This window comes from Hypomesus transpacificus, chromosome 14, assembly GCF_021917145.1.
Source record: "Hypomesus transpacificus isolate Combined female chromosome 14, fHypTra1, whole genome shotgun sequence".
Taxonomy (NCBI): domain Eukaryota; kingdom Metazoa; phylum Chordata; class Actinopteri; order Osmeriformes; family Osmeridae; genus Hypomesus; species Hypomesus transpacificus.
The window spans coordinates 3,225,580-3,286,527 of record NC_061073.1 but is presented as its reverse complement, the minus strand read 5'-3'; the positions used below and the strand labels follow the sequence as shown (position 1 = coordinate 3,286,527).

Below are 60,948 nucleotides of genomic sequence, written 5' to 3'. Positions count from 1 at the left end.
GTAGACTGGATGTGTAGACCGGATGTGTAGCCCGGATGTGTAGACCGGATGTGTAGACTGGATTGTGTAGCCTGTGTCAGTGTGACTGAGATTGACACTTCACAAGAGTTTGCTGACATGTAGATCATGTGGTACACAGCCATCTGTGTTAGTGATCATGTGCTGTGCTTGTCCTCCCATCCACTCTCATGTTCAGCAGACATATTTCAAGCCCTGTCTTTTCAAGTACACCCCATGTCACCGGTCAGAGATGAATCCTTAACAGATGCAGGGTGTTAAACGATAAGGTTTTATCCAACTAACCTTCAGTAAGAAACAGAAGTCTTGTTAATTGGTTGCAACCCGTGTGTGGCTTTAGCCAGGCTAAGTAAGACAGAACCACAGTCGGCACACAAACAAGCCAGACACAAAGTTGATCTTTCTTTGACGTGATCTGTTTATTTGAGTTTATAAAGTACTACAGAAGCATGGTTCCAAGTGATGGAAAAGAGTCAAGATGGATTCCCAGCTCAATCCCATCCCTACAAAATGACTCGAAACATTTCAGGATCTGTTAAAATGATATGGTTTGAATTTCCCCAAAAGACATACTTGACCTTGGCTTTCACAATGAGATGACAACCCCACACCACTGCATTCTGAACAGTGTCACAATCTCCAAGTGGGTCATCTGCATTGTCCCACATAGATTAAGCATGAGCAGAGTAGTTTTAACGTCAAATGAAATGGCTTGATCACCAATAAATACAAATATAAAAAACATTGATATGAATTATCCCACCCCCCAAAATAAAACATGATCATAATAGATAGCAAAGGCACTCCACTTAAACCAGCTTGGCAGTCCAGGTTCACCAACTGATACCAAAACAAACAACAACATGGCATTAGCGGTCAATAGTAAATGATGAGCCATAACCCAAATAATACTTAAATAACATATTAATACTATTTTTATTGTCAAAACAATATCCAGTCAAGTTTCCTATGATTAGACTTCCTACGAACTAAGCGGTACACACCACTTATTTCCAGTTTGGCAGATCAAGACTCCCATCAGATCACTCTTGATCTCATACCTTCCTTTTGGACCTCCCTGTTTAGGTAGAGGTGGCTGTATGCTACTTTGGGATCACACCAGGGGTTGTCAGTGTACTGGTATACAGTTTGACCAATTCTACCTGTGATGTCAAAAGGTGTTTTTGGAGAGGTCAATGTCATTAAAAGCCATGGACTCATACTCTTGATGTTGTAGTGTATCAAGGCCACTTCTCTGTCTTTGGACAGTTTGAATAGCATTCTGTGTTTTATTGGTTCCTCTCTCTATGAGATGTACAATCACAGGTTAACACTAGTAGGGCTGGTCTCAGATCAGCTACTCTGACCCCTTCTGGTTTACCAGAACACGACAACACTGAGACTTCACTGATCTCAGGTCAGATTCTCTGCTCTTGGCCAAACTGAAGGAAGAAATACTTTTCTTCCATAACATAAAGCAATATAAAGTTTCTATATTTTGGAGAATCAAAAACAGAAGCATAATAAAACAAAATACTAACATAGTATAATTTGATCACTGTAAATCCAGTTGACAATAAAATGCAATACAAAAGGCAATAAAATGAAATATAATACGTATCGGGGCTGTCTTTTGAATCCATACCCAGGACCTTTTTTATTTTGCAGCTGCGGACCTTTTAAAACATTCAACGCAAAGCCTTTTTAGCTGACAAATTGCATGCTTATCCATACGTTTCATCTGATATTATGGATGATATCACTCGCAAATCCCTCACTACACCTTGTTGTTGAAAAGGGCTACACACACAATTAATAGACCACACATTAAGGCTGTGACAAAAACTGTTTTGACAGAATCCAGCTTTCATGCTGAAAACGCACGCACATCCACACACGCACATCCACACAAACCCTACACACAGAAGAGGAAATTACACAAACATGTGTCAGACCCGCAGGTCTAGTCACTTAGAAATGACTCCATCTGCAAATTCCCTTCTCAGGGAAGATCAAAGCATATTTTCTGTCTCCTAAGCAATTTCAATCCTTGAATCAACTTTGAGTTGCTTCTCATCTTTGGCTTACGAACATAACTTATTTCCTACTTTTACTCGTCACTTTCTTCATGTTCCTTTCGCTATTCTACCTAACCAATTCCTTCCACTACAACCACTCAACTTCTCAAACCTTTCCTACATGGGAAAGCCGTCTGCAATCTTACCACCGTTCCAGACATCTCTCTTTCATTACTTCTCTGGGTTTCTTTCTCTCTCTCTCTGAAATAAATCACGACGCTCTACCTTTCTCTTACCATCTCATGAAAACAATGGCTGGCTAATTGTGCCTGTTCCACATAATGGAGTCGTGTGCACAGCTGGAGAACCACAGAAGCCACCTGGACTGGAGGCGATAACATCTCCAGCACTGACACGTCTCCACCCATTGTCTGTGGAATGCGCTGTGTCATCAGCCGCACTAAAAACAAATTAACTTACTGCTACGGCATTTTTCTCAACCGCGGGATGGGTTCCAAATGAACCCCGAGCTGTGGAAAACGACCTAGGGATGGCGTGCTAGGGGCGGACAGCTTTGCTCTGGAGGATCCGCAGCTATCGGCCAGGTTTCGGCTCAGGGAGAGGGGTTTGATCTCTGGGGGACTGTCGGCACGGATCAAACGGGAACATGGGTGTTTGTTTGGCAGCAACATTCCGCGTCTATGAGAAGCCGTCTGAGGCTGTCTCTAAGGTTCCTAAGGATGCTTTTTGTTCACTGTGCCTGTTTGCTGAGATATGGCCAGTACGCGCAGTCTCCTCTCACTAAGGTTCCGTGCGGGGAGCCTTTCCAGACCTCCCCAGGACGCCTGTCACTGCGACACATCAAGACACATCAAAACACATCAAACTATCTGTTTCAAAGCAGCCCCCACGAAACAAGCTTGGTCGAGACTCTGTGTCATCTCGCCGAGGTGGCAAATTGTTCCTGGCGGTTTGTTTCTGTGTTCAGCCTCGTTCTGGCGAGACAAAGCCTGTTCATCTCATCTGTTTGTTTTCGTCTTTTTTTTTTTTTTTAAGGCTGTTGTGAACTTTTAAAGGGTAAGGTCAGAGGTCGCGGTGCATTTGAAAGGTCCTGGGTCTCTCCACATTCACCCACAGAATGAAAAACAGCCCCACTGGTGACCTGGCGTGGCCTCTCGCTCCACTTTTAGGAAATGACATAGATAATTTGATATGGATCATAAAAAAGGCACTTCCTACATATCCCTAGTATCATATGGTCATATATAGGACATACACTTTTATAGTGATATACATGTCTGAGTGGCTTACATACTCAGACATACTTATATATCGAGTATATATGTTTCTCTTCATAGAGGAACATTATTATATATGTCAGTTCCACACAAAGGGTACGAGACAGTGAGCTTTTGACTCTTCCAGTACAGCCAGCACCCACCAGTTTTTGGTATGTAAAAACTAAAATCTACACAAAATATTAATAAATAATCAACATTGTCAGTTATTTTTGGAGCAAGACCCTGGTTTGTTTGTTTTTTTATCAGGAAGTAAAGATCACAAACGTTTGCTCTGTGTGAGTTTTAAGGTGCTTTTGTAAACTCAAACTCAAAAACTTGTCGTTTTACTACGAGAGACAACCAACTTCTGATTGCTGTGTTTGTGATTCTAACTTGCCTTTCGCTGAATATGTAAACATTTTGAACACAGCAAAGTCTATGGGTGGGTGAAGGAGGCGGCAAGGGCGTGTTCGTTTGTGCCAGCTACCGGTTTCTTCACACGTTCTTGGAACCCTTTTAACTCGATTTCTTCTTGTTTGAGAAAAGCACAGAAGTGTGAACGTATGTGTGTGTGTGTGTATGTGTGTGTGCACGTATAAAGTATCCACCAGGAATTGAACCCCCATCGGGAAACTACAACCTCCGAAAAGGTGTATCCCAGCAACACACTGGTCGTCAATGCCACACACACACAGACGCACACGCACACACAAACACGATCACACATGCACACACACACACACACTCACACACCTGTCTACACACACACACACACACACATGTACACTCCTACACACCCACGCATCTGATTTCTAGCCTGGCCGTCTGCCTCTTCGTTCCTCTCTTCTACTCCCCCCTAGGTGAGGTTGCTGCTGATGTCCAGGGCTTGCTGGTACACCTGAGTCATGTCCTCCAGGTCCCCCAGCAAGGAGAAGCTGCCGTTGTCCCCCGGAGAGCCCCTGGCTCTGGGCCCTCGGCCAAACCTCGCTCCCTGGAGAGGAGGAGCAGCCTGGAAGCCCTGGAAGCTGGCCAGCTGCAGCAGGTTTTCGGCCGATACGCAGGCCCTGATGTTGGGGCGGCGGTGCGGGGCGGAGGGGGGCCAGTCAGGGGAGCTGGGGGAGGACAGGACGCTGATGTCCTCTCCCACCATGCTGGAGGGCCTGCTCTGGCTGCGAGACAGCCCCAAGTCCCCTGAGGAGGAGAGGGCCGATGGGGCCTCCCCGCCCAGCTTGCCACCCGCCACCACCAGGCCCGCCGGAGGCCCGCTGTAGGTGGAGAACTTCCCGTTGCGCTTCAAGATGCCTTTCCTCCCCACGGCTCTCCTAGGTGGGGAGCTGGCCACCAGGGACATGGCAGCACCCCCTAGCAGCTCGGATGACTCGCTGCGCTCCGGAGAGGAGTAGTACCCTGATTCCCTCTGATGGTTGTTCTTCAGGATGCCCTTCTTAGGGAGGATGGGCACCATCTTGGCCGGGGAGCCCCCCACCAGGGCTGGCTCCTCTTCTTCCGGGTCCGGGCTGGACTCGGCTGGTTCTCCACCTGCAGGGAGGGCTCTGAGCATGGCAGTGCCCAGCTCCCCCTCCTCCAGGCCGGGGGAGCGCTGCTCCTCCATCACCCTAGTCTTCAGGATGCCCTTGGGCCTCTTCAGACCCGGCTTGTTCTCCTCCCCGCCACTGTGTGGCGCTCCGCCCTCGTTCTCCTTCTTGGACTTCTTGGGCCTCTGGCGGAGCAGCAAGGCGGACGACGAGGGCTTGTTCCCTCCCGCGGGTCTGGGCTCCGAGCTGCGGTTCTGCCAGTCGATGAAACGGGCCAGCATGGGTGAACCTCCGTGGTCTCGCGGGGTGTCGCAGTCGCACACGCTGCTCTTCCAACCCCAGTTCACCCACCAGTGGTTGGCGATGTCCTCCACCGTGGCGCGGCGCTCCGGGTTCACCATCAGCATCCAGCGGATCAGGCCGCGGGCATCTGGGGCACGGGCGCAGTAGACGGTCAGCACAGATACGCTCACTAACAGCAGCTGTGCATACAAGTGTCAACAAATACTGATGCAATTGGATTTGTATATTGAGGAGGTCTGTCCTTAACCACTGATCAGTTGACAATAATGAAAGATTACAACTAATGATGACTTTATTACTTTTATCATGTTTGGAACATAACCCGTGGTCATATCTAGGAAAGAAATATGCCGATCTATGAATTAAGTTGCTTGTATCATTGATAAACTGTCACTATGCTGTTTGTTTATGCCCGCATAGCCATAATTTAGTTATTTGTAAGGTGTGACTAGGAAATGCCTGTGACACTAGTATAGGTCAGAGGTCGCAATATTACCAAAGTGTATAATACCATGCAACTTTGATAGGAGGAGCGTCAAAGCCATTTCTAGGAGCCCTGTATCTAAAGACCTAAACAAAAGCTGTCTAGCATGCAGTGTGCTTTTTCTATGCTTGCGAAGGCTATGCTAATCGTCACATACCCTCCTATATTGTGATACTATTCAACTTCCTTGATTTCCTGTACTCACTGTCCAGTCTTCTGAGATGCTCAACTTGAGTGTATCAGACACCTGCACCTTACGTATATGTAATAAACATGTTGGTTTTGTCTTCAACTTGTACTTAGTGATTCGCTTCTTTGACTTGGTACCTTCACAACAATTGGGATTGAGCAATTGAGCAATTCTATTTAAATAAGTCTTCAATATCCCATCTATTTATCAATAGTATTTGTATAGCCCTACATTGTAAGGAGACAGATTGTATTTGTGTAGACCGACATGGTATAGAAAACACATCAAAAACATGAACTCGTGGAGAAGGTATTGGTTCTACAAAGCCAGTGAGTGTGGAGACGAGAGAGGGGTGGGGTCTCTACCTGAGGACTGGGTGGGCTCCCTGTATTCTCCATTACTGATCTGGCGGATCAGGTTCTTGTGGTCGCCTCCGTCGAACGGCATGGTTCCATAGACTAGGGTGTACAGCAGCACCCCCAAAGCCCAGCTATCCACCTGCAACACACACACACACACACGGTCAATATGCAGATCTCAGGATAGCACACACACGGCCCAAATGAATACATCAACGATGATTATTTGAGAGACTCGGGATCAAGGAATGATGAAAACTCAGCATCAAAAGATGAATGATGAACTTAAGTATGTTTTAGGGCCAGCTGGGCATTTATAATTATGGCAAAACATACTTTGAACTTTTAAGAGTATCATAACTCTAATGCCTTTGTTCATGCTATTCATCCCTAACCCTTTCCCCCCAGGCTAAAGAAACTCCAGGGATCTGGAAAGGCTGTTAGTTTCCATGCAGAAAAAACCTCTTCCTCTCTTTCTCTCTTTCTTTCTCCATATCTCACTCTATCTCTTCTATTCTGCTCTCACACACTCTCTCACCCCTTCTTTCTGTCCCCCCCCCTCTCTCCCCTCTGTCAGCCAGAACCTACTACTTTGTGACCACTGGCTTAATGCAATGTGGCTTTCAGAGTAAGCAGCAGTTGCATAAGACCTGGGCCTGGGACAGGGGGAGAGGGGTAGGAGGTGGGGTAGGGGGACAGGGTATGATGTGCAGAGTAGGGGTAGGGGGTGGGGTGGGGTAGGGCATGGGGTAGGGAGGCAGCGGGGCAGGGGTAGGGGTGCAGGGTGTGTGAGATAGGGTAATGAGTCCAACAGAGTTGGCAGAGCTGTGATATCCTGGACAATAAGAGATCTCTGGAGACGTGCTGCCACTCACTGATTGGCAGATATCTACGTGTGTGTGTGTGTGTGTAGACCTTGAGTATTGGATGGATTTAAGTGTGGTTCCACAGTGAAGACCTTGAGGCGGGTGTGGGAGACTGTGTGTCCGTGTCGGGTCAAGTGTGCAAGTGTGCATATGTGTGCGCATGTTTTTTTAGGGAGGACGAGACTCCTGAAGGAATGTGTCTGCTGACGGCTACACCCGGGGGTATCTGGGGTCAGGGAACAGGAAATCAGATAGGGCAGAGTGACTCCACTTCCTGTGGCACCGTCACTAGGCCACGTCCAGGAATGTCCCGCTCCAGGCCTCGTTCCCATTGGTCAACCTACTAAGCAAGCTCAGTGGGCGAGACAGGGCACGCACCATTGTTGACTCCTGTTTTTGTTCCTAGTGTTGGCTGTAATTTGTGGTTTGTCCCTAACCGGGTTGTACCATTTTGATTACAATCTCCCCATTGTTTTTCTTAGCACTCAGAAGTAAATTACAGTGAATTATCCCAAATTGAATGGTTGAGACTTGAGTCTAAAAATACTAGATTTTCCCCCCAAATAGTTTTATGATATACAAACGGTTGCAAATGTAAAATAAAATGAATTAGCAAATACATGGCTTTTGGGGCATTTTTCACTCCCTACCTCAACCAGACTAGTTAGTCACAGACTTAGTCACAGTCTACCCTTGGCAGTGAGGTCTCCCAGACTGAGTAACTCCTGTTAGAAGGAGAGAGAGGCAGGACAGCAACAGTCCCACAGTGGCTTCAAAGGGACTGGAGAGAGCATTTGTACCCCCAACCCTCTACACAGACACACACACACTCACCACACACACACACTGAGGAAGTAAAAGAGACCTCCCCAGGACTGGGGTTAATCCCATCAAACATTCAGACACGGAGTCTCCGGAATTCTCTGTGACAACTATGTGACGATGATGATGATTTTCGTGGGTGGGTGTGTGTGGGAGAGAAAAAAAGAGACAGAGAGAGGGAGAGAGAGGGTGGAGAGAGGAAGGGAGAGAGAGGATAGGGATTGAGAGAGAAAGAGAAGTAGAGAGAGAGAGAGAGAGAGAGAGAGAGAAGGGGGGGGGAGATAAAGAGAGAGAAAAAAGAGAGAAAGAGATAGAGTATCCGCTCATGGTGTTGACAGCGGGGGTGAGTCCTGGGAGATTAGCGACACCCCCTCGCCAAAAACAAACAACCGGCCCTGATTGGCGGAGTGTGTGTTTGACCTTTGACCCTGGTTCCTACCTCTGGGCCGTGGTAGGGTCTCCCGTTAACAATCTCAGGTGATGCATAGAGTGGGCTGCCACAGAAGGTCTGGAGGAGTCTGTCTTTGTGGTAAAGATTGGACAGCCCAAAATCAGCTATCTGTGAGGATGGGAGAAGAACATAAAGGACATGATTGATTGATTGATTGATTGAGTTAGAAAACGTACAGAGGGGGGGGGATGTAAACCTGGAGCCTCTTGACCCTGCAGTTAGATACTCTAACCACTGAGCTATACCGAGCATGATTCAACATGCCTTCTCATTTATTAACTTTAATCGGGAAATTCATTTATTAACTTTAATCGTTCCATTGGGAAAAGTGTTGCCCTTAAAACGCTTCAAAATGTGATGCAAAGTGTTGCCAAATAGTACAACAATGGGTCCAACAATATCTTTACCTTGATGTTACAGTTTTCATCCAGTAGAACATTTTCCAGTTTCAAATCCCTGTGAACCACTCCATTCTGCAACAGACAAAAACGTTGTTTTAAAATTGCGGACAACAGTCTTGACAGATTAATAAGCAGCACACCACACAGCAGATGATTCATGGAGACGTAACTAATCCTATCCAGCACAGACTATCTCTCAGGGGAAATCAAGGCAGCGAGTGTAGTGGTGTTTAATTGCTGTGTCGCCCTGGGTCGTCGTGTTGACATCTGCTGTGTTTCTTTTCGTACCATTCTAGCTGGCATGTGTCATATAAAAACAGGACTGTGTAATTAGCGAGTGGGATAAATGATGTTCTCAAAACATCTCGGGATTAAAAAACAACTCTGTAGTTAGTTTCTGTTTTAACGGCCCGCACTTTGACATGTGGTCTACACACACACAAACACCCAGTCGTACTCAGATGTGGAAGGCAGGAGAGAGTGACTTCACAGCAGCTGTGGGAGGGTGGTGGTGGGGGAGGGGCGTCTCCAATTGGTTGGCGATGACAAGGAACACATGTTTGCATGGCTTTCATTGGTGGAGAGGAGGTGGGAATGAGAACTCTCGCGAATACCTCCTTTCTGTCTCAGCCAACCGCACTACCCATTCCCGCCCCCTGGGTGGTTGCCCCTGGTGACTCATCTCCCCTATGGGATGGATGTCTGGGGCTCTCCTATGTCAGGGCAATGACATCATGCTACATCCAGCTGTATGACTGATGACTGGCAAGCGACAACCAATCCCTCACTGGAGAGTCAGGGGTTAAAAAGGAGGGGTGGAGGCGGGGTACAGGGGTAATATATGGACGTGTGTAATATGACAACAAGTGTCCACAGAGAGCTGGTGCTGGACCTGCTTAGTGCACAAGTGTGGTGCTGTAGCACAGGATCTGTATTTCATCTAGACTCAGTTACAGATTACGGCCTGCGGCCACTGGCCAAGAAAAGCATGCCTCATCCACCATAGCAGACAAGCAGACTGCTTGGCTAGGTGGGGAATAGGCTATATAAGGTTAATGTTACATTATGGCCTGTACATGATTAGCAGAGCAGTGTGTGTGTGTGTGTGTGTGTGTGTGTGTGTGTGTGTGTGTGTGTGTGTGTGTGTGTGTGTGTGAGTGTGTGTGTGTGTGTGACTGAGTGTCTTTGTGTAAAAGAAAGTAAGAAAGAAAATGTGGACTTGGGAGTTTTTTGTACTAAATGAGTGTGTTAGTATTGCACGGTGTGTGTGTGTGAGAGTTTAAAAGTGTGTGTGCCCCCTCACCTTGTGACAGTGGTGCACGGCAGACACTATCTGTCTGAAGAAGTGTCGTGTCTCTCTCTCGCTCAGTCGCCGGCGTTCACTGATGTAATCGTACAGCTCGCCTTTGCTGGCGTACTCCATCACGATCACAATCTTATCCTTGTTCTCAAACACTGCAGAGGGAAGACACCCAGCCAGTTAGTCGTAATCCGTTTACGTCACTGCGTTTTTGTTGCTCAGTGTAGAAAACAGGGGGAATTTACAAATTCCAACTTAAATGACTCATCTTGGTATTGGAGTGGACACTTGTGTAAAGTGTTTAGAAAAGGAGAGTCCCTCTGGGATTAGGCGCGGGTGAAAGTGCCAGAGCATAGAACTCCAGGGCACATTCTGGGTCTGTGCTGCACACACATGATTACATCACTTTCCCCACCTCAGCAGTTGGGCTGCACACTCATTAACATGGCTAGGAGGGGCTGTTATTGCAATCAAACCAACCCCTAAAGGAGCAAAGATTGGGGGAAGAGGAGGGTAGAAGAGAGGAGAGTAGGGAGGAGGATAGGTAAGGAGAGGACAGGAGAGAAGAAAAGAAGAAGAATCCCCAGTGTCAAGCTCCCAGCAGTATCTCAGAGAATTCTCATCGTGTCACTACATTTGAGCAGAATTCCCCACATTCCCAACCACCACACGGAGCCCTCATCAACACAGGAGCGCTTCTCACTCTGCACAATAATGACAGAACAACCTGTCCTCTTCCTACACCATCTATCCATGAGAGAGAGAGAGAGAAGGATAACAAAACAACCATGGTCTTCTTATTGTGCCGTTATTTTCCCACACAGCAGGTCACCAGGGGCGAAGACCGGCCTCTTCTTTCTGCACCCATGAGTGAGCACCTCCACCCGTGCCTCCCTCACCCCACCTCACCCCCCCACCTCCTCCCACTGTTTTTCAAGAGGATTATTCCGTGTTGTTGCTGACCGACCCTCTCCTTCAAGGACTCTGAAACTCCGTGGGCCAGACGGGCACCATGCCAACCCCTCCCTGGGAGGTGAAGTCCGATTGGCTGGCTGAGCTTGTGGCACGACACGACCCCAGGCAGCGATCCGAAGAGCGTTTGAGCCTCCCAGCGAGGGTCCTTGCCACCTTTGAGCCTCCCTTGCCCACCCCATCCATGGGAGGGGTAATTACCTAGCTTATATAACATATGTTAGCTAGGGGCCGCTAGGCCAGACTGTGCTGTTTCTGGCTCACCCTGTCAGACGCTGTCACTTTCTGGCTTTGTTCAGCGCTCAGGACGCACATCTGACTAATTAGCACCTTGTCCCTCTGACCTGTGCCAAGCTAGCTGGGCTTGGCCCGTGTGGTGGACCCAAGACATAAATAAACCAGCCCAGGGCTGGCCGAGAAAAGGATGGATATGCAGTACAACCGACGACAAAAGAGATCAATTTACAATTGATCTTGAGAGCCAACTGAAACCAAGGGAGAGGATACAGCTAAGTATAAATAAGATGTTCCCGTTCTCAGTTCAAGCCAGAGAATGGAGTCTCTGTCTCTGAGAATGGAGTCGTCGTCCGTCCCCCCCTTCTCAAACCAAATCCAATTCTATTTGCGTAGCCATATTTACAAGCAATGCCATAAAGGGCTTCACAGATGCCCATAGAATGCTTCACAATCTCCCACTCCTCTTCTGAAGCCTCCTCTTAAGCAGAGGGAGGGCCTAGTTCTAGTCACGGCAGGCTTGTTTTTACAGGCATCCAGTCTGCTCCCACACAATGGCCCTACAGCCAGACACACGCTTCAGTCTATACCAGTGGAGCTCAATAGACTACATTAGGAAGCCCGTAGTCAAAAGGCCTTTTTTTCAAAATAAAGGTCATGAGGTTATAAATCATATCGGGGGGAGTGACTAGCGAAATGGGCCTTTAGCTGCCTGGCGAGCATGCTGACGGATGCAGAACGTGGAGGGGGGAAATCAATCCGGGACGCCACATCTGGTAAAGCTTTGCTTCACACAAGCAGTTAGCTGTTGACACGGGTGTTGCCGGATACACATATCTGTGTCTATACATTTTTCAAGGCTATACTGGGCGGGGGCCAGGCCACAACAGTAAACACTGGGTTTTAAAGAGAGACACCAGAAACCCTGGGCGAGGGCTGGAAGTCATATGGAGACTGGATGGCAAAGGCTTGGTGGTAGACACAGGGACTGCACGCATCACAACACACCACGGGGACTCAGAAGGATTATACCGAGGGGCGTTCTTTTCATCCTTCTCTCTCACACACACCCCAAACACACACACACAAAAGCACACACGCAAGCACATCGACAAAGTGTGTGCGAACCACAAAACTCAAACTGACTCCTGGCACGTACTGTAACCATGACAAATGTGGTTGTTTGTAACATACACACAAGTCGATAAAGATCTGGAGACTTTGTACCCAAACAAATCCCTGTCAGCCAGTCTGGCCAGAGTCACAGTACAGTCATGTGCCAAAAATCTCTGACGTGGCATGAAACTGTCTATTTGTTGACATAGTATAAAAATAGGTTGACACGCCAACGCGCTTTATGCATTTGGACCAAGCCTACTGTTGACTTGGTCTTTGACTACCTTCTTTGGATCTTAAATCTTCTTTCAAGTATTTCCTGAACCTAAGAATAGTTCCAATAACACAACTTATTTTGGGTTTGCTTTTCTGTCCTAAATTTTCTATTATTTTTTCATATATTGGACATGAATACATAACCCAATGCTACACACATAAGAAAGAGACTGACTATTGGAGTATGTATTCATGTGTTTCTGTATGTAAAAACATATAGAAAGAGCTTCTGTCTGTCTGTCTGTGTGTGTGTGTGTGTGTGTGTGTGTGTGTGTGTGTGTGTGTGTGTGTGTGTGTGTGTGTGTGTGTGTGTGTGTGTGTGTGTGTGTGTGTGTGTGGGTAGCATTGGAGTCAGATAGGGTGCAGACACACACACAGCCAGCCTGGATCCCAGCTGTAGCTCTCTAAGTATCTGCAGATGTCTGGCCCCGAGATCAAGACCAGGGAAGACTTGAGGATGAGGCCTCTCAGATGTTGGAGTGGTGAACCCCACAGACGACCCCCTACACACACACACCAGTGTTTCCCACAGATTAGAAATCTAGTTGTGGCGGGGAGGGGGGGGGGGGGGGGGCGGTGGGGGGGGGGGGGGTTGTCCGACCGGAGGGGGGGGGGGGGTCGTAATAATTCCTTCGTTAATAATTCGCTACACAGTTAATTTGTTAATAATTTGATACATTAAATATTAATCCAAAAAGATTCACACCTTCACAAAATTAACAACAACTAACATATCATTTCTGCATTATGCATGTATAGCAACGCTAGTGCTAAACAGCTATTAAACTGGTCGGCTCCATGACGCCGGGTAAGTAGCTAGCTCCTGAGACTTCTCACCAAAAGAACGAAGAGGAACCTTCGAGGTACCTAGCAAAAAGTAGCCTCAACTTTCCTCGACTTTTAGCTACGGCACTAATGCTGAAAGCTCGCTGATATAGCTGTCGGTCTTACTAGAACGGCGTATGTATGCATTGTTGCTAACGTGTTGTGACTGTGTGCATATGTGAGAAAGACGCATGAGTGACAGAGAGACGGAGGGAGAGCAGGGAAAAGGAAATGCAGCTGAACGAATACGCTGCGCGTTTTAACCTAAATGGCGTTAAAAAAAAAAAGTTTTACGAAGCGCAATATGTGGCGGCCGGTGTTGATTCTGTGGCGCACCGCCACAAATTAGTCTATGTGTGGGAAACACTGCACACACACACAGACACAGAGCGAAAAGACACACACGGCACAAAGACACATGAGCGCAGTACAAAGCACTCAAACACACGGCACAGAGACATCCAAACACACACACACACACAAAGACATCCACACACGGCACAGTCAAATCCATCCAGACACATGAGAAGCCAGACAGAGAAAGAAAAATATGAATAATATCCCAAAGGTGTGTTCCAGACCTCAAATCCCAGCACCACAGCTCTGTGTGTGTGTGTTTGTGTGTGTGTGTGTGGTGGGCAAGTGTGTGCGCACGTATGTGAGTATATTTGTGCTGTGCGTTTTTGTGTGTGTCCACATGTGTACAGACAGAGGCTCACCTTCATATATAGAGATGATATGGGGGTGGCGGAGGGTGGACATGATCTCAATCTCCCTGCGGATGTGAACCATGTCCTGTTCGTCCTTGATCTTATCCTTCCTAATGGACTTGATGGCCACCTGGAGACAAAGGGGACAGGTGTGGTCAGTTCTGTTGGCTTCTGTGACTGGGATAAAGACACACCCCCGCGAGCCGAAAAGGAACAATAATGGATTCACAACCAGCTATAGTCTCAACAAACAAACATGAAAACTGAACTCATCTAAGCTTCATGAAATAATGCTCTCTCTTTATGATTTTCAAACTACTTTTCAAATCACCCGGGTGCTACAAGGCGACCTTTGAACTTTGGATGAATCAGTCCAACACAGACAGTCACGAGGTAGGCCGACACTCAGGCACACTGAAAGACACTTGTCTTCTGCTCTCTCCTGCTGTATAATTCATGAGTCTACAGTTCTGGAAATAATTGAGAGACCACTGCACCTTTTTCTCAAATGAAAAAAAAGAGCTGAGAAAGACTATTCTGAGGGAGGAACAGCAGGGTAAAATTGAAAAGGCCACGGCCGCACAAAAATGTCCATCTCAACTTTTTTTTTTTTTAAGAAAAAGGTCAAGTGGTCTCTTAATTTGTATCCAGAGCTGTAGGAGGGGGGGGGGGGAGGGGGATGCAGTTACTCCACTGGAAAAAACACTGTACCACGTGGTGCCGTAATGGAAGCCTCCTTTGTACTTTACGTTCGGTTTGGAAATTACAGTGCTGGGGCTAGGCCTACCGTCTGGGTGGAGTGACACCCCCCTTGACCCGGGTCTAATGGACAGATCAGGTAGCAGATCTGGATCCCGAGGTTTTGGAGGGGGGATGGGGACGGGAGGGTGGCTGCCATGGCAACTGTGTGTTGCTCGGGGAGCAAGTGAGGGAGAAACAATGGGGGAGGTGAAGATTACATTTTTTATTTGACAGAAACGCAAGGATACTGTGGACAGCTGTTTCAAATGCCAGGCTCACATGGGTTAATAATTGCAGGGACTTGTAAAGCATGTAAACACATTCCCACCCACATCCAGTCAAAATCTCTATTTAGCTAACATGACCAGGGCTACATGAGAAATCTAAATTTATCATCTGTGACACAAGGAGTAGCCCAGCTGAACCATAACAAGACGACAATTTAAGAAAGACTCTTGATTACTGCACTCTTCCTAATAAGCCAGTGGAGCCTCCTGTTACACTCCACACAAATCTGTTTCTGTGAGGAAATTTCAGTCCTACCGACATTAAAGAACGAGAGGTCCACCTTAGAACAGAGCCCAGTTTTATTCCAGGCAGCAGAAACCACACAAAGTCCTGATGCCAAGCTAATTACCGAGAACATCCATAAAAAGAACCCCAGAACACACTAACCTCCATCCACAGGACTTGATTACATAGAATAAAAAAAGAACACAAACATAAAATGTTAAGGGGGAGTGTTCACTAGCTAAGTAGCAGGCATAGCTACGCTAGCTTGTCCCTGTTCTTCACTGCTAAGTTCTCACCATTTTCCATTACCTCATTAGGTTATCTAATTGCACAGCAGCAGTATGAGTACATATGGTGAGTTTAAGGTCTTTTTGTTGTGGGTCTGTTTGGTTTTTGGAGTTATGGGGCACCAGTTTCTACAGTATTGTGTTGCCAGTGTTGCCTAGCCCCTTGTGTGGGGCAACACCAGCACACTCCACTCACATCAGCTTGTCTCTGACCCGCCTGACCATGAGCTCATCTCACCCACACACTCGTTAGAGGAAACCATCCCACAATGCACAGCAGCACGAGTCATGGCTCATCTCTGGCCTCCTAACCATGTTGTGGATCATTAAACATGGCTGTGTATCATCCACTGGCCAGCTGGTTTTACTGGGTCAATCTAGCCCTACATAACGGCTGCCCTTAAGTGGAGGCCTATTACTGTCAGTCAAAGCAAGCAGCCCAGTCTCCGGCTGGCCGGTCCACTGCCAGGGCCAGGTTAGCTACCACCCCACCCTCCCCTGCCCCCACACGAAGAGTGTTTGAAGTGAAAGTTGAAGGCCTCGCTCCACTGGAGCTCGAAAACGGGCAGCGTTTTCTCAGACCATTAAAATAGATGAGGTATCCATCACTAGATGCCCTGTCTCTGTCCGGATCGAGTTACTGTGTGGTGATGGGAGTGTGTCAGGGGTGGACGGTGTTAGGGAGAACCCAAGAACTATCGCAGAGAGCAGCTTCACACAGCCCTGGAGGGAAGAAATTGTAGCGATGACTCCTCAGTCATAACAGGCAGATTTTTCCTTTCTCTACTCACTCACTCCCCAGTGAATCCATTGCTGTGGTGTGAGGTAATCTAGGGCTTTAAGCTCATATTAATGTGACTTTTTAACCTCTTAACTCAAGCCCACCCGTTATGGCTGTGGGTTTCCTCTCAGCAGCCCCCCCTCACAAACACACCTTCTCTGAGATCCTCACAGGATATTAACTTTCCCCTGCGATCTAATTTCCTGTCAGGGATGGCCTTTTCATGTGTCACTGACCACTCTGGGTTATGCTGTCACCACAACCTTTTCTTGAGAGGTATCTTTACCCGCACACATTCACACAACTTATGTACACGGAAGGACATGCACACACTTACACACGCACATATACACAGTCTATTCTCACCCTTGGCCTTGGTGAGTCCGCCAGACACGTAAACAGTTCAAACACACAGTGACCGTCAACTGAAGCGACCAATCTGTGGACCCGCTCAAGATTTACACCCCACTCCACTCTAAATGAAGTTGGCAACAAACACAACGTGGTTAAGCAGATTAGAAAGGCTCACACATTCATTGACACACTTTGTTTTTTACACACACTAAATCTTCCTCATCAATCTCTCCCATCATCTCCAAACGCACGCACACATACACTCATCCATCTCTTTCTTCAATCCCCTTTCCCTCAGTCTGCTCTGCTCATCTCAGTTGGTAAAGAAACCAGACTGCCTCGGACAGTAACGGGGACAGTGGAGGTTGAATTACCTTCTCAACCGGCTGCTATCGCAGAGATATAAACACCAGGAAGTCTTCAGGGTCAGAGGTCACGTAAACCCCAGCAACACCATTCCAGATGCACGTGAGTCTAACCGTCCCCCCTCTTCCTCCCTCCGGTGGCTCCAGGACTGCTGACTGAAGGCCTTCTGACTGCCTCTGACTACTAGGGCTACATCTCTAAAACACACTCTGTTCCTCGAACTTGCTTTCCTGGCCTCCCTGCTTCATCTTTAACCATTAGCGGTTTAGGGCTAAGGCCTTCCCCAGTGCCCAAGATAGAGGAGGAATGCAGAGGGATTAGGCCTTCCCAGTGCTACACATTTCACTGTCTAGTGGACGGTCTCAACCAACCAGGCAGCAGTTTGTGCTTACTGATGTGGGCTCACGGCAGACTGGTATTCACCGTCCGACCCAGCCTTCATCATAACAGCTCTGAGTCACACTTATTGGGATTAGGCGCCATATCTTATGCCATTTGTTTTCTAAAGGGGCCTTTTTTTCGGTTTACCTTGGCAGGCTATGTGTTCATTAACGAGCAGGGAAACTGGTAATAGAGCAGTGGAACTGGGTGAGGAGGCCATAGGAGAAATGTTTACAGTGCCCCCGCCAAGCTGGCTCTAGGTAGGAGCCATGGAACCAAGAGGGACACGTTGACCCCTACTAGGTTTCTCCCCACTGGCATTCAGAACACATGGAAAGTTCCTTTCCTTCTGCCAGAAGGGGAGCAGGGGTCAAATTCTGCAGCACGTGGACATATTTGAAGAGGTACGCAGGTCTACAAGGACAACTGCTAGGTGCATTAGAGCAGATGGTGGGCATCTAATGACAGTCACAAGATGGTGCTGATGTGTGTGTTGTGTGACAAACGTCACACAACAAAAGCATGAAAACTAGATGCAACAGAATTATGCAGAAATATTTACATTTAGTCATTTAGCAAACGCTCTTATCCAGAGCAACTTACAGTAAGTACAGCGACATTCCCCCCGAGGCAAGCAGGGTGAAGTGCCTTGCCAAAGGACACAACATCATGTGGCACGGCGGGGAAACGATCCGGCAACCTTCTGATCACTAGCCCGACTCCCTCACCGCTCAGCTATCCCAGACTCCCAAATATAAATGTATATGTTTCAAAAACACTTATGCAGCCTGCAAATGTCTAGCTTTATGAGTTTACCAAATTCCTTAGACGGACCGCTTAACCTAACAGCAGTAAACTGCATGTTCTGGCCCCATTCGATCTGAGTAGGCGGAAGTATGTTTGAAAACGGCTGGCCGGCTTCAATGATGCGTATCATTGGGGTCATTTAGGCCGCATCAATCAATCAGTAGCCGGATTTAAACATCTGCTCTCGAGCATCCGGTTGCGAAGCACCACTGGGAACAGAGCGCGTGCTGTCGAGGTTCCCATGTCCTCCGGGGCCCGGTTGTGCACGGGGGAATTCCCAGAGGGTATGAGAAGCACACGCCTAAAGCAACAAACTAGCTATTTGGGCGTCTGTTGCATGTTTTGTTGAGTCAGTAAAGGGCGTTTAAAAACAGACCTAAATTATAGCCGTTTGATAGTCGCAGTGGCAGAGGACACTGACAGATGTTATGAATAGGCTACACAAGAGTTTGTAAGATGTCTCACCTCTCTCCCAGAATGACGCTCGATTGCCTTCTTGACTTTGCCATAGGTTCCTCTCCCGAGTGTCTCCAGCAATTCGTAGCGGTGTTTCAGGTTATGCTTGTGGTGGTGTTTCTTCACGCCCGAGTTTCGCCTTCCATCAATAACTGCCGGGGTCTCTGCCATTAAATTGCTGGCAGGCAGGGGTGAAGAAGAGGGACCACCGTCTATCGGTGTTCCCGCTGTGGTTTGGGCTTGTTTGGCCTCGGGACGAGATAGACCCCGGTGTGCTGATAGAAAAGCGGTTTCCATCTCTAGGGAAGTATTTTATCTAACTTCCCACAGTTAAATATTTCACACTAACTAACTGTAACAAATATTGAAAATATAATACTTATAGGCCTAATAATAGTCTTAATAAATAAATAAATTACAAGCTATAATGCGTAATTATTATAATATTACATGGAAACTAATATTCCGATTGTCTAATCACTCATATATGTTCATCTTTTTGTGAACAGAGAGAATACTTCCCTTAACTGGGCTTATTCATCCGTTTATCACTTCATAAGAATCATAATTATCCGATTAAATAAAAAAGCGTAAGCCTAGGGGACATAATCTTATCTTAAAAAGCCTGATACATATTGCATTGGATATCATAGTATACATTCTAGGGCTACAGTAGGCTTTATAAATACGTCAGATTTTGACAGGAGACGGCATGTCGGAAGCAGGATACACTTTCGATATTACATTTTCTCCTTGGTTATGGACAATCGTGAGCTAAATTGATCTGTCACAAAAAACTATCAGCTATCAAAATATCATAGGGCTATTCTACTATCACGTTATTACACTGTCATGATCTCGTCGTCTGTCCTTTATTCTGGGTCGTTCACATTATCTACCGTAAAAATTCTGCCAACATCATTAACTCACAACTAAAAGGCGAAACCTTCAGCGTCATTGCCTCCCGAGAAAGCAGCGACAAAACCGGCGTTCTGGATGAAGATCACCCTCATTTTGTCCTCAACCCAGGTGTAGCGTCATTCAACAGAACTCTGTCTATCGCGGGAGTGCCCCATGCCCAAATCGAAGTTAGAGATGTGCTCTGATCGGATATCTCAAGCTGAGACGATTTGAATATTGCCATGGTCGTTTTGCTCTCCTTGTTCTTGTGCCCTCTTCTCCCTTTCGCTCTATTCTCCAACGTGAGGGGCAGCGAATAAGGAATGTGAGATGATCGAGACTGGAGGCGGAGTTACAGTCCTCCTCTCCTTCTCTTTGTGCTCCCCTTTCCTCCTCTCTCTTTCTGGGATTATGGACTGCTGACTCTCTTCTCTTCATACAGAGTGACCCATCTACAAGCAGACGATCTTGATGGACAATCTTCTTGAATATATATGTGTGTGTATTATTATGAATTGCATTAAATACATAAAGCCAATGGTTTTTTCAAAAAAAGAGATGCCATTCTTTGAGATTTTCCACTTGGGTTTTGCCTAGTCATTTGGAACATATCAAGGCCAAGGTTAATGCAGTCAACAATAATTTGGATGTCATTAATATCTCTGCAAAAATATATTCTTTGCAATGTCGTTGGAGTTCCCTAATCCAATGTCTGCGTTACATGTTCACATTCAACATGCAACATTGATCCCTTTTTGCATCTGCCTCTCATAACAAAGTGGAATGAACAGGAATTGTGTGATCATCCAATTCATTCCATGTTGCTGTAGGGTACACTGTACATTATGGGTCACCCTTGCATGCAAGAATCTCACGTTATTTACCTATGTCTTTCCCTGAGATTGATGGAATATACTGTTATTCGAGTGTAAAAACATTACAACTGAATATATGTTTAAATGTTATTAAGGTTATGCATTCCTGTCGGTGCATCAGTGGGTACAGAGCTCTCCGGAACGTCTCACCTCTGATCCCAAACTGTTCCCAGACTCTCACAGGAGATGACCTAGAATATGCCGCCCCACAATCAGATGGAGTGAACTGCACTCTAATGGCTCTGGTTATTCTTGTGTATGCACAATCACAAGCACTTTATCTACTAATTAGAGAGAGGAAGTTTACGTCAAACAGAATCTGAACGGGGGAACCATTTTCTCTATCATCTAGATTCTAGATGATAGCAGCACAAATTTAGAGCATCAACAATCTGTGTTTTTGCTTTCATTAAAACTGAAAACAGGTTCAGTGGATCTTCCAGTTTTATCAACATAAATGCCAAGATGTGTATCTAATCTGATGCTGACTTGGCCTTATTTGCACTCCCTGGCAAATGTTTAATTTTGTGGAAAAACAATATTGAAAATGTTGCCACCTAGTGGAGACAAAGAGGGGTGGGATTTTTCAAACTGGACCATGACAAAAGTCCATCAGGATAAAGTATTTTTTGTTACGCAATTAAAGACTCATATCTTTTGCCTGATGCAACATATTTCCAAACATGATCAGTCTTTCCAAATAAAAATATATCTCTCTTAACTAGAAATCTGATTTACAATACACATAGTCAAAGGTTCCCAGTCAGAGAGCAATGAGTTAACCAAAGACAGACGACCATGACTGCCAATGGCCATGAAAGTAAAACTTCATTCTGGGCAGCACCTGTGGAAACAAAGTCAATGGCTCAAACATGAAAAACATGGATGTTAATCTCCTTATGTTTGTCACAGTCTCCTCGAGGAATGTATTCTTAGGTAGCAACTGAATGACAAGTGCATTTTAGGAATACAAATTGAAGAAACTCAGATGAGCATGTGTGTTTAGAGATGCCATGGGTCATTTTCATAGTTTTGAAACCAGATAGAGAAAAATAAGTGTCAAAAAATACTCTCAGGAGTACTCATATAAAAATAAGATGACATGAAACTTAACACAGGGGCACACTGTCAAGTTTCCTGTTTCTACTTGACCAACAAGTTCTAAAATACATAAATGATCAAGTATCTGATACAACCCAATAAAAAAAATACAAGAAAAGAATATGAACTCTCCACTATCTGCGATAATATGTTGATTTCTTTTTTGTAAAGGCGTGATCTTTTTTAGGAATCTTTCAGTCAGGTTTTCCGAGCCCCCAGGACACTGGCAGAGGTCACTCGCAATAACAACTTCAAGATCAACAGCACAGTTTGGGCACGTGTCGAGGGCATATAAATAGAATATTTACTATGTGACACGAAAGACACATCACAGAGAGGGGACACAACCTGGGAACACCAGAGCCTGGTTTGAAATGTCCAAAATAAATTCTGACTCTAAAGCAAACTTGAGATTGCATCTGAATGCAGTTGGAACCGTCCAAAAGGATTGCACAGAGTAAAAATAGCCTAATTGATGAATTATGGGTTGTTGACTAAAAAGAGGAGTTTGTGGTGATAAAAAAGAGGGAACATTTCATACCTATGTCAACAGGTCACTTCATCAGGACTGCATGATTGATGACACACCGCCTCCCCCGCAGAACACGTCATCGTAACCGTCAGATTGTGAGGTTCCCACCTGTCCCTGACATGGAAAGTTGCGTATCATGCCAAAGTCAGGACCAGGAATAGCCTGTAAAAAGAGGAGGGAGGAGCAAATGGGCGAAGCAGATGTTTTTACCCATTTGTTATTCTTCGCCAACAACTTGGACTTGTTTTTTTTTTTTACATATAGGTTGCTGTATACAATACAGTTTGAAAAATAGTTACCATAGACTTTGTACAGGAGTACGGTCTGTCAGTCTTTATTTTGTTATAGCCTTAATATTTTTACATTTTCATCTTATTATATAATATAATATTTACATTTTGTATTTATTCAGTGCACTTGAGGAAGATTGCCTCCAATTTCGTTGTAGCCTACAGTGTACAATGACAACAAATATATTCTATTCTATTCTACGTTTGTTACCTGTACTGGGGCCAATGACAGCTTCAGAGATGGTCACCTCTGCATTTACAAATACATTTAAATGTAATATCTGACTGTTTTTCTTTAGATCAATGTTAATGTATTAAACAATATTATGAATCAGAAGTATTTGCTGAAGAAAAAATAAATAAACGCGAGAATTGATTGAAAATGGACTGCGCGCGTTCTCCAGCTTGCTTTTTGATTTGTCTCGTGCATTTCCAATTCAGACGAGCACACGTGAACATACATGTTCAACAGGTTAACAACGTGAAGGTAAAAATTGGTGCGGACATGTTCTACTAAAATCTAAAGACTACGATAAAGGTGTCTTTCGTTTAAGTTTTGCTAGACATTATGTGACTTTAAGTGCACACACAGTCACATTGTTGTGGCGTAAATTCCAAGACCTGTCAATCTGAATTTTCACTTCAACCCAATTTGAGTTAGCTAAGCTAACGCTAAATTAGTAGGCAAAGTGTCTCGGAAACTGTTAGCTACGCAGTATATTTCTAATTTACTGGTTTTAGTGTTTCTAATTTTATACATTATAATAATGAATATACGTGTCATATTTCTTTATTGTTTGCAAGATATAGAATGTCGACTTTGAGTTTCTATTGACATGGCTGGCTAGCTAGCTAGCGAGATACAACCAATGGCAGAAACTGACATGCACTATTAAACTCAACTAACGCTAGGTAGCAAGAATATACATTTTCTTCTCTCTCACCTTTGAATTGCAGACACCGACTAAGATTTAGCAGAAATGGTAACTGCAGTGCAAAGCTTGATATCCAGGCTGTTTACACCTTTATGGAGGAGAGTGGAGCAAGATGAAGATGTTTTAGGTGCAGGTATGACACCAGAGGCCTACTTGTGGGATCGTACTCGTGGGATTAACCCACATTGTTCGAGCATTTTCAGGCCTTCTGACAAACCGTAACCAAATACTACTCTGTGTAACCTGTCCACATAAATATTGTTGGCCTATGATTGACACACACACAAAACAACATGCTCGCTCACTTAATAATTGTGCCTTTGCCAGCTATGGAGGAGATCCGGCACCTGCGAGGCAGTGTGGTGTCCCAGCTGTGCCTAGACTATGGCATGATAGACGACGCCGTGTACTTCACCTCCAAAGAGGTCCTGGGCGGGGTGCCACTGCGGGTTGGGGACAGGGTCAACGGCATAGCGGTACGGGACGGGTCCCACGGAGGATGGCGGGCACTACGGGTGAGAGCTTCTGAAGCACTGCCCGGTGCCTTTGTCCCGACATCCTGTTTCCAGTCTGGAGAGGTTATTAAGAAATGTGGCTGATGAGACTGTTCCTTGATTGACCATTGAAATCCTGTTTGAACTTTGCACTTCAGATCCTTGATCTTCTGCTGTATTTTCAATATGCACCATTTGTACGTGGCTTTAGATGAAAGCATTTGCCAAATGAATAAAGGGTTTCAAATGTATGAATCACGGAGAGGAAAGGTATGATAAAGTCACACTCGGGAGTGTCGTAGTTGACTGGCGACCGTCCCATCGTGCAGGTGGAGAAGAGCGCAGACGCCTGGGAGGATGGGGGCGGAGCCTCCCTGGAGAAGGACTGCAGCAAGCTCCACCCCCTGATTGGCACGGTAACGTCATTGAACCGCGACGGAGGCTTCATCAACCAGACCACCTTCTTTCCTCGCCACGCTCTCTGTGAAGGTGACGCCAACCCGTGGTAGAATTGTGTTCATGCTTATGGATCCATAAGTATGGGAGTTTCCACATGGGTACACTTTTAGATAGAGATGCACGCATTTCTGTAAGTATTGATTGGCTGCCATGTGGGACCTTTACCCTATGCTCTCTGTGTTGAGGTTAGGTTTTGAGCCAATGAAAGGAGACTGGGTCCAGGCCCAGTACTTCATCAGTCCCACACAGTGGAGCACACAGGCCTCCGTGGTGTCCCCTTTGCGCTACCGTCGCCTTGACCAGGTCAGCCCCTCTACGAGAGCCTGGAGAACGTACCCGCGTCTGTGCACAGCGGTCACCAGACGTTCTTGAAACGTGCAGGAGATGCTAGAGAGCCAGGAAACGAGTTGTCACTGGAACATCAAAAGGTCTCGTCTGCAGAGAAATCAGTGGTGTCCTTTCCCCTCCAGGTGCGCGTGTCCAGTGTGTTTGGCCGCAGCGGGGTGGTGGAGGACAGCGTGTTCTTCAGCCTGGACTCGGTCATGCTCCCGGCCAACTACCGTCCCTCGCCTGGGGACCTGGTGAGCCTGGTGGTGGTGGAGAGCAGCCAGTCCTTCTACTGCTGGAGGGCTCTCTGCATGGCCCCCAGCGAGCACGGGTAAGCAGCCTCCTGGAGGGTACGCCTACGCACACACACACACACACACACACACCAGGGCTCCATACAGTACTAACTCTACACACTGAACACCACAGAACGTGATCTTGGCCTTGTCCGGATCCCAAAAGACGCACTGAATCTGTCTTATCCGTTATTGGTGAGATGAGATTGGTGAATTGGAAGCGTTTTGTCAGATCATTTGTGGCTACCAAATACAGACTGTCCATTGACCCTGACCGTGAAATACTGCTGTACTTTCTGTATGCTATGTTCTAACTATTTGTTCCGTACCTCTGTTTGGATAAAAACATCTGCTAAATCAATTAAATATAATGTGGTGATGGGTCATTCTTTTGCCCGATAGTGTCAACGCTTTAAGCTCGGAGCCCGAGGCAGAGATCAAGAACCTGCTAGAAGATAAGGGGGGCCTGGAGGTCACCAAGAACACCCACTTTGGGGCTCTGATGCTGGGAGAGACCAGAGAGCTGGTGTTCTGGATACAGTGAGTTAGCCTTGGCTTCTCTGTATTTCATATATATATATATACATACATACATACATACATACATACATACATACATACATACATACATACATACACACACACACACACACACACACACACACACACACACACACACACACACACAGTACCAGTCGAAATATGTCCAAACTTTTGACTGGTACTGTATATTCAAGAATGGGGAAGTAAGCATTCTCCTTTTACCCTGATTTCTCAAATCTTTCTTGACAGGAACAAAGGGTCAACAGCCCACCTTCTAAAGTGTTGTGAGTTAGGAGGTTGGGACTCTGAGGAACAGTTCACCTTGAGCCCTGTGAAAAAGCCAAACTCTCTGGAGCTGAAGAAATGTGTTCAACCGAAGCCTGCTATCACACCGAGCCTCTATGGGAGCTTCCAGGGCTCTCCACACACTTACCTGCCCAGTATACTCAAGCCCTTGCTGGGGCCTGCCCTCTACCCGTTGGCCAGGCTTCCGGGGCCTACTGAGCTAGCCACTGGGGATGGGAGGCAGGAAGACGAGATTGATGGAGATATCACGGAAGAGAGAGTTCATGAGCCTGCTGTAAGGACTGAGGAGAGAGAGGTGGAGATTGCACCAGGGGAGAGGCAGCCTGTCAAAGTGGGCTGCAGAGCCAAGTAGGTCCCATTCAACGCCCACTATTAATCTTACGTAGATAGTGCCTGTTTAGATCTCTGGCGGATTATAATGACGGCAGAAGTCACCCATAACCTTTCCTATATCTCTTATGATGTTCTCCGACAACCATTTGAACGCCAGCGGTCGGGAGCATTTGATTGTAAATCAAGAGTTCACATTTCCTCCCCCTCTGGTACGTTGCTTTGGATTGAACTGTCTGCTAAATGCATTCACGTCGTCATGATTCCCGTGCAGGAACCTGGGCAGCTGCGCCGAGCTGCTGCTGCTGCACTTCTCCTCCTTCACCATCGGGCGGCGCCTGGAGGTCACGGTGGGGAGCGTGGAGGAGAGCCTGATTCAGCCCAGCGCCCCCTACAGCTCTGCCTTCGCCAGCCCTCCGCAGCCCACGCCGCCCGCACAGGCCGCCCATGTGGTCACTGTTACGGCCGGACCTGGTCCCACTCTAAGGTGACCTACAGCAACTTGACTGGGGACACGCAATGCTAGTTTTACTACTTAACTACTTTTTATTAGAAATGGCGACACCGCTTCAGTTCATTCTCTCAAGCGATTATTCAATCCTATTTTGTCACAAGATCAGGTCGTTCGTGTCGAGACGAATCCGTCTCCAGCCTTTTCCAAATCTGCGATTGTGTGCTTTGACAGGCCTTTGAAGCGCCACCTGCCTAACTTCCTGGGTTCCTACCCTGTGCCCCAGAGTCTGAGAGACTGTGTGGAGGCCCAGCGGGATGTGCTGGTGGCTCAGCCCTGTCTGGGAGCGGTAAGACACGTGCACTACTCACTCTGCCTTGCGCACCGATTGGATCAAAAGTGTTTGCTAATTGAACAAAGTGTCATGTAACCCAACCACGCAGAAACAACAGATCTTCAACGTTCAGTGATATGAACGAGCTGTCGGTTTATCCCAACAGTTCCTGTGACATCCCGGCACCCACTTCCACATTCCCCCTCCCAGTCTCTTTTCCTCGTTTCCCCCCCCTCCTCCTTCTCTTCTCCAACCCCTCCTGCCGCTATCCTCCTTTCCCTACCCTGCCCTGGCCCTGGCCTGACGTGTTTTCTTCCGCCTCACCACCACCACCAGCTCCTCCCATGGTTCTCCCCTTCTCCCTCCCAGACCCTGTCCCAGGCCAACGCGCGCGAGCGCTTCTCCACCCTGCTGTGGCTGGAGGAGCTGCAGGCCGAGCACGAGCTCCGAGATTTCCACCTCACCGGCGCCCTCCTGAGGAGAGGCGCGGTCTACCTGCACCTGGAGGTGCTGGGGCTGGCGGAAGGCAGGCCCAGTCTCTTCATAGGTCTGGGGCCCGCGCTGCAGTTTCCATTTTGACTGTGTTCATAGTCTGTGTTTTGTAGTCGTTTGTTTTCAACATGGGAACCTACTTCCTGAGCAGATGGTACACACGCTTTCACATTTCAATTTTTTTGTCATTTAGCAGAGGCTACATTTCATCCAAAGCGACAAACAAATAGTGCATATATAAAGTATTGCGGCAGATTCAATATCAGAAGTGCATAGTTCTAACGGTATTCATGTGGTCGGAGACAATGAACGGTCTGTGTTTACTAGCCGTGGTGTATCTTAGTTACCAGGCACGGTGAACCATGATAATATCTTGTGTACTGTGCAGCAATGTCTCATCATAAGTGCCACACGATCTCATTTCATGGGTGCAGTCTCTTGCCAGATCCAGGATCTCCAGCTCACGTTAGCGCCACTGATAAGCGCATGCGAATCGTTTAGCATTTACCTTGAGTGGCTACGTTAATGTTAATGAGTGTCTCTTAAAGATAAGCTCATGCTAATGGTTAGCTTTGACTTCAATAGCTAGACTAATGTTAATAGGTGCCTTCAGATGCTAAGCAAGTGGTTACCTTTGAGCTAATGCTAATGGATACATACTTGTAAGCCTGTTTAGTAATGGAGACTAATTGTTGAATCCATTTGGGTGTGGGTGTGTGTGTTGTGTGTCCTCTCCAGGTGACAGAGTGTCATTGAAAAAGTGGCTTCCCGGAGGCGTGGTTATGGATTACATTAGTTATGTGACAGAGGTACTGGAAAATATATTGATCTTTTTTTACCCTGGCTCGTCGCTGCTTTGTCCCTATTGTACAACCTTTTTTTCCAAACCCATCTGTTGTCGAGTGCAGATCCACGATGAGGATGTGAGCCTGCGAGTGGATAAGGAGTTCCACCGCACTTACCTAGGAGAGCCTTTAGACGTGGAGTTCACCTTTAACAGGTACATGTGTGTCGGGGAGCGTCTGGCATCGTTGCAGGTTATGTTTTTGTCACGTGGTCTGCATGTGTTGTGGTCCTTCAGCTACTGTTTCCTGTGCAGGTTGACCATGAGGAGATGTCACCTTGCAGTCAACCAGACCAAGAACTTTGGAGAGAATGGTGTGCCAGGGTTACACTGGGTTTAAATAAGATTCTCACTCCTGTAAAAAAATAAACGAAAACGAATCACATTACAGGGTGATTTGAACCTGCGACCTCTTGATCAGTCAGTCAAGTGCTCTAACCACTGAGCTCTGTCCTCCTTGATCACTTCTAGTTCTCTTTAGCTGCCTGGTCTCTCCAGAGCCAGAGTGACGATGCTCTCTCCCCTCCCTGTGTCCAGTGTTCTTCCCCAGGTCAGTCATGGTTCAGGCCCCTCAGTGGAGAGGAGAGTGGGGGCCGGAGGAGACCAACGCAGAGGACCAGATTCTCACCAACCCCGAGGTGAGTGAGTACCCGGAACAGACACACCCAGGCAGAGGAGCAGGGAAAGGGCTTGGCGTGGAGGCCTCTGACGGCTGCTCTGGAGAGGAGGGAGCTGACCAGCACGGGCGAGACCGCCGACGGCCAAACCTTTGCCCGACTGTCCTACATTCCATCTCTCCCATGCAGGGAACGCCCGGCCAAAACGCAAAGGAGATCCCTGTCGACGTGACGTCCAAGGCCACTCAGACCAAACCAGGTGACCAGTCTGTCCTCACAACTCCAGCCCCACAGGTGTACTCCCCAGTGCCCGTCACTGACCCTCCCACAGCATGCGGTACCCTGACCAGACCCGTGTGTTCTCCTAGACTCGGGCCAGAAGGCCGTGACCATCCCCAAGCCAGGCCAGTTCTTCAACCGCCACCTCAACCCCTCTCAGAAGGAAGCGGTGGAGAGGATCCTGTCTGGGGAATGTCGGCCCACGCCCTACATCCTGTTTGGACCTCCTGGCACAGGGAAAACGATCACACTCGTAGAGGCTATCCTGCAGGTAGGGACGCTCCCTGTCATGCGGCCACCATGGGAATTCTGGTCCGAGTTGTAATTCTGCCGTTGGTTTTTTATTTATTTGTGAAATATAATTTGTGGTGTTTAATCTGGAGCTCTTTCAAAGTACAAAACGCTGCTGCTAGTCTGTCCCCTGCGTACGCACTGTGGTAAAGTGATTGAGCTGTTATTGTTGCACTGTTGCATTGCTTTAGTTCACCCTGTCTGGTAGCTGACATGTGGTTACTCTGCCATGTGGCTGGCAAATTACAGACTACCGTCAAAGTACTGTCAAACACTCGTAATAGTAAACGATGCCCTTCTGATCCTTGATCTCCTTCAGTACTTTCTGGACGCACCCCTTGTTTGTCTCTTTGGATCAAAGTGCTGTGATTATGGTGTCAGTTGTACGTGATCGTCCTGGGTGTGTCTGGTCCCAGGTGTACCACCGTCTGCCCTCGAGCCGGGTCCTGGTGTGCACGCCCTCCAACAGCGCGGCCGACCTCATCTGCCTCCGTCTCCATGACAGCGGCTTCCTGCACGCCGCCAGCCTGGCTCGCGTCAACGCCTCCTGCAGGCAGGAAGAGGTAGTTGCAAAGCCAGCGTGAAATGCATCATGGGGTTTGTAGTCTCAGCCCTGGCATGACTGATGTTTTCAGTCCCCACGCGAGATGTTGGTGTTGTCGCACTGTGCCGGTTAAATACAGACCGTTCCTTGACTGACCAGCAAAATACCGTTAGAACTTTGCACTTCTGATCCATGATCTTCTGCATGTTGCTTTGGATAAAGGTGCCTGCAAATAAATCAAATGTAAAGTGAATATTTGTCCCAGTCCATGTCAGATGTGCTGAAGCAGTACTCGAGGGCAGGGGAAGACATCCGTCACGCCTCCTTCCACAGGATCGTGGTCAGCACCTGCTCCAGCGCCGGAATGTTCTACCAAATAGGACTCCAGTAAGGACAGTTTAGATGGAGACCTACCTCAGATTACTGCCACTATTATTGTCAATATTCCTCTGTAAAGCATGTTTGGGTTTGAAAAAAGGAGCTATATAAATGTTGTTGTTTGTTATTAATTTTATTATAATTAGTAGTATTAGTATTGGGCAGTGAAGCTGCCAGCTGTTGTAAATCTGCGGTCCTGTGTTTCCCCAGGGTGGGTCACTTCACCCATGTGTTTCTGGACGAGTCAGGTCAGGCCACAGAGCCCGAAGCCCTCATCCCCATGGGTCTGGTGTCAGAGAGAGACGGGCAGGTCTGGAACACACACAGCTTCAGCACCTCTGGACACCACTGTGTTTGATGTTGTACTCATCAGGAACACTTCTGGTCCTTGATCTTCTGCTGTACTTTGTAGATGTGCTTATTTGTATGACGCCTTAGATAGAAGCGTCTATGAAATGAATGAAAATGTACTTAGAAAACCTCGTGCAACATTACCGTGACTGTAAAGACCGGCCCTAGCCCTGTTCCATGCTCTTCTAGCGATGTGAAGTTACGGCTGCTCCACCTTCTAGATCATTCTGGCTGGGGACCCTTGCCAGCTGGGCCCAGTGGTGAAGTCCAAACTGGCGTCAGCGTTCGGCCTGGGGGTGTCTCTGCTGGAGAGACTGATGGCCAACCCACTGTACTCCCGAAAGGAGTGTGGATACAACCCAATGCTGGTGAAGACACACTGTTGCATCCATTTACCATATACCTAGAAATACACATACCAGATATACAGATGTATACCATATGCCAAATATCCACATATTAAATTCTTCATGAAATAAACTATTCTATGGATGACTACATTTAAGTGAATTATAGTTAAAATGGCCCTCAAATGAAATTAGGGGATCTGTTATGTTTGAGTCATGCACTAACTGCCTGTTGGTACTGCCTTCATCTCCCAGGTCACCAAGCTGGTGTACAACTACCGTTCCCATGAGGCCTTGCTGGCGTTGCCCTCTAGAATGTTCTACGATGGCGAGCTGTGTGTGCGGTCCCAGAGGGCTGTGGTGGACTCCCTCTGCCACTGGACTCACCTTCCCACCAAAGGCTTCCCCCTTCTCTTTCACGGGGTCAGGGTAGGTAGCTGGCAGGTGGACTCCCCCCGCCCCTCCCCCCCCCTCTGTCCTCTCGCTTCGTCTTTGTTTTCAGACTCTCGGGCCTAGCCACAGGCCAAACGTACACCAGCAACATCACATCCTGAATCACATACGCCCTCCTTCTCATCTCGCTTTTCTCCTCGTCCTCTGTTTCTCTGTCCTTCTCGGTCTTTCCTTCTCTCTCTCTCACGGTGTCTCAGGGCATGGAGATGAGAGAGGGCAGGAACCCGTCGTGGTTCAACCCAGGGGAGGCCGTGCAGGTGATGCTGTACTGCTGCCAGCTGGCCAAGAAGCTCTACAACCCCGTGAACGCCTCGGACATTGGCATCATCGCCCCCTACAAGAAGCAGGCAAGAACACCTCCCCGACTTTCCCGGACGCGCCAACGTGGCGTTGACACGCGCGCCGCCGGGCGAGCGCATTCCTCCCTCTTCAGTGCTGCGCTGGCGCCAGGGTGTATACTAGTGTAGTACACGGGTAGCTTGTGTCCTAGCCTAGTGTGTTCTCTCCCCCCACATCTCCAGGTGGAGAAGATCCGAGTGTTGCTGCACGGGGTGGGTCTGTCTGACATCAAGGTGGGCTCGGTGGAGGAGTTCCAGGGACAGGAGTTCCTGGTCATCATCCTCTCCACGGTACACACACACACACACACACATGGCCTCTCACATACACACCCCTCTCCCACACACACGCACGTATAAGTGTTGCTGCCGTCCACATTTTGGAGGCGGTGTCTCGTCACGAGTGTGGCCGTGGCTCGAGTACCGTATGTGACGGCACGTGACGCGTGCTCAACAGCAGGATATGTCATTCCCCTCCCAAATGTCCCCCCCCCCTCCTGGGGATGAATAACGTGCCGTCTGACGGGAGCGCGTGACGTCTCCCCGCGCAGGTGAGGTCTAGCGAGGCCAAGGAGGACGACATCCAGAGTGTGCTCGGTTTCCTGACCAACCCCAAGCGCTTCAATGTGGCCATCACCCGGCCCAAAGCCCTGCTCATCGTAGTGGGGAACCCACACGTCCTCATCAAGGTGAGACATGTACACACACACACGCCGTCTCTCTCACACACACGCGCACCGCCTGAGACGAGAATCTTTCTCCGGTCTTTGCCTATACTGAACGTTATAGTGTGGGCTAAATGATAATTGTGTGTGTTTGTGTAGGATGCATGCTTCAGTGCTCTCCTACAGTACTCCTTTGACAATGGGGCTTTAGTGGGCTGCGACCCCCCTCCCTCTCTGAGGACTTCACACAGGTATGCCAGATGGTCTGGGTGCTCCCCAGAGCAGCCCAGACAAACGCACACACACACACACACACACACAGCTCCAGTATACAGCAGTGTCTGTAGCTACAGTATGAAGCACGACATCAGGGTTCACGCTGGCTCCTTTCTTTCCTCTCCTGTCCAGAGCTTCAAATAAGAAGTCCTAAGAGAGAGAGAGACCCTCACCAAGCCAACCAACATTCCTTATCGTTCTTCCATCTTTCCTTTACCGTGACTTGGCTTTTTCCACATTGGTCCTGCACAGAAAACGACATCGCGCGACTACGTTTCTTCGAACTGTGTGGGAATGCTTCGATTGTAGATATCATGTTGTCCACTGGGTGGCGGAAATAAAGATGACTAGACATCCTCTGTGCAAGAGTGTGGTTTCAATGGCTAATGGGTGCATAGTGTGTACAAAGAACCCAGGATTAGTCCAGAAGAAAGAATGCGTCTGAACTACTGAGCTATATTATGAGTATGAGAGTCATTCAAACAAGTGGTGTTCCATTTGGAAACGGCACACTCGCATCTGTTGTTCATGTCGCGTGTCCCTCCCCAGAGCCATGTGGATCTCCAGGGCCAGGCAGGGAGGGAGGGGACGGGGGAGGGATGTCTGAAACACCTTGGTGGGGTACGCTGCGTCTGGGCGCAGGCCCCCAGACTGGATGTGACGACCGAGTGCTAGTGACAGTCTGAGCAGCTGTCAGGACTGCTGGAGCCCAAGAGAGAGGAGGGAAAAGGGGGGTGGGGGTATTGTATCATTCAGTCAATAGTGGGCTAATGAGAAGGGAGGAGACTGCTTTTATCTGCATGTACCATGCCCCCCCCCCCCCCCCACACACACACACACACACACCTATGTCTTTGATGTAGGCCTCAGGTGACATATGGCTGTGATTCATAGCTGGTTGTTGTGGCTCATATGTTAGCATCCATGTGGCTTTAACGTTCACATCCGGGTTGTCTTTTCAGTACAACTGCGTGAATCCAGGACTTCAAAGTTTGATTGACCTAATGATAATGTCGATTGAATTCGCAGACACTTTCTACGGGGTGGTAGAGACACCAGAGAGCCACAACCCTCATTGTAGCTTTCTCCCACAGTTGGTGGTGTTGTGTGAATACATCTGAATGTTTGTGGTTCAGTATCTTGGATACTGAATAGATTCCTGGATTTGACTGGATCTTTGGCGAGAGCAGACAGTCCTGGACACACAGGTGCCCGGCCACAGTAGTCTGTAATGGAGGCTAGGGCAGGCCACACATTACCAACACAAACCCAGCGTCTACAGCAGGGCAGGGGGGCCATTAGGCAGAGAAAACAACTCCCTCTGAGGTGATGGTAGGGGGGAGCTAGTTAAACGTGTGGCCCCATTGTTCTCCCAAATTGGTCTGCGGCTCTAATTGCCCAGTTAGGCCCCTCTCCGTAGCTCCCACTGGCTCTCCCCGTCTCCCCCAGACCCGGGCTGTAAAGGCAGGCAGTGAGGCTGGGGCCGCTGGAGAGCTGGCAGCAGACAGGACTGTAGGAGAAGGGCCAGCCAGACGGGAGGGGGGTTCTCAGGGCTGGCACGGCGCGTCTGCAGCCCCCTCGGCCTTCTGTGGGAGTCCAGGCTCTCACGCACTCTCCAGATCCCCCTCAGGCACTTGACGAGATAGACATCTAAACACGGAGACAGACGGAATCCGCGGAGCGCCGTCGAGGTACCGTAGTGTCCCGCCGCTGAGTCGCCTTGAGATGATGGGACTGGCAAGAGACGGAAGGGGGGAAAGCCAGAGCCAGACATGTCATTGGTAGCTGTGCCTGGATCAAGAGTGTGACAGAGCTCAGATGGTGGGACAATCGGGCTGCAAGTGTTTGTTGAAAACATGCTTGTTAAAAATGAAAAGAAAAAGGCGTCAAATGACGTTTGCTGTGTTTTATGTTGTTGTTTCCAATATTTTTTTTTCTTTTCTTACATTTTATGAATTAAAAGGCCTCAATTGTCTTTTCCTTTACATTAGCGATGTGGTGTTGAAAGACTGTGAAACAGACACAAACACATTTATCGTGAATTACTTTTTGATTGCTGTACATCAAGTGAACTCGATCCTCAGACACTGGCAAAGCATTCCCTAATGAGCAGGCTTGAAATTAAAATATCTTAAAAGCTCATCTAACAAATGAAGTCAAGCACAAATCACTCCCAGACACAAGACCCTCAACATCATACTTTATAGCCAATTGTGTCTGTCTGTAGGCTGTTAAGACTACCAGATGGTCTTGTATACTGGTCAATAGCATTTAGCATTTGAATATGGCAGAGCTTGTGTCACATCAAAGCCAGGTGAGGTTGAGACACTGCTCTGCTAATGAGAGCTAGACTCGGATTTCTTCTGAGGAAACCTGCAAATGAGCAGCCAGTTGGACATGAAAGAGACTAAAGTTGGAGCAGACTGCTTGTCTGTCTGCACACAACCCCTAAAAGTGCACCTTCCCACAAAGCACATCTTTATCACAGTCACGCTACTGTTGGGAGGCAACCTACCGAGAAATCCTGAATCAATTCAATCACGTTTTTTCCTTTTGAGGAATTGTTTAGTAGAGTATATACTCGTACATACAAGGTTAAAGCACCAAGAAATGTGTATGATGTTGTAGTAGTACTGTGTAGATTTCTGTGAAAACTGTTGGAAAGCAAACATTTACTTAGTTCAACATGTTCTACAGATGGGTGTCTATTAATGAAGCCAGCCTGTGATTCCCTGTGGAGCACCCCCCCACCCCCCCATCTCAACACCCCTCTTTCAACCCCCCCGCCCCCCACATCTACCTATAACGCCCCTGTCTGTCTGCAGTCATCACAAAACAAGCCGTTGTCTCCTCACACATCGTCTCGGCCTCTTTGATAGGTAGTTGATAACAGACTAATGGGGCTGGGCTCCATCTATATAAAGGAGAGACCAGCCACCAGAGAGGCACTGACAGCAGCAAGCCTCCACAAACAGAACCCATCTATCCCTGGATTTCGTCTTATCCGTTTCCTTCCAAAAATGGATCTTTCCATCACCCTGACTCTCCTGGTGCTCCTATCCTCAGCCGGGGCCTTTGACCTGGGCCAGTCGACCCGCTGCGTGCCCATTCCCAAGCAGATGAGCGTGTGCCAGGATGTGGGTTACTCTGAGATGCGTCTGCCCAACTTCCTGGGCCACAGCAGCCTGGAGGCTGAGGTGGTGCCGCGGTCGGAGGACTGGAAGCCCCTGCTCCAGACGGGGTGCCACCCCCAGGCCCAGGCCTTCCTCTGCTCCCTCATTGCCCCCGTCTGCCTTGACACGTAAGGAGCTTCAACAATATTTAAATAATATGCGTCTGCTTATGTCTTATTTTACCCTCTCTCTCCTCTCTCTTTGTTTACAGTATTTTTTTAATTTAAATGTTCTCAATTTTCAAGCTGTTTATTTTTGCCGGAAATCCTGTAATTGTGTAGGTTTTCTCATGTCCAGAGTGGTGTAACTGGTGTGTACCTGGCAATAATAAGTCCCGTCTCCTCATCCTTAGGTTCATCCAGCCCTGTAGGAGTCTGTGTGTGTCTGTGAGGGACAGCTGTGCTCCGGTGTTGGCCTGTCAGGGTCAGACCTGGCCAGAGGCCCTGGACTGTGACCGCTTCCCCACGCAGGAGGACATGTGTCTGTCACCGCACCCCAAACAGAACAGCCACCTGGCTAAAGGTCAGTTACCCACAACTCTCCTCTGTGGTGTGAACGAAGTGTCGCGAGTTGAATGAACTCAAGTTGAATTTCAATAACTGTGCACCCTGTTCCCATTTGAATCAATAGATACGTGGCTATTAGCTCCCAGGTCTTCTGACGGTGCTGTTGTTGCTCAGCATAGTGATGTTTACCCTTTGTTTTCTCTCTTGTAGTACTTCCCAAGCCTGCATGCCAGTCCTGCCCTTCTGTAGAGGAGAGCCCCTTGCTGAGAACTGTGCTGGATGCACTGTGCCGGGATGAATTTGGTAAGACTCACGGTTAAATAATAAGTCTGTGTGTGTGCATCATTAGAGACAGTGTAATGTATTTTTTCCCCAAACGTATACTTACACTCTGTCTCTCTCTCTCTCCTCCACAGCTGTAACAGCAAAACTGTCCCGCCGACGCCATCACACGGGGAAGCCTGAGTTTGAGGTGGAGGGCAGGGTGGAGTTCATTCGCCAGGGCCCTCTCCTTCCTTATGACACCCAGCACCTCCTACAGCAGTGGCTCCTCATCAACCTACGCTGCTCCCACACTCTGGTGCGGCCCGGGCGCTCCCAGCTCTACCTGTTGACTGGCAGCGTGCTGCTCGACCGCACCCTGGCCCTCAACCACCTGTTCCCCTGGCACAAAAAGGACGCTAACCTGGCTGTAGGAACACGCAAGTGGAAGCACCATAGGTGCTGAGTGAATGGAAGAACCAGGCCTGGAAACAGCATCAAAGGATAAACCCTGAGTCTGTGCGACTTCGGCAGTCTCATTTGCCTGGGGCATGACCTTAGTTCTGAAAGTGCTACTGAGGGCAACATGCATATCACCTGGCTTGTGCATCGAGCATGTCTATTTGTATGTGTTTCTAACCTGCTGAAGACAAATGTTGGAGCTGGACTCTTAACTACCCTTTGCTGTCATCTGCTGTTCACTGGCAGTATAGCAGTCCCTCAGCTTTCACTAATAGCACACAGTAATGGAATGCACTGAAATTTGTAAATAGAAATGATAAATGTTAATGATTTCTAAAGATATTTTATGAAGAGATTGCTGTATTTATGTTTTGGTTGTTTTGGATACATGTCGAGTAGAAAACCATACCCATGTTCATGACAATAAATGTCAATATACCCGAAGTTGCTTCATCAAATTATTGAAAAACTGCTGACCTTTTTACGACATCAAGTCCTTGTTATTGTGAGGATGAGGAAACTTCAAATTGGGAAAATTGGTTTTGAAAGGGTAATGTTGAAAAACGAGTTTGATGTTAACTTGCAGTAGTAGTAGGCTACAAGGAAAACCATAGTCATTTGGATTCCAAAATCTAAAATGTGTTTATGTGGACGACAACGACACCGCACGATAACCTACATCATCCACATCATCCATCTTTACGATGAAGTGATGTCCGCTCATTCGAATTCAGATAGGCCCGTTGACGTTAGAATGGGAAGAAACTATAGAAATAGAATCAACATTCGAATAAGGGGAGTTGTTAGGCACGACGTGAAGCGGAGTGCCGAAAACCCCCTTACCTGTTCTAAAATCAGCGTAAACCACGGACTCGCGGGGCTTATTGCTTTTCTAAAACTGTTACTACAAATATTTGATATAGTTTCATCAATAAAAACAATTAAAACAAAATAGTTTAATAATAAACCGTCATTCTTCCGCTACTACAAAGTAATAGTTCCTACATAAATCGTTGCCACGCAACAGCCAGATGGACACCTTTGCCGTCTTTTTCAATTTGAAATATTCGATGCGCAGTAATATGGAATGTTAAAGAATGTTATGAGGACAACCTGTGAGGTTATGCTGGATTTTACAACGGCATGGAATGCGATATAGCCAATCACAATCAAGGATGGGAACAACCAGTTTTAGAAGCTTAAATAAGACTTTTCAGACTGAAAATGATCATTCGTGACATTGACTGCAAAGACATCTCCTATACTACAAGCGTTACTTGCATTGACCACTTACCAACCTGCATTAGCGGACACTTAGAACCCGTGTTTCTTCATGGGTCTATTTCTACAGGTATAAGCTTTACCTTTACATAGGCCTAATATGATTTGAGCACATTTCAGTCTGTTGTAAATATAAAATCGAAGTTTATTTTCACTGTAGTCTTCCAATATCTTATGAATGAATTGCTTGGATTAGGCGTTCTTTGTTAAGTGATTCACGTCCTACTTAGTAGTTCATGCGAATAAATAAAGATTTCACGTCATATTTGCTTAATGGGGCGACAACCAGGGCTTGACATTAGCACTCTTACTTGCCACTTTGGCGGGTGGAATTCTATAAAGCCTATCTCTCTATATATTGTTTTTATTGTAGTCTTCTCAAAACACATCTAAAACAGGGTTCTCTAGCCTCACGCATTGCCCGTGAGACACACGCATTTCAACCAGTTCACTGACTCACAAGCCACACCTTGTATTTCTCACGCTGTGAAGGCAACGACAACCAGTTGTCCTGCTAACGTTGTATAGCATATTATACATTAGGCGCAGGCACACGGAGTGAAGTTTCCTGCCGCCAGCACGTATCTTTTTCCCCTGTGTTAAACAGCCTCGGCAACAGTGCGTTTGTTACTAGGCAACATAGATGCGCAAACACATGGAACAGTCTCGGCCACCGTACGTTCGTTACCAGGCAACATAGACGCGCGAACACACATGACGCATGTGATCTCACTCCAAGCTTTTGATCAAACTTGAGGACCCTGTCTAAAATAATAAACTCATTTCATGGCAAGGATATGGCGGCACATAACAGGTGTAGGAAAACCCGGAGGCCAGACACCAACACAAAAGAGAAAAACTGGTAATGAATGGCCAGTAACTTTGGAAAACCACTAGCCACAGTGGCTGGTGAGCAAAACTGTTAATGTCAAGCGCTGACAACCTAATGTTTTGGTTTTTGTGTTCCCTATGGTGAAGATGGATCCTGAACAACTCTCAGTGCTCTCGAGGGAGCTCAGGCGACAGGAGAAGATCCTGGCCGCCAAGCAGTACACCTTGCACTGAAGGTTGAATTGTTGATGGAGCAGCAGTAGGAGCTGGGGAGCAAGATGGAGGAGGTGGACAGGTGGGAAGAAGTGGTCACTAAGAGAGTGGAGGAAGTGACCAGGTGGGAGGAGGTGGTCACTAAGAAGGAGGAGGAAGTGACCAGGAAGGAGGAAGTGTTCAGTAAGAGGGAGGAGGAAGTGACCAAGAAGGAGGAAGTGGTCACTAACAGAGAGGAGGCTGTTGACCGGAAGGAGAAAGTGGTCTCTAAGAGGGAGGAGAAAGTGACCAGGAAGGAGGAAGTGGTCACTAAGAGAGAGGAGGCTGTAGCCCGGAAGGAGGACGTGGTCTCTAAGAGGGAGGAGGAAGTGACCAGGAAGGAAGAAGTGGTCGCTATCAGAGAGGAAGCTGTTGCCCGGAAGTAGGAAGTGACCACTAAGAGGGAAGAGGAAGTGACCAGGAAGGAGGTAGTGGTCACTAAGAGGGAGGAGGCTGTTGCCCGGAAGGAGGAAGTGGTCACTAGGGCCCTGTCCCAATACTACTACTTCACCCTAGCACTTCACCCTAGCACTTCAATTCTGGAGAGTGCCCCTTCACAACGAAGTGTGAAGTGTTAAGGGATTGAAATCTTTAACTGCGAAATGGGACACCACTCGATGCGTCATTGCGTCATTAGTAGCCAACAAGTTCACCTACGTCACACGCATCAACGAAAGTAGTAGTAGTAATTCCATTCATGAAAATGCCGGCTCCAGCTGTTCTGTTAGCTTTTATCATCCTTCTCCGTTTAAACAACCAACGGAGAAAAAATGAGACAAACAGAAGACGGCTTCGACACCAACTAGCGATGGTGGATGTCTTTCAGGTATGTACATTTGTTTTAGAAATTTAACGTTGTACTGAACTTAGCTGGTATGATTGCGATGTGTTAACGTTAGTCTAACCTGCTCGAGGTGCGTTCACATCATAACGTTACAGTGTATGGAACAAATTTTGCGAACGTTTCTGTTGAAACAGTTATTTACAGTTAAAATTTGAATGACTTTTGTGTTAACAGTTAGCCTAGTTATCGTAACGTTAGCTATTATCGCCTTCTCACAAAGAGAGATACCTGTTGTTATTGTTTAGTAGTCCCTTACAAAAAAGACGTATACTTCAAGTTTATTTTGTAAGTATACTTAATATAAAAAGTATACTATTATCATGTTACTTAAAGTATACTAGCAGTGTACTTATTTATATACTCTTTTTGTACTAAGTAAACTGAATTGGCCCACTTTTTAGGTACACTTTGAAGCACACGTTTTAGGTCATTAATACACTTTAAAGTACACTTATAGTGTATTTCAAGGTTTACTTTTGAATACTTCAAAGTAGCCTGTGTAGTGCACTTTCAGTTCATCAAGTATACTTCCTAAAGGGCTTCAAAGTATACTTTGCAATACTTACAAGTGCACTTACATTTAAGTACTTCAAGAAGTAAACTTCAAAATTTAATTTGACTATTACTTACTAATGTATTAAAATGTTAGAGGCCCCTGAAACTCCTCAGATCTTAAATCACGTGGTGAAAACGGGGCCCTCACATCATTTCACTACAGCTTCTTAGCTGAAAGCCGCTATGCACTACATATGGTTGGAGGAATCCAGCTGTTCTTATGAAATGTAACAGTCATTTAACTCATGGTTACAATGGTAAACCAGCACAACAATGACAATTACCACTCAACAAAACACTACATTCTAAGCAGACACATTTAAAAAACGAAATTCATGAAGTTACATTTGTATTTCGAGCAAACGGCAAACTTAGCAGCAAATTTTAACACTATTTACCGCCTTGCATCATGGTAATTGACTAGCCAATGAGCCACACTATCTTCATTAATTCACGTAGTTATTTCGTTCTTCAGTCAGTTTGACATTATAACCTTCAAATGCATAATGCAACCCTTCTGTCTGCTTGTTTCTCAAGTAGCTTTTTCTTTTTTTTCCATTAATACTCCAATTGATAATTATTAGTATAAGATTATAGGGCTTCAGAATGTTTTGGCAGTAATTAAGGTTACAGCTTCAATACCAAAACAGATTAAATGTGCAATGCATAATAGATTTTCATAGACATTAATAATTAGGATAAGATGGATCTAAAAAATGTAACCTGTAATGTACTTAAAAATTATTTTGACTGTTTTTGCTGTATAATAATAGAAAACGTACATCCTACTCCAGAAGAAATGTATACCTTTTTCTGTTTCTAAGTATACTTCTTAAAAGTATATCAAAAGTGAACTATTTTTAAAGCATACTTAAAAGTACATAAAAAGTGAACTATTTTCTAAGTATACTTCTTACAAAAGTGAACTATTTTCAAAGCATACTTAAAAGTATATCAAAAGTGAACTATTTTCAAAGCATACTTAAAAGTATATCAAAAGTGAACTATTTTCAAAGCATACTTAAAAGTATATCAAATGTGAACTAAAAGTGTACTATCCATATTTTAGTATACTTCTTTTTTGTAAGGGGTAACGTTAGCCCAGTGGCGATCATGGTTAATGTAAATAAAAACTAAAAGTTATTTGTTCTTCTGTGTTATTATTGCCATCTCTTGTGTCGGAAATTAAGGAAAAATAACATAAACACAAGCACTCAACAAACAGTTCAACTAGATTAGGCCTACTTATTTTTCATTGAGACATCACAATTCATTGGTAGAAACAGTGAAGTTTAGCCTTTGTCCAATAATATTGATTATTGTTTGTTCTTCAGAGTGGCCGTATGATGACCTACTGTCATCTTAATATCAACGTGCCCATCCTGCGGTTGTGATTAAATGTAGAGCTGGAGCTAATGGAGGACTTCAGACTGTGCAGACGGGCCGTACATGCCCTGCAGATACTGCTGAAAAGCAGGCAGGATCATGGCTGGGGTCATGAACTGGAGGTCCTCATCTATGTGTACTGGCTTGCTCATGGACTGTCATATCATGTAGCGTCACGGGTATTCAATGTACCCCGAGCAACAGTCCACGAGTCATACACAAAACCGCTCAACACATTTGGAGCAACCTACATCGAGCCATCTCTTTCCCAACACCTGCAGATCTGGACAATATTGGACTCGGATTTGGCCAACTAGCGAGGAATCCAGTCTTTAATAAAGCTGTGGGTGCCATTGATGGCTGTCACATTCGCATTAAGCCCCCATCACTACACCGGTTGGACTATCTAAATTACAAGGGCTTTTTCTCAATAAACATGCAGGCCATTTGTGATGCATATGGAAAATTTCTAGATGTGTTTGTTGGATACCCAGGATCAGTACATGACACCCGGGTTTTAAAAAATAGCCCCTTTTACCTGTCTAAAAGGTACCCTCCCGCTGGATACTTCCTGCTTGGCGATGTTGGATATCCTTGTTTGGAGACTCCAATCTGCCTAATCACACCATACATGGAGCCAGTGAATGGACGGGAGAGGCAGCGATTTAACTACCATCAATCAAGGGGGCGTACAATAGTCGAGAGAGCGTTTGGTGTGATGAAGACCCAATGGAGGTCTACTCTTTTCAAGGCCTTGGAGGTGAAGCCCACATTTGCGCCTCGGGTTATCGCATCGTGTGCCTTCCTCCACAATGTGTGCATAGACAATGGGGATTTCCTTGAATCTGATGATGATGTGGCACAGGACATCATGGCTCCAGGACCTCTGCAGGAAGCCCCTGCACCACATGAACGGCCAGGGAATGCCACGAGGGACAGGCTTGCTGCCCTGATCACTGGCAATATAGAAGTGCCTCAGTAGGAATGCTTCTACAAACTTGTAAATAGTTCACATGCACATGTTCTCATTCAATAATTTTGTCCTGTATTTTCTTATTTATTGTTTATATATTTGTTCCAGATAAAACATTTGCAAAACAAAATTACTGCTCTGGCATTTTTATTAACTAGCTTCTCAAATAGGCTGAGGAAACGTTCCGTTTTGGCTTCAGTCTTCTCGTGCCTCTTCTGCTCCTTTGCGGATTCCTGTTTGAGAAATTCCAGTATAGGATTGGTCTTCATGCGTTTCTTCCTGGGAGACAGTGTTGTGGGATCAGGAGCAGTGGGAGTGGTTGGAGGACCAGGACTGGAGGCAGAATCTTCTCTTGGTTCAACGATGTTCTGTACATAGAAAATGAATAACCAGATTGGTTCAGTACCATACACAGTAACATCATGTGCACACTGCAAGCACACACACAGCAGTAAACCAGGGCCTGAAGGTCCATTCACACTGAATGTTTTGGAGATCTACCGACATGATATGTACTTCAGGCCTTAGATATGTTGGTGCCATTGAGGTTTTGCACCGGTTAAATGTAAGAGATCAATTTAAGTGTATTTTCCTTACTTACCATCAGTAATGTTGTGGCATCACTGCCTTCATTAAAAGATGCCACTAACACAGGGGGCTCTATGCATGGTCTGGCACCGAGAACTTCGTGCATATCCCCATAGAATGGCCAGTTGGCAGCTGTTTTCTCCCCGCTTTCGGTCCCTGAACCAGTCTTTGGCGTTTTCAGATCCTGCAATAGCAAACATATATGTGCGTGCACACACGCACACGAAAAGCTGATATATAGATTACGCATTCATTTGAAAAGGCAGATTGCGATAACATGCAGCATATATCTCACCAAATAATTACCTTATATTTCTTTTTTAAGGCCAGACACCACAGGTTAATAGGGTAAAAATGTTAGCTGATAGATATCACCATTAAACTTCCCCAGTTGATTACTTATATTAAGACAATGTTTTAATGCATTACAAGTTTTCTGACTATTTTATTTAGATATGCAAATTATCTGCAAATGAGGCACAATTTAATTAAATATGCGTACTTTTCCAGAACTGAAATCTGATTATTGGTTAAAGCTAGGTAAAAACTTTTTTTGTCCTTTTGTTGAAACTTTGAATATAAAGTTTTTTACAGAGGAGATTTTTGATCTCTTTTTATCACTTCAGAAATCAGAAAATACTGTCAACACTCCAAAAAACGATTATCGCCACTTTTTTTTTATAAAATTCCAGATAAATCAGACTATGAAACATTTATTAACAGACCCCTCTGTAAACTCATAGACAAAGTAAATAGGAAGATAAATAGAAAGTTTGATGTATGTAAGTACTACAGAAGTGGAGATTTCACGCTCAGAGCATGAGAAAAACCTCATTTTGAGAAAACTGACTTTTAAAAAAGAGTGTTGTAAAATTGTGTGCAAATGGATTTGAATTAAAGCACTATTTACAGACAAAATATCTAATCAAGACCTTGGCAACAACAACAGAAAACATGCCAAACACATTCAAACTGAAAATTTAACCAGTATTGGCTTTTAACTGAACAGAACTGTAGTAAAACACACACGCACCCGCACAGACACACTGCTACTAGAACTTCCACCCTGGTTTGGTGGTTGTCCATCCTGCTTAACTTTGCCTATAGCCTAACTTATGTGTGCAGCCTAGTTTTCCATGCCTGCTTCATATGTTGGACCCTCATCCCTATCTAGCTGATGCCTATTCAGTATTGCAGTGCTCAGACACTTGCGTCTCGGCTTCATGCTGGTTGCGTAAGCCTCAGATTTGGACATTCGGAACCGATCAGTTTCTCTCATGGCATTAACTGTAACAACTGTGCTCTGAAGCCTCTCCATTACACTTAGCATGGCAGAGGCACCTTCATTAAAAGTGGAGATGGCCATACTGGCTGCTGCCTCAACTCTGCTTTTTGGACACTGCACCCATAAAACAGAGTTGAGGCACTCGTTTGCATTCTGAGTGCCTCAATGCTGCATTCGCTGCAGCAGGCTGTCACTTGACATGCGGTGATACACTGGGATAAGCTGCTTCCCCACCTCATGGGTTAAATAGGTTCCAGCATGGTGTTTATGGCTACCAGGTGATTTCCATTCTCCTCTGCTTTTCTATACCAACACCAGAAAGCCTGCATGATCTGCTCCCTGGTCCTTTGCAGTGACTCCAGCCCTCTCTCAATTCCTGACACTAAAATCTAATGCTTGGTGTATTTACTTACTGTTCATTTGCCAAGTTTTATTGTTAAAGTTATGTTTTTGCCACTAAAGTAAAAAAAATGTATGTATATTGGTAGGCGACATTATCTAAATATTGTCCACCCTGATATTAAAGGGAAAAGCCTGTGGGGCCTACTGTAAAACTGACTAAATAACACATGAATTAAATACTTTATTGATCCGTAAAACAAATTGATGAAGGCTACAGTGGAGCAGTGTGTGTGGGGGTGTGGGGAGAAGACAATACAGCAATGCTTTCATTAGTCACTGATGTTATCCAAAGTGCCACATTTGACCAGAGTGGGAAAGATGCATTTATCTTCCCATACCCCAACCCTAACTCGTGGGCTAAGAGCACCATTCGCACATTCAAGTCAAAGGCAACGTCGTTTCTCGTTCCGTCTTGCAGACGCGTAAGCCTATATATACTTTTGCGGTAGCCTACCCATCTATTTTGCACGGACTACACTCCAGAAGCAAACTACTACTAAAAGCCATGATTTTGCGGATGAATAATAATTTTGAACCCTGTCCTTGTGCAATCAGGACAAATTCATTCATTAACCAGTTCATGCAATTGCGCTACATAAACTTTCAGCTGTGAGGCGCGTTGTTCATGTTCAGCGCTATCTACTCTTTTCCCATCGATAATTTTCGCATAGATTGAGCTTGACAGTCGTCTTCATTAAACTGTTGAGCCTTTTATATAGGAAGTGACAATAGTTTATGGAGTTAGATTAGTTTCATAATTCAAACAAACAAACGCAACACGATTCAAACAAACAACACGATCCAAACAAACGTAACACGATTCATACAAACGTAACACGATTCAAACAAACAAACGTAACACGATTCAAACAAACGTAACACGATTCACAAATGTATTTCGTGATTCTCAAATGTAACGCGATTCACAAATAAATGACCCTATTACATTCGTTTGCAACCTGACAAACACAAGTTACAAATCCCTGCATTCGTTGGTGTGAATCCCTGCATTCGTTCGTGTAAATCCCTGCATTCGTTCGTGTGGATTTTTGGAACTTTCCTGACGCGCTTAGATTCACAAATGCATTTTTTCTAAAAGATATCCTCTGCAGCCTATCCTTAAACAGGCTCTGACGATACCTCGAATGTCATGGTGAAGCCAGTATGGCGAGCGGAAAGGGACATGGATAACCTGCCTTAGGAGACTGTCGTTTGACATAATTTTCTCCCTCTATGGACGGCACTCTGAACAGCATCGCCGTCCGTCCATCCATGCAAAGATCTATGGAAGGCCTAGTGGGCAAGTATTAAGACGCCCCCGTGTGTTAGCACGCGTAATTAACGCCGACTTGGCATACAAAGTCGGCGTCTTTTGCGCCTTGTTTATGGAAGGCCTAGTGGGCAAGTATTAAGACGCCCCCGTGTGTTAGCACGCGTAATTAACGCCGACTTGGCATACAAAGTCGGCGTCTTTTGCGTATGGAAGGCCTAGTGGGCAAGTATTAAGACGCCCCCGTGTGTTAGCACGCGTAATTAACGCCGACTTGGCATGCAAAGTCGGCGTCTTTTGCGTCTTGTTTGACACGGCCTCGTCTCAACCACGCGTAAAAAACGCCGACTTCCATACAAAGTCGGCGTCTTTTTCGCCTCGAATTGAAGCGTGTCACGTGACACGTTGCATTTACACACGTAAATTACGTCTCAAACTTTGAGACGTGTCTAGCAAACCACACGAAATTAACGCCTGGTTTGGCACAATCAGCGTCTGGTTTTCCAAAATTAAAGTCTGCTTGCTTGAATCTCCGATGGGAAATTATGACAACAATTGTAACAACTAATACCTAAGCCAAGTAGGTCAAAGGATGCTCATGCGAGCTACTAACAAATGCAATGTTGGTTAGCTAGTTAGCTATTAGTATGAAGTTGGTGGTCACAATTGCAATCCTAAAAAGGGGTGCAGACTAGAGACAAATAAATGCAGTAATATCAAACTGGCTGGTTGTCTGGCTTGAAGCTTTGTGAACTTTCCTTGCACTGCGATTGCGTTGCCTCAGTATTGTGCGCGATTTGGTTTCACTGCCAACATTCCTTAATGTAAGAGGCAATGCGCAAACTCAGTTGGTGGCAAAATACAACTGTTGTTACTATTCATGTCAAGTGTATTTTATTGTCATTTTCAATTACATATGGTCGTACAAACGAAACAGAGTTTCCCCAGGACCATGATGCCATGTTAAAAAACATGACAGTAAGGTGCCAGCGTATATGTAGCCTACAGTGACAGGACAGTATGTACAGTGACAGGACAGTATGTACAGTGACAGGACAGTATATACAGTGACAAGACACTATGTACAGTGACAGGACAGTATGTACAGTGACAGGACAGTATGTACAGTGACAAGACACTATGTACAGTGACAGGACAGTATGTATAGTGACAGGACAGTATGCAGTGACAGGACAGTATGTACAGTGACAGGACAGTATGCAGTGACAGGACAGTATGTTCAGTGACAGGACAGTATGTACAGTAACAGGACAGTATGTTTAGTGACAAGACAGTATGTACAGTGACAGGACAGTATGCAGTGACAGGACAGTATGACAGTGACAGGACAGTGTGTACAGTGATTGGAGGTAGCAGTAATGAAGTGACAGGTTCTCGTGCCAATATATTGTGATGCCAATTTGTTGAGCGGTCATCTTCCTTGTATAGACCTACAAAAGTGAAATACAATAAATAAAGGTTCATCGGCTGTCCTCACATTCACACAATGTTGTCCTTATACTATACAAATCATCTATGATGTCCTAAAGGCCCAACTCCTTCTCAGGTCACCTTCTGGCAGCAACCTTACAGGTGGGTTTCACTGTGCAACCAGGCCTACCCAAGCTGCTGCTGCTGGGCCAAGGGCTGATTGGAATGGCACACTGGGACTTGCAGATGACGTGAAATAACATTTTTATTTCTGCTGTGTAAGATGTAGGCCTACTGCTTTTAATTTGAGTTGAACGCTGTTAAACACTGCCATGGTCAGCAAACACAAGCCATGGCTCTACTTCAGAAAGGATACTGTTCACAGCTGTATGAATCATTAGGACATTACCATTACCTGAATGACTTGTAGTGGTCAGGAGGTTATGCCTGTTCTGATGATAGCATAAACCATGTTAGATTGTTGGCTCTATGTGCATTGTTTGGGTCTCCTTTCTCTGTCTTCTGTTTCTGTGTCTTTGGTTCTGTTGCAGGATGGCAGGCAGGTAGAGGAGCTGTGATTGCTGCTAGAGCACACCTGTGATCTGTGCCTCGGTCCTTAATAAGTTGTGCCCTAACAAGCTGGGTCTCTCCATTACTATCAGGAATGTCATTACTGTTTGCTTTTTAGTTTGTAATGATTCTCTACACTCAACACTTGCACTGATCCCACACCCATTCCCTACACTACTAATTTACCAACAGTTTCTTTGTAAGCACTTTTTATTAAATAAATACATGTTTATTCTTATTACCGTGGCTTGTCACTTCCTGAAGTTCTTATCTAATCTTCCTATGAATCCAGTTATGACAACATTAAACAAGCACTGGTTGGCTACACACCTCATGCCAGGCTTCTACAGATGTGTGTATTGGCACTTTGTAAGGTTTAGTGTAGGCTACTACCTCGTGTGAATGAATACATTCAACGTCTGTGTAGTGACCTGTATCCATTTACGACATGTCTAGCACCTCTACTCTAAGGAAAATACTATATTTTGACTATCTTTCTGTCCCCTGGTCCTCCCCCAGCACCAAGGGTGTTCCCAGAGGCCAACACCTGTGACATAACCCTGAGACTGCCCATACACACAACCCAGTTCAAACAGTACATGAAGTCTGGGATAATACAGGCACCCACCTTTGGGCAGGCATAATGTCACGGCCACAGCCGTGCCCCCGTTTTTGGTTTTGCCCTGCCCTACCGCGTCCTTGTGTCTGCCATTGTCTTCACCTGCGTCTCGTTGAGTGGTTTCAGTTCTTGTTTGTATTATCGTGTCCACCTGTGTCTTGTTTGGTTCTGTGTATTTTAGGTTCCTGTTTTGTGTCTAGTCTTTGTCTTGTCCTTACCCTTGTTAACGTAATACCCTGTCCAGTGCCGGTCTTTCCTATAGGCGACATAGGCAGCCGCCTAGGGCGGCATAAGAGTGGGTGCTGGTGAAAAATCAGTCTAGGGCGCCAAATGTGCTAGGACCGCTACTGACCCTGGCTGTTTCCCGTTTAAAAGAATAAACCCTTTGTTTGAGGCAAAGTCTGGCTACTCTCCTGCGTTTGGATCCTACCACCACACACCGTAAAACATAAGGCATAATTGAATTAATTAAAGACATAAAATTAAATTGTATAACCTTACTTTTAGAGTGTTTGATTTTAAAAGGGTTTCTTAGTAGCATTGGCTTCTGAGTGTAGGTGGCAACCTACAGATATTACCGTTGGACTTACAAAAATGTCTTATAATTCTTTAAACTTCTCTTTAATCAATGCATCTGCAGTCGTAATCCTGAATGGAAGTTTAGTTAAAATCTAGTATTTTTCACCCCTTTACCAAGACACTGTAGCCTAATGATGGTACATTGTGTTCGTTTGGAGTATGTTTTAAGGCTGAATGTAGGGGAAAGTGTATTACATGAGAAGGAAATGTAACAAAAGGTTAGGGTATGATTTCCCAGATAATGAAAATGGTGTTACCCTTATAGATGGTGTCACTAAAGGGTCAATGACCTGAGCGTCAGGTCACCTCATAAAAGTAGAGGACGCATTGCGTTATTTGTTATGGAAAATTATCCCTAGTGAGCAGGCACTGTGAAGATAAAGTTATCACAATTATTTTATTGGTAGCCTAACACTGCATTGCGAGAGCAGGTTTCTTCTCTTTTGTGTTTTTCTGCAGACATTGAGAACTTGGGTTGGACATCTTTGAACAGTGCTAGTTCATGACTATACCATATCAAGCTTGATTGTCTATTCGCCTACCATTTAGTTAGCTGACGATTAGCAGTGTACGATATTTTGTGTTAACCGGGTTCATTGGAAGATTAGATTGATACTTTATTGCTCCAGAAGTAAATGAAGTGGAAAGCCACATGAATATGGATAACAGTGTATTTCTTCAATAGAAAGTGCTTACAAAAAACGGTTTTATGTGACGGTCATGTAAATTAGTAGTGTAGGGAGTGGATGTGGGATCAGTGCAAGTGTAGAGAATCATTACAAACTAAAAGGCAAACAGTGATGATGTTCCTGCTAGTAATGGAGAGACCCAGCTTGTTAGGGCACAGCTTATTAAGGACCAAGGCACAGGTCACAGGTGTGCCCCTGCAGCAATCACAGCTCCTCTACCTGCCTGCCATCCTGCAACAGAACCAAAGACACAGAAACAGAAAACAGGGAGAGGAGACCCAAACAATACACAGAGCCAACAATCTAACATGGTTTATTTCCTACATCAGAACAGGCATAACCTCCTGACCACTACAAGTCATTCAGGTAATGGTAATGTCCTATTGATTCATACAGCTGTGAACAGTATCCTTTCTGAAGTAGAGCCATGGCTTGTGTTTGCTGACCATGGCAGTGTTTAACAGCGTTCAACTCAAATTAAAAGCAGTAGGCCTACATCTTACACAGCAGAAATAAAAATGTTATTTCACGTCATCTGCAAGTCCCAGTGTGCCATTCCAATCAGCCCTTGGCCCAGCAGCAGCAGCTTGGGTAGGCCTGGTTGCACAGTGAAACCCACCTGTAAGGTTGCTGCCAGAAGGTGACCTGAGAAGGAGTTGGGCCTTTAGGACATCATAGATGATTTGTATAGTATAAGGACAACATTGTGTGAATGTGAGGACAGCCGATGAACCTTTATTTATTGTATTTCACTTTTGTAGGTCTATACAAGGAAGATGACCGCTCAACAAATTGGCATCACAATATATTGGCACGAGAACCTGTCACTTCATAACTGCTACCTCCAATCACTGTACACACTGTCCTGTCACTGTCATACTGTCCTGTCACTGCATACTGTCCTGTCACTGTACATACTGTCTTGTCACTAAACATACTGTCCTGTTACTGTACATACTGTCCTGTCACTGAACATACTGTCCTGTCACTGCATACTGTCCTGTCACTGTACATACTGTCCTGTCACTGCATACTGTCCTGTCACTATACATACTGTCCTGTCACTGTACATAGTGTCTTGTCACTGTACATACTGTCCTGTCACTGTACATACTGTCCTGTCACTGTACATAGTGTCTTGTCACTGTATATACTGTCCTGTCACTGTACATACTGTCCTGTCACTGTACATACTGTCCTGTCACTGTAGGCTACATATACGCTGGCACCTTACTGTCATGTTTTTTAACATGGCATCATGGTCCTGGGGAAACTCTGTTTCGTTTGTACGATCATATGTAATTGAAAATGACAATAAAATACACTTGACATGAATAGTAACAACAGTTGTATTTTGCCACCAACTGAGTTTGCGCATTGCCTCTTACATTAAGGAATGTTGGCAGTGAAACCAAATCGCGCACAATACTGAGGCAACGCAATCGCAGTGCAAGGAAAGTTCACAAAGCTTCAAGCCAGACAACCAGCCAGTTTGATATTACTGCATTTATTTGTCTCTAGTCTGCACCCCTTTTTAGGATTGCAATTGTGACCACCAACTTCATACTAATAGCTAACTAGCTAACCAACATTGCATTTGTTAGTAGCTCGCATGAGCATCCTTTGACCTACTTGGCTTACGTATTAGTTGTTACAATTGTTGTCATAATTTCCCATCGGAGATTCAAGCAAGCAGACTTTAATTTTGGAAAACCAGACGCTGATTGTGCCAAACCAGGCGTTAATTTCGTGTGGTTTGCTAGACAAATGCAACGTGTCACGTGACACGCTTCAATTCGAGGCGAAAAAGACGCCGACTTTGTATGGAAGTCGGCGTTTTTTACGCGTGGTTGAGACGAGGCCGTGTCAAACAAGACGCAAAAGACGCCGACTTTGCATGCCAAGTCGGCGTTAATTACGCGTGCTAACACACGGGGGCGTCTTAATACTTGCCCACTAGGCCTTCCATAAACCAGGCGTTAATTTCGTGTGGTTTGCTAGACACGTCTCAAAGTTTGAGACGTAATTTACGTGTGTAAATGCAACGTGTCACGTGACACGCTTCAATTCGAGGCGAAAAAGACGCCGACTTTGTATGGAAGTCGGCGTTTTTTACGCGTGGTTGAGACGAGGCCGTGTCAAACAAGGCGCAAAAGACGCCGACTTTGCATGCCAAGTCGGCGTTAATTACGCGTGCTAACACACGGGGGCGTCTTAATACTTGCCCACTAGGCCTTCCATAGCCCACTAGGCCTTCCATAAAGATCAGCAGCCTTCGCCGTCAGTCTATGGACGTCCATAACGCTCTCAGAGATTTAGCTCCTACTGCTTTCGGGCATGACCCTAGTGACTTGCGGGGCCTGTCTTGTATGGCATGTATGGCATGTATATTTGTACATAGTTTGTTTATCGCACATGGGGGACATTGAACAGCGTTACGTTATATACCGGTTCGTCATGTGGTTGGTGGTTATGATGCACACCGGTGCCCAACAGCTCTTGATGTAGTTTAACTGCGTTTAGTGGGTGTGCCAGAGGTGATACCCAATCACCATCAAAGTGTTTACATTGTGACTCTGGTGACATCTGTTAACCCTAGCCACCTCACAAGCAGACTGGCCTTCTCAGGTTCACCGCTCACATGAGGCAACAGGGTGTTTACATAATATGGAGAGAGATATGTATGGAGAGAGATATGTCTCAAAGGTATTCGTAAATGCAAGTACCATGATCCACAAATGTTTCACGATTTACAAATGTGTTTTGCGATCCACAAAAACACAATTCTAACTCGTGATTTGTAAGTTTGCATTTACATAAATGTGCTATGATTTGTACACATAGATGTCCATTCGTAAATATATCGTTTGTAATTTCTTAAAATACTTAACATTTCGTGCGTGCATTTCTCATGGTCTGTCATTTGTAAATCTACAATTCGCGTGTGAAGTGTTGAATCTGCATTTGTGGATCGCCCAATACACGCGTGCAAATCCTTCTTCCTATGACGTAATTTTGAGACAATCTTTTCGGTCTTTTGCGATCCACACACAAATGGCTTTCTGATTCACAAATGCAAGCCTCCCCCCCCCCCCCCCCCCCCCCCTTCGACAGTGCCATCCTATCCGGTAGGTGGCAGTGTTGTCCTCTGCCTTGATGGTTGTACGCCAGCGCGTTCAAGGATTTTGCCGCCTTTAGGGCGCTTTCAGATTCTTAAAGCTATGGCTGGACAAGGATCGACTCCTGATGGTGTGCCTTCGACAGTAAGTAAAAATCGCTTGCATATGGAGAGAGATATGTCTCAAAAGTATTCGTAAATGCAAGTACCATGATCCACAAATGTTTCACGATTTACAAATGTGTTTTGCGATCCACAAAAACAAAATTCTAACTCGTGATTTGTAAGTTGGCATTTACATAAATGTGCTATGATTTGTACACATAGATGTCCATTCGTAAATATATCGTTTGTAATTTCTTAAAATACTTAACATTTCGTGCGTGCATTTCTCATGGTCTGTCATTTGTAAATCTACAATTCGCGTGTGAAGTGTTGAATCTGCATTTGTGGATCGCCCAATACACGCGTGCAAATCCTTCTTCCTATGACGTAATTTTGAGACAATCTTTTCGGTCTTTTGCGATCCACACACAAATGGCTTTCTGATTCACAAATGCAAGCCTCCCCCCCCCCCCCCCCCCCTTCGACAGTGCCATCCTATCCGGTAGGTGGCAGTGTTGTCCTCTGCCTTGATGGTTGTACGCCAGCGCGTTCAAGGATTTTGCCGCCTTCAGGGCGCTTTCAGATTCTTAAAGCTATGGCTGGACAAGGATCGACTCCTGATGGTGTGCCTTCGACAGTAAGTAAAAATCGCTTGAAAATGCCTTACTCGCTTAACAGCGAGATAGTAAGCCAGCTAGTTAGCTAATGAAATGTGTAACTTTGCTAAGAGAAGTGATTGTAATTGCTGGATTTGTGATAGTGATTGTAATTACATTACCTTACTACTTTGGTTTTTGTTAATTAGCTAGCAACTGTTAGCTGTACCAACATAAACAATGGAGCTAGTTAACTAACTAGCTTTCGACAGTGAAATGATAGGCGGCAGTGTTCGATATAAGATAATGATTCCATATCTCTTTGTAACAACATTTTGAATGGGAATTTGTACCATATTTTAAATAACAGAACATGGTGGAGAACATGGCTCAGGCATTGTTGACTGCTCTGACTAGGGCAGCCAATACCTCTCATAGCCTTCCTCCAGCTCTACACCCCGGCATCCTCCCCAACTCCCCAACTACAACTAACGGTATCTGTCAGACCCCCACCACGCCCACCATGACTTCAAGTGTTAACCAGTCATTAAAGAGGTAAGACTGAAGATGGCAAACTTTAAGACAATATGGCCATCCAGTGGGAAACAACTACATTTCTGTTATAAATAAAAATGAGAGTTCCATTATTCTTGTAAATGCTATCTTGTTTGTCTCCTTTTGTAGGCAGTTTCCAAATATGTTTTTATCAAAAACAAACAAAAGAGGGAAAGGACGGTTTTCCAGCTCTCCCCGGTCTGTTCCTGTTAAAAACCTTGACCTCCAAATAAATGTAATGTCAGGACCCACCAATCGGACCCCCACAGGTTCTAAGGAGCTCGAGCTAGCCCAGACAGGGCTAGGAAAACGAATGGTGTCAGTGCCAGAGGACAGCAGCCATAAAGAGGTCTTAATTTGATTTTATATGTTGCTATGAAATAATAATGACATTTACGTAGGCCTCATTTGATATATTATTGATTTCACTGCCCCTTTGTCCATTGCAGAGGATGCCACTTAGAACTCAACATCTTTATTGTGATTTTGATGTCTTTTTAGATAGTGTCACTGATAGAAGAGGAGTTTTTGAAACTCCGCCCCCTTGAAGGAAGGTGGATGTTTTTCAAGGCAACAGGTATTGTTCACAGAAACAAGATCTTTTTTGCACTGATGGTTAGCCCTTATGCTTACTGCTGGTGTGGCTGTTAGAGAGCAGTGTGACATTTTTTTCCACTATTGTTGTCATACTGACATCATTTTATGTTATGATTTAGGAGGCAGTGGCCAAAGGAAGCTCTCTATCGTCCCCATGGACACAGAAGGCTACTCTGTCCGGCAGCTTCGCACTGCATCAAACAATGGGAAAAATGTCCTCTTTTTGGTTCCTCTGCAAGAGGAGTTGGACACAGAGCCACTTCCTTACAATGCAGCAGAATTTGCAAGGATGCCACAGGTGCCTTGCCTGACTTGCAATACAACCATGCCCCTGCAAATGTTGGCACTTCATGCCGAGAATTGCCAACCAACAACAGAGGTGAGTTGTGTGATCTGTGATTGGATGTCATGTTGATAAGATGTTTCAATGTCAATTGCAATCACAATGTCAATTGGGCACAATCCAACAGTGTTAATTGATCTTTACACTGTATTACGTATTATGTGCACTATTTAAACAATTACATTGTGTAACATGGCTCAACAACATTGCTAACAGGAGCAGAGTGGTGTGGCGGTCATAGAGGAGGAGAATGAGGAGGAGAATGATGCCATTGGCACTTCAGAGGAGCAAGGGGTAACTGTTGCCAAATTTACCTACTTGAAACAAACTATGGAAAATGGCGATTAATGTACTTTGTTATAAATCTTTATCAATTTTTTTTATAATTGTTGTCATCAGTGTTTTCTGTTGTAAGTGATGTTGAATATATGGTTTCCTATTTGTCAATATTGTCATCTGTACAGGTGTGCCCTATATGCCAAGAAGTATTTCCTACTTCAGTGCTCCCTCTTCATGCCAGTGTTTGTGCAGAAAGGTAAAACAACTTGTTAATTTTAATGCAGTATCACATGTGAAAGCATTTATTTTCCAGCTATAGCATAGGAAGTGTACAAACAGAAATGGCACATAAAACAATTGTGCTTGGTGAATAAAATGTGTTTTAAAGGTTTAAGGTTGTGAAAGGATTTTATGGTAAGCAATGTATGGTAACAAAAGAGGATCCAAGCTATTCTACACAATTACTGTGGTATTGACATGTGCCATAATGTTTTGTGTTATGTCCCTTTTGTTGTAAGATCCTTCTGCAACAACACAATTGTGGAGCCTGATATGGAGGTTCCAGGCCCTTCATCTGCAGATTCCTCTGTGGCTCGATCAGCCCTTCGTTTAACAACTTCTTTAGCAACAGGTAACAAAGCAAGACTATTGTGATATAGGGAGACACTAAAGCTTTCTTGGACCTGATCAACTGCTCATACAATCATCATGTCAGCTAAATCCTTACATGAATCCAACATTTGTATATCCTGTTTGGAAATGAAACTGTTCATGATCAGTGTAGTATAATTACACGCATTCCATCCTTGTCTCACAAAAAGCATGGAAAACAGCAGATACCCCCCTAGAAGCCATGCGGCTGTTTCTACAAGAACTGAGGCAAGGAGGAGAACACCAGCCATCTCTACTGCTGTCACTGGATGCCAGGGATGATGATGAGGAGCGGGACAGTGCCCTTGTTTCTTTTTACAAAGAAATGCGTCAAAAGAGCCAATGGACAGCACCTTTCAAGTGCCGCATTCTAGGTATTGTTTGATAGATGTAACACATTAATTAAACATTCTATATGTTAAAGTGCAATCAGCATTAATACGTTTTTTTTTATGCACTGCCCATGGAAATCATGCCTATGTTGTATCAAATTTCTGTAATGACCCCATGATAGTTGTACAGTAAATCCAGCAACTTCAAATCACATATGAATTGGGACATTTCCCAAACTGTATGTGATGAGTTAGTACCATGGTCTTTAACTATATCTATTTCAGAATGACACATCTGTGTTTACATTTACTTTTATTTTAACCAGTATGTGGATGATTTTGAAGAGCAGAGTGACAAAATATGAACATTTTGTTAGAGAAGGAAGTAAAATACTTGTCTCACATAAGTGTTTTTATTGCAGGGGATGCTGCAGTTGGTGTGGGGGTTGCTAGACATACCCTGTCATCAACCATTTCCAAATTAAAACATGGGTTTAAACTGAACTTGGGTTTGTACTTTTCACTAACATTTGGCATTTAGTGCTATTCAAACATAAACTAATAGGCTGGAGCGAGATAGGGATACCAGTGTAAACACATTTCCTGACACTAAATTTCTCAAATGTGTTTCTTCAAACTGTCCTTATAGTACCTGTCATGTTCTTCAATTAACTTTGATTTGCTTGTGTATTTATCTGTAATGGTTCAGGAAATGCTGCAGTGACTACAATGTTTGAAGGACAAACAGACCACCTTGTGCCTGCCTTGTCCGCAGCCCTCATTGACAGTGACCTGTTCCTTATGGCTGGTAGGATGATTGGCCACTCCGCAATTCATGGCGGTCCTACTCTGTCAGGGCTTAGTCTGGCAGTGGTGGATTCCTTGAGATATGGCTCAAAGGAAACGGCCACATCATCGCTCTGCCTAGAGGACTGCTCAGATATAGACCACAGGGAAACCATCGGTCTGGTGAGTAAAGAATAACTTCTGTCACAAGATCAGCGTCATTCATGTTTCATGTCCACAAACTGATGTGTATATTAATTTTACTCTGTTGAAGTTGCTGAAGGAAGAATTGGGTGAAGAAGAGTCTTCACGAGTAACCAACCTTTGTCTGGAGTGGTATTTCCCGGTGCCAACCAAGGAGACAAACAGACTACTACTCTTCCAGCAGCTGCTTTCTCATGCTGTAATTTGTATTTCTCTGAAAAACCTTTTTTAAATATCTTAACCCATAAGCCATATTATAGTAATTCCTTGCGCTTTGCATCATTTATTAATCAAAATGAATGTACAATTATCCAACTTGAATTTAAAAGTTAATATTTCACAGGTACTTGGCAGATCAAATGCTCAAATAAAGCAAATCAGAAAGGGGTTGAAGGACACTGGAATTTGGCCACTACTTGCCTGTCGACCAGATGTTGCTCCCCTATTGTTCCCCAGAGAGTCTGTTGTGAAACTCACCTCCCAAGTAAGTTGACAAGTAACTACACTGCTCAAAAAAATTAAGGGAACACGTAATCATCACAGTACAACACCAAGTCAATTAAACTTCAGAGACATCAATCTGTCCAGTTAGGAAGCATAAGCGATTGAATCAATGAAGCCTGACATTCTCCGGTGGGACCTGTGCTCACAGCCCAGCATCGTGCAGCTTGATTGGCATTCGCCAGACAACACCAGGATTGGCTGGCAGGTCCGCCATTGGCACCCTTTCTCTTCTATTTAGTCCATTGAGACCCGATGACTTCAGTGTTCCCTTAATTGTTATGAGCAATGTATATGATTACTTCTTTATAAATGTTACATGGAATAATGTTTTTCCCCACTTGTCAGATGGTCCTAGAGTCCATCACATGGCCCCCATCGAAACAAACAGATGACAGTGACAACAGTGACAGTGAAATCTCAGATGGCAAAGTCAGCCTCATCTCTGGATTTCTTCGAACCTTCGTTGAAGAGGGTACAAGTTCTAAAACATATATCTAAATATACAAATATCTAGCAGACAATCATCAAATCATGTTCATAAATATAAATACCATATGTAATAATCTTTGTTGTATTGCTTTAGCATCCCCAGACATTTTGCGGCAGCTTCTGAAGTTCTGGGTCGGTTGGGAGGTGCCATCCAATACCCTCAAGTTAGAAATTGTGAACTCATGTGGTCGTAACCACCTACCAACCTCGAGCACCTGCTATGAGCGTTTACGTATCTCTAATCACTACACCAGGTACTCCGCTCTAAAAGCGGATCTAATTATATGTCTACAGTCTGTTGAGAGTGGGTTCGGCCTGGTGTAATAAGGTGAACAACTTAAAAAAACATTTTATTTTGCTTGTGACACTTTGAAAAGAATGCAGAATGAAGAATGGCCTTCTCTGCTGCGCTTGCGTAACACAACATAGCTAGCACATACTGAGTAAGTGATGGTCAGTTGTTCTATTTTGGAGTATTTATTTTTTGACTAATCACCCTACGTTATACTTTTCAACACACCTCAATACAGAAAGAAATCAAGGTACTGTGGATTACATTTCTGTCCAAAAAAAAAAATCATTTGTGAGGGTTTCTGAACTTGGGTTACGTGTTCTGTTTTTGTGTTGAAAACTTGAAAGAAAAATAAATATCTGATCAACCAATTTTTTTTTGAGGATTTCTATTTTTCACATGAAAGTAGCATCTTAACGTTCCTGCAGCAATCCTTCAACATACTGCACGGTTGTCATATATATGTCAATACCATTGGATTCTGAAGGCTGCAGAGGATGAATGTGGTGCTGTAATGCAGCCAGTTGCTCAGGAGTGAGTGGGCTCCCCAGCTGAGGAACATTCACTCCAATATGTGGGTCTGGGACCTCCCCACTTTCCTCCCAATCAATCTGAGGGATGTTCATCTCCTTAAAAGTTGGAAGAAAAAACATGTAGAAAGGGACATTTTTTTTCCTATAGTAAACCATTGTGTATTGCAGTATCTATTTGCATATAAAGAGAAAGGAATATAAGCAAAAATAATTCATGTTCAATGATACCTCTGGATTTGGAATGGGATGTTGCATCTGACCAACCTCCCACAACTGGTTTGGTGTGAGGTTCTGCTCCGTTCTTAGAGAGTGATTGTCCCATCCTTCTCTAAACACATCTAGGTTTACTTCAAGACATGGCAGAAAAACATAGTGAAGGCAAAAGAAATGCGTGGCATTGCTTAGATCGAGGAGGCCCTCTTCCTCCAGCATGTGGAAAATGTGGTAAAACACATTGGTGACCCCCATCCAAATGTCACGCCAAAGTCTCTCGATTCTGTTGAAAACAAAATATATATCTGCTAGCCACATTAAGTAGTTCTGTCTTCTTACTAAAATATTTAAGACAAGGTATACCTTTGGTTATGGACACTTTTTCCAGCTATAAAGCTGCCACTGTCTGGTCCACGCACGGTAAACATCAAACGGGCAACACCAACATTCTCTCCCCCTTGATCTGCTCGCACTCTAAAGACATTGACCAAAACACAAAT

General features: G+C 45.4%; 5 protein-coding genes across 6 annotated transcripts in view; 3 read left to right on the top strand and 2 right to left on the bottom strand.

Annotated features, from left to right (window-relative positions):
* Window positions 1-418: 418 nt before the first annotated feature.
* nuak1b (NUAK family, SNF1-like kinase, 1b) lies at window positions 419-20,142 on the bottom strand. Its single transcript, XM_047033322.1, has 7 exons — window positions 18,856-20,142; window positions 14,170-14,290; window positions 10,031-10,182; window positions 8,734-8,799; window positions 8,315-8,434; window positions 6,194-6,326; window positions 419-5,281 (listed from the first exon to the last, which is right to left on the bottom strand). Exons 1-7 carry the CDS (start codon window positions 19,141-19,143, stop codon window positions 4,173-4,175), a joined length of 1,989 nt encoding a protein of 662 aa, XP_046889278.1. The 5' UTR covers window positions 19,144-20,142; the 3' UTR covers window positions 419-4,172.
* Window positions 20,143-23,808: 3,666 nt separating this feature from the next.
* On the top strand, window positions 23,809-34,356 carry mov10l1 (Mov10 like RISC complex RNA helicase 1). Its single transcript, XM_047033470.1, has 25 exons — window positions 23,809-23,994; window positions 24,303-24,462; window positions 24,623-24,735; window positions 24,903-25,090; window positions 25,458-25,595; window positions 25,848-26,252; window positions 26,509-26,721; window positions 26,920-27,034; window positions 27,389-27,566; window positions 28,250-28,320; window positions 28,420-28,511; window positions 28,611-28,669; window positions 28,893-28,993; window positions 29,162-29,231; window positions 29,341-29,522; window positions 29,959-30,105; window positions 30,352-30,473; window positions 30,675-30,774; window positions 31,037-31,183; window positions 31,418-31,591; window positions 31,813-31,962; window positions 32,137-32,244; window positions 32,505-32,642; window positions 32,778-32,869; window positions 34,344-34,356. Exons 1-25 carry the CDS (start codon window positions 23,809-23,811, stop codon window positions 34,354-34,356), a joined length of 3,462 nt encoding a protein of 1,153 aa, XP_046889426.1.
* A 1,558-nt stretch (window positions 34,357-35,914) lies between these two features.
* LOC124477048 (secreted frizzled-related protein 1-like) lies at window positions 35,915-37,623 on the top strand. Its single transcript, XM_047034568.1, has 4 exons — window positions 35,915-36,195; window positions 36,420-36,589; window positions 36,784-36,876; window positions 36,990-37,623. Exons 1-4 carry the CDS (start codon window positions 35,915-35,917, stop codon window positions 37,298-37,300), a joined length of 855 nt encoding a protein of 284 aa, XP_046890524.1. The 3' UTR covers window positions 37,301-37,623.
* Window positions 37,624-55,425: 17,802 nt separating this feature from the next.
* On the top strand, window positions 55,426-59,816 carry LOC124476227. 2 transcript variants are annotated; one of them, XM_047033169.1, is made up of 14 exons: window positions 55,426-55,574; window positions 55,727-55,802; window positions 55,942-56,201; window positions 56,382-56,459; window positions 56,630-56,700; window positions 56,963-57,075; window positions 57,266-57,469; window positions 57,850-57,936; window positions 58,137-58,396; window positions 58,488-58,616; window positions 58,761-58,901; window positions 59,070-59,126; window positions 59,267-59,393; window positions 59,505-59,816. In XM_047033169.1, exons 1-14 carry the CDS (start codon window positions 55,464-55,466, stop codon window positions 59,732-59,734), a joined length of 1,944 nt encoding a protein of 647 aa, XP_046889125.1. In that variant the 5' UTR covers window positions 55,426-55,463; the 3' UTR covers window positions 59,735-59,816. The 2 variants fall into 2 exon arrangements, with proteins under 2 accessions (XP_046889125.1, XP_046889126.1); XM_047033170.1 differs by lacking the exon at window positions 59,070-59,126.
* A 57-nt stretch (window positions 59,817-59,873) lies between these two features.
* LOC124476229 overlaps window positions 59,874-60,948 on the bottom strand; it is a 2,237-nt gene continuing 1,162 nt past the window's right edge. The window contains exons 4-6 of the mRNA XM_047033173.1: window positions 60,812-60,922; window positions 60,464-60,731; window positions 59,874-60,331 (exon numbers count right to left, since the gene is read on the bottom strand). Coding sequence (XP_046889129.1) covers window positions 60,116-60,331; window positions 60,464-60,731; window positions 60,812-60,922 — 595 coding nt within the window. The 3' untranslated portion in view covers window positions 59,874-60,115. The remainder of the gene's footprint in view (window positions 60,332-60,463; window positions 60,732-60,811; window positions 60,923-60,948) is intronic.

Excerpts from the sequence above, each read along its gene's own strand:
- nuak1b (XM_047033322.1), bottom strand. The coding sequence starts at position 19,143 with ATGGAAACCGCTTTTCTATCAGCACACCGGGGTCTATCTCGTCCCGAG. Across the intron at positions 8,800-10,030 it reads CCGTGCACCACTGTCACAAG|AATGGAGTGGTTCACAGGGA; the intron begins GTGAGGGGGCAC and ends TGTCTGTTGCAG. Across the intron at positions 5,282-6,193 it reads GGAGCCCACCCAGTCCTCAG|ATGCCCGCGGCCTGATCCGC; the intron begins GTAGAGACCCCA and ends CCCGTGCCCCAG.
- mov10l1 (XM_047033470.1), top strand. The coding sequence starts at position 23,809 with ATGGAGGAGATCCGGCACCTGCGAGGCAGTGTGGTGTCCCAGCTGTGC. Across the intron at positions 23,995-24,302 it reads GAGGATGGCGGGCACTACGG|GTGGAGAAGAGCGCAGACGC; the intron begins GTGAGAGCTTCT and ends CCCATCGTGCAG. Across the intron at positions 32,643-32,777 it reads ACCCACACGTCCTCATCAAG|GATGCATGCTTCAGTGCTCT; the intron begins GTGAGACATGTA and ends GTGTTTGTGTAG.
- LOC124477048 (XM_047034568.1), top strand. The coding sequence starts at position 35,915 with ATGGATCTTTCCATCACCCTGACTCTCCTGGTGCTCCTATCCTCAGCC. Across the intron at positions 36,196-36,419 it reads GCCCCCGTCTGCCTTGACAC|GTTCATCCAGCCCTGTAGGA; the intron begins GTAAGGAGCTTC and ends CCTCATCCTTAG. Across the intron at positions 36,877-36,989 it reads ACTGTGCCGGGATGAATTTG|CTGTAACAGCAAAACTGTCC; the intron begins GTAAGACTCACG and ends TCTCCTCCACAG.
- LOC124476227 (XM_047033169.1), top strand. The coding sequence starts at position 55,464 with ATGTCAGGACCCACCAATCGGACCCCCACAGGTTCTAAGGAGCTCGAG. Across the intron at positions 55,575-55,726 it reads AGGACAGCAGCCATAAAGAG|ATAGTGTCACTGATAGAAGA; the intron begins GTCTTAATTTGA and ends ATGTCTTTTTAG. Across the intron at positions 56,202-56,381 it reads ATTGCCAACCAACAACAGAG|GAGCAGAGTGGTGTGGCGGT; the intron begins GTGAGTTGTGTG and ends CATTGCTAACAG.